The following is a 72,089-nucleotide window of genomic DNA, read 5'->3' as shown; positions in this document are numbered from 1 at the left end:
TGATCGTTTTGCCCTTTTCCTAGAAGTGGATATATATCACACCTTGTGAATCCCAGAAAATGGTGGCCCTCGCCGCAGGGCTGCGTTTAGGTCAATTGACGCCCTAGGCAATTCTCGAATAGCTGCCCTTCAAGCATGTATCATTTTTACGAAAAAAAAATGCAAGCAGATTTTTTTTATTTAAATAAGAATACATAAGAATTGTCATTCCAGTTCGATCACATTAGATTTCTTTCTTGATTTTTCTTCGGAAAAATCATCTATAATGTCGTCATAATTTATCGCCTTTGTTACGTCACATTCTATGGACAAAATCGACAAATTGTTAAGACGTTCTTGCGTCATACTTCATCGGAAATTATTTTCGTGACTATTTTAAATTCTTGACATTTTTTTCGAAAATAACCTTTCAGCGGACACGTTGGTTGGCAACTGGGAGGCACAAATAAATGCGCAAAGCAATATCAAAATTAGGAAAAATATCTTTCAATCCACTCTTCTTTAAATATTTAGGTATGTCAATTATTGGTGATTAATGATTTTATTGTGGTATCCAAATGAACCTTTAAGTGAATGCATTCATATATGAATGATGTAGGTATCTATTAGTGCAGTCAGTGAGGGTATTTGGCTCCGAACTCCATCCTACTGCATCAATTTACTTGATATTTTCACTGTAAGTAGGGAATAGCTCAAGAAATAAAGTCTACGCTATATCCTATGACGCTTTTAACTTAGGGGTGGTTCCCACCCGTTCTCGGGGGTGGAATTTTTTTTATCGAACTAACACCGGAAGTGGCTAGATAACCTAATTCTAAGCAATAACTGTTTTATAAATTTTTTTGAAAACTCAATACTTTTTGAGTTATTAGTGGTAAAAAATTTGCCATTTTCATTGAAAAATTACACTTTTCGGAGACTGTTTTTTTTTGGAATACCATAAAAATTGTACATCTAACGAAAAAAACTATATAAAACATTTTTGTAGTTTATGAAAAATCACAGAGATTCATTTTTTCATAAATCTTCTAGTTTTAATAAAAAGAGAGATGGTAGGCGAAAAAAGATTTTTTTTGGTGCATGTTCAAATCGGTGTATTCAACTTAAAATATCAGAGAAATTGTCAATTTTAGGGGTATAATGCTACGAATACCTTTTGTAGTGCTTGAAAAGACCTTTAAAACGAAAACTGTTAAATGCCGGTTACATCCAAACTAAGCCAGATATGGTGCAAAAAAAACTTATGACTAATGTATTTTAAGGAAAAATGAGAAGTATATTTAACCCCTCATCCACCAGAATTTAAATGCATCGTTTTTCTTCTAGAATACGTTCTACTATAATGTTATTTCTATATTCAAAAAGTTGGACGGGTTTAAAATGAATGGTTTTTGAAAAGAATAAGATCAAATTATAGAGCGAATTTTTAAATTTTCTTAAAAATCTTTTTTTTACTCCATGTAATTCGAAAGTGATAAGAGATACGAAAAAAAATACCTTACAAAAATGTAGGTTTTCTTTTAGATAACAATTTTATTTTTCTTTCACTACTGTATTTCATTATCATTTTCGAGTAACATGGAGAAAAAGAAAGATTTAAAAAAAAATTAAAAATGCTCTCTATAATTTGAACTTATTTTTTTCAAAAATCATACATTTTAAACCAGTCCAACTTGTTGAACATAGAAATAACACTATAGTAAAAGGTATTGAATGAGGGGTTAAAATATACATACTTCGCATTTTATCTTAAAATAAATTAGTCATACTTTTTGTTGCACCATATCTCGCTTAGTTTGAATGTATTCGAAATTTAACAGTGCGGTCGTTTTAAAGGTCTTTTCAGGCAGTATTTACAAAAGATATTGATAGCATTATACCCTTAAAATCGACCATTTCTCTGTTATTAAGTTGAACACACCCATTTGAGCATGCACAAAAAAATTTCTTTTCACCTACCATATCTCTTTTTATGTTATCACTAGAAGACTTGTGAAGGAACGAATCTCTTTTATTTTTCATAAGCTACAGAAATGTTTTATATATGTAGTTTTTTTCGTTAGATGCATAATTTTGAAGGTATTCGCAAAAAACCGTCCGAAAAGGCGACATTTTTCAATGAAAATGGAAAATTTTTAACCACGAATAACGCGAAAGGATTCAGTTTAAAAAAAATTATAGAACAGTGCGCCCGCCGCCTTTGCGGTGCTGCCAACTACCCAATAATCCCTAAATTTACGACTCCTATCCTTTTTGAATGAATAGTGCTAAGAAAATGCAATTTGTTTTTTAGAAATGAATGCCCACTTGTATTCCATTGATGGATGTACGATGTACTTAAATATTATTCGATATTAATTTTTATATACAAATATTTTTTGTACAGTATTTTTGCCGCCCTCTCATAATTTTCCGCCCTAGGCAACTGCCTATATTGCCTAATGGATAAAGCAGCCCTGCCTCGCCGTTCCGGCCGATTGGACAGTCTTCGCACTCTTCGGAGCACGTTCACGGGCTGACATCCACTGTATCAACTGTTCCTTGGTCTCTGGTGTATACCAGTGGAAGCATGTTTCGTCCAATGTTACGAAACAACGTAGAAACTCATTTGAATTACGCTTAAACAGCATCAGACACTGCTCTGAGTTGGTCTCATGGTTGCGTTTATTGTTCGGAATTCGAAAATGCGGCAGCCATCGCGCCGACAGCTTTTTTATGCCTAAAATTTCATGCAGGATATGACCAACGAGATCTTTTGAGATGCCTACTGTCTCAGCTATCTCACGCAGTTTCAGTCCGCGGTCTTGGACGAGATCGTGGACTTCTTTCGCGTTATCCTCAGTGGTAGCCGTTTTTGGGGCAACTGGGGTGACTTACCAAAAACCGACGTACCACCGCGTTGAAACTCGTTAAACCCATTTTTGACGGTTTCCATCAGAGGAGAAGAGTCGCCGTTTACAGAATCCAAGCGCTTTTTGATTTTGCTGCGGAAATTCCCTTCTAAAAACAAGAGTCAAATCACCGACTGATATTGCTCTTTTTTCATTTTTCTAAAATCCTCAAACATGCCAGCTTACACACGCGGTCAAAACAAAACTACGAGTCCGATTTGGCTGATATTTTGACATAGGCCGTCTACAAGAATGTATTATATTCTTTTTCTCATGCTCATCTTTCAGTGCGTCACAGTTTTTCGATTTCTTTCTAACGCATTAAATTGTATGTGACAGAAAAAAAGGCACGTTGGAGATTACTTTGGTAATTATTCTAGTTCGATGGTTATTCTAGTTGTCGATAGATGGCGCCATAATAAAAAAATATTTTTTTTAATTAGATAATAATATTACAAATATAATCTGTATAGTTTATAAGACTATACAAATCAATGAAAATACCATTTTATAAATGCAAGAAACACATTTGATTTGTTTTTATTCCAAATTGAAAATAAAATGTGACAACTGTCAGATTTAACGAAAATGTCATGTTAGAAGTAATGTCATAAATGTCTATTATCACGGACTTACCCTTTTTCCTATCATTTGTTACGCACTGAAAAATGATCATGAAAAGGACAATACGATGGTAGATTTCTCCAGAGTGCGTCCAGGGAGAGTGTAGCCAAGCCCGGAAACCAGAGCAAAATATGGCCGCCCTCAGTGATCACTGGTTGCCCTAGTCGCACACAAAAATATAAATTTTACATAACTGTCAGTTGTAAAAAGAAGATTGAGGTTATATAGAAACATTGCAAAATTATATTTTGATTAAATTAATGTTGTTCTTTTATTAGAACTGCTTGTTTTGAGAAAGTCTGAAGTGCCTACAGATAGTGCAATATTGATTCGGAGAAAAAAGACGTTAATTCATAACAGAACAGAAACTAAATGAATCTGAACCAAATCATTGTAAACAAAATTATGGTCTCATTATGGATGGGCTGCAGTGGAGCTTGCAATAATTGGTTTCACACTGATTGTGTAAAAATATCATTTGCTTCTTAAAAAGCTAAAACGGTATTGTGATAATTCTATAGAAAAGGTGAGAGTATGAGTAAAGTCATTTAGGTTCGGATGTGTGGAAGATACTGGGAATAAGATAAGAAGCTGGTCAAAATAGTAAAGCAGAATACATAGCGTGGAAGGAGTTAGTATGGTTATTGTTAATGAAAAGTATAAGCATTTATCAGTTATTCTGCTAGTTGCTAGAAAAGGGGGAAGATCAGATGAGGATGCTGGAGCTAAACTGGTCTGTTACTTACAAGATTAGTTTTTGTGATAATTTGCAAAATGTGTTTAGGTGCCTCTTTTAATACTAGTGACATAACCAGTGTTTAAACATGGATTAAAAAATAGTGTGTGCACTTTTATGTATGTAAGTTATACTTACAGTAGACGCCGTCTTAACCGACCGACCCTACACCTTTTTGGATGATACTATTTTTAGATTAGAGGTCATACAAGTTTCATAATTTGTCTTGTGAGTGATATTGTTAATTACATACAGTAGAACCCCTCTAATCCGTCACCCTCGGGACTAGGAGTATGGTCGGAACGCAAAAAAGGTCGGATTATCAGAAAAAGTCATTAAATACGTCTGTACAAGAAAAAAGCCTGTATTATTCTCTTCAGTGATATAATAACCATACATATGTACATAATTATATTGCATTAAAATGCCAGAATTCTTTGTTATGTATTTATTAAATTAATTGCAAAAAAAATGTACATATGTACTGAAAAAATTAGTAGTCTACTTGGAAAAAAGTCTTAAGAGCGTTTTCTCCATCTATCGTCATTGTATGTGATTCAATGTCTTTCCGATTTTTTCTCCAATCCTTAATTGTTGTCACGCCTACGTTCAGTTCCTTGGCAATTTTTTGTAGTGATTCACCTTTATCCAGCCTTTGAAGCACTGCAAATTTTTCACTTAACGAAAGAGTAATGTGTTTACGTTTCGCGGACATTTTGAAAACATATGTACACACGCAAGGTTCGAAATAACACTGAAAGAATTGCGAGCAGGCACTGAAGGAATTTGCCGGGGCATGCGGGCAGGTCGGATTACCCGGAGCGTCGGACCATCCGAGGGCGGATTAGAGGGGTTCTACTGTATGTATATACACATCAACATTCGTTTCACTTTATATTTTGACTTAATTTGTTTGAAAATGAATCGTGACCCATGGGAAAAGTTATAGCGGACGGACTATATGTACATACTACTTTTTTGTTTATAGATCATAAAATATATATATTTTTAATAGAGTTACATATGTAATGTCTTTCTGAGGGTGGTTTTAAAGATTTTCGGTTTAACCAACTTTTTGATTATCCAACCTATGGGCAGCTCCCGTCATGGTCGGTTAAGAGAGCGTCTACTGTATATATGATTTCAACTATTTCAAGGAAATAAATAGATTCAAAACAAACAGTTTATTTGTAATTTATTTAAATATTTAAATTAAATTTTAATACTTACTACTTTCCAAAAAATTTCATTAAAAGAATAGCACAAATTAAAAAATTATAAAACATATATTTACTAAAAACACCAATATATTTTGTTCACACTTTATTTCCACTGATACGTAACTTGAAAGATTTAGCAACTAACTTTATATTGTCTGTGTGCACAATAGTGCATACTGTTAGTTTTATAAAAAACATTTTTCCCAATCGCACCTAATAACTTCAAAAATAGAATCAAGCTAGAAACATAAAGCATAAACGAACTTATAGGTGTTTAATTCAAAATGACAAAAAACATTAAACGTTTTTTGGACAGAAAAGTAATAGACCACTTGTGCATTTAGATTTGTCAATTTTAATCAAAAGCTAAGTAATGACTGCTAGGTCTGTATGAATTTTTAAGTCTGTATTACTCATTATTCATCACGAATAGCTGGTAATGTATCCACTGGAAATGTATCAGAAATTTCAACACCTCTTCTTGGTTAATGTGGAAGAGACAGATAAAATTAATGGAACATTGCTGGAATAAAGCTTATGTTAAGCCATAGTCCATATTCTCCACTTACTGCGATCACTTTATTAAGTAAGCAGTATCTGTAGGTTTTCATGTGATTCGGCTAAAAGAACTGTATCATCAGCGTATCTCAGGTTATTTATGATCATGCCATTAATTCTAATGCCTATGTTTATTTCATCCATTGTCTTACTTAATATGTCTTCCGAGTACCTATATATTAAATAATATTGGTGAAAGTATACACCCTTGTCGAACACCTTTTTTTTCATTTCTATTTCTTCTGATGTTATGTCTTCTATTCTCACTACCGCTTTTTGGCCATAGTATAAGTATATAGTGAGCCTATAAGGGTCCGTTTTTCCTTTAGAAGTATGGAAACCTAAAAACTGTTAATTGTAATAAAATGAATTATTCTATACCTATACAATATTGTGACAATCAATTGATATCGGCCCTGGACAGATAACGAAGTACAGGCATATTTGTGCTCTTCACAATTTGTTAGTTCTTGAGTGGTGAATCAATATCTATGAGAGATTTTCTAATTTTTGCATACTGGTAAACAAAAGTATGTTACATCTCCTACTGTAAGTAAAACTGTAAACAATTTAAAATGATTGATTTAACATGTAGTGTTACCACTTTAAATTCTTAACCTGTCCAAATCAACCGGAAACAAAAAGCTGACAAGTTTCTTTGCTAGTGACATGTGAGCGACTTTACTAATTTGATTTTTAGGCATTAATATTTATTTTGAATTGACTTTATTTATTTTTAAATAAGAACATTTATATTAATTTAAATACACAGACTTACTTCATATTATTTATTTACCACACTAACTTACAAGAATAATAAACACTTAATAGTATTTAATTTATTAGGAAATACTACACATTATCAAATCTAATTTATATTGTACTTTACAAAATTTATCTAATCAAAAATACCTCCAAATCGTACGCTCTAATACAGTATCTCGTCGTGGCTTTATTAGACTTCTCACTCATTCACAATCGTTGCCTTAAATACTATTTACAGTTTTTCTAGAACAAAAAGAATGATAGCGTCATTTACCTGTTAAAAGAGTCTCCCTTTGATTCTAGAATGAAAATAATATTTACATAAAATAAAGTAACATTTACATGTATCCAGAAACTGGTGCCAGTCTCACTGGAATGCCAGTGGCATGAAAAATAGACCACCTTTCTATTCAAGACAGCGCTGGCAGACAGCTCTGGACTGGCGCAAAAAAGTGTTTACACTTGAACAAAACCCTATACAAGATAACTCTGTCACATCCTTGGTAGAGGAAGAAATTAGAATAATCACAAGAAACTTCCTTGATGGACAACGGATCATCCAAGTAACGAATCAAGACTGCTAAATACCCCTCCTGGATTTGAAAGGTGACTGAAGAAACCATGGCCAACAGACTTAATAAATTAACTATTTATGTGAACTAATATAAAATATATTATACAGGAGAGTTGCCACATGGCAGCTTCTCCCTCATGTGTTCAACATTCACACCATTTACTTATAGCTTCATGATCAGATGGTAAATTAAATTGTGTATTAAATAAAAAAAATGTCAAAATATTTTTTATACCTAAAGGTGGAGCAGAATCTATTTCCTGAATTTCAGTTATACAATTTTGATCGCTTATGGAAGATGTTTGTTGTCCTTTATATACTTTCTTATTTTGTACACCAATCCTTTTTCTCGGCGATTCCAAATTCAATTCTTGTTCTGCATTACTTCCAATCATTGCAGGAAGTATTTGTATTGTAGGATGACCTGATACTAAAGATATAGGAAAAGTCAAACAATGAGGAATGCACATAACTTTCCCCTTGTTGCCATATTCTAAATTTGAAAAAATATATAGAGAATAGTCAGGTTTTTTTGATATGCCATTCCTATTACAGCAAGCATTTCATTGGCTAGAATTAGTGACGAGTATAATATATGATGTCATGGTAACTGACGTCTGTCATAATATTGGAGGTTATATTTATAATGTCAAATTATTGTTTTCAATTTATATTTTATTTATTTAGTTTATATTTTAACAACGGTTTATTTTTTAAATAACTTTACTTTCCCTTCTGTATCCTTGATTGGTCATTTAGGTTCGTAATGGTTTTCTTGTATGGTAGGTTTAGTTAGGCATTAATTTTAAGAAATGTTGCTGGCTAAATGGGCACAGCTTCCAAAGGCCACAAAAGAAGAAGAAAAAATAAACAAACAAAAATCTTACATAACCTTCTATCTAAGTTTTCTATACTATAGGAAAACATGACTGACACTGGGTGCATTCAGATGACCACAGCGGCTGGACAGCTGAGCCAGCAGTAGCTGTCAGACGTCACCGCTGGAAGTCAGCCGCTGAGAGATTTACTAAGCTTTCCCTATCACAGCTGGATACAACCACTCAGCCGATTTCTGCTGACAGTCAGCTGCTATGGTCGTCCAAACGCACCCATTTATACGCTCTGAGCTTCGCTGGTGTCGCTCCTAGCGGATTACTAATTCAACTTTCACCAGTAATTTTTAAATTTATTATTTAATTTTATCGCTTAATATTTACAACGCAAAAAAGTAATTAAATTGTAATCGATTTTTTAAAAATTTTGCTAACTGTTTTAACGTTCTCTTAATGAAATATTAATTTCTTACTTCAGATACATTCACAATTATCGTGTAGATGGCGCTTAGATGATTTATATCTAATTATAATTAATCGTTAAATCGTTAAAACAGTTAGCAAATATATAGCTATATAGTTAGCAAATATATATAGTTAGCTCTATATATTTTTTCAAATTTAGAATATGGCAACAAGGGGAAAGTTATGTGCATTCCTCATTGTTTGACTTTTCCTATATCTTTAGTATCAGGTCATCCTACAATACAAATACTTCCTGCAATGATTGGAAGTAATGCAGAACAAGAATTGAATTTGGAATCGCCGAGAAAAAGGATTGGTGTACAAAATAAGAAAGTATATAAAGGACAACAAACATCTTCCATAAGCGATCAAAATTGTATAACTGAAATTCAGGAAATAGATTCTGCTCCACCTTTAGGTATAAAAAATATTTTGACATTTTTTTTATTTAATACACAATTTAATTTACCATCTGATCATGAAGCTATAAGTAAATGGTGTGAATGTTGAACACATGAGGGAGAAGCTGCCATGTGGCAACTCTCCTGTATAATATATTTTATATTAGTTCACATAAATAGTTAATTTATTAAGTCTGTTGGCCATGGTTTCTTCAGTCACCTTTCAAATCCAGGAGGGGTATTTAGCAGTCTTGATTCGTTACTTGGATGATCCGTTGTCCATCAAGGAAGTTTCTTGTGATTATTCTAATTTCTTCCTCTACCAAGGATGTGACAGAGTTATCTTGTATAGGGTTTTGTTCAAGTGTAAACACTTTTTTGCGCCAGTCCAGAGCTGTCTGCCAGCGCTGTCTTGAATAGAAAGGTGGTCTATTTTTCATGCCACTGGCATTCCAGTGAGACTGGCACCAGTTTCTGGATACATGTAAATGTTACTTTATTTTATGTAAATATTATTTTCATTCTAGAATCAAAGGGAGACTCTTTTAACAGGTAAATGACGCTATCATTCTTTTTGTTCTAGAAAAACTGTAAATAGTATTTAAGGCAACGATTGTGAATGAGTGAGAAGTCTAAGCGAGCTCGCAAACCAAAAGCGATATCCCTACATCGCATAACATACATTGCGGAAAGATACGCACTGAGTGTCACATCTGGTTTTCGGTGAATCTTCGGTGACTTTCGGTGGAACTTCGTTCACCGAAAACCAGATGTGACACTCAGTGCGTATCTTTCCGCAATGTATGTTATGCGATGTATGGATATCGCTTCTGGTTTGCGAGCTCCCTAATAAAGCCACGACGAGATACTGTATTAGAGCGTACGATTTGGAGGTATTTTTGATTAGATAAATTTTGTAAAGTACAATATAAATTAGATTTGATAATGTGTAGTATTTCCTAATAAATTAAATACTATTAAGTGTTTATTATTCTTGTAAGTTAGTGTGGTAAATAAATAATATGAAGTAAGTCTGTGTATTTAAATTAATATAAGTGTTCTTATTTAAAAATAAATAAAGTCAATTCAAAATAAATATTAATGCCTAAAAATCAAATTAGTAAAGTCGCTCACATGTCACTAGCAAAGAAACTTGTCAGCTTTTTGTTTCCGGTTGATTTGGACAGGTTAAGAATTTAAAGTGGTAACACTACATGTTAAATCAATCATTTTAAATTGTTTACAGTTTTACTTACAGTAGGAGATGTAACATACTTTTGTTTACCAGTATGCAAAAATTAGAAAATCTCTCATAGATATTGATTCACCACTCAAGAACTAACAAATTGTGAAGAGCACAAATATGCCTGTACTTCGTTATCTGTCCAGGGCCGATATCAATTGATTGTCACAATATTGTATAGGTATAGAATAATTCATTTTATTACAATTAACAGTTTTTAGGTTTCCATACTTCTAAAGGAAAAACGGACCCTTATAGGCTCACTATATACTTATACTATGGCCAAAAAGCGGTAGTGAGAATAGAAGACATAACATCAGAAGAAATAGAAATGAAAAAAAAGGTGTTCGACAAGGGTGTATACTTTCACCAATATTATTTAATATATAGGTACTCGGAAGACATATTAAGTAAGACAATGGATGAAATAAACATAGGCATTAGAATTAATGGCATGATCATAAATAACCTGAGATACGCTGATGATACAGTTCTTTTAGCCGAATCACATGAAAACCTACAGATACTGCTTACTTAATAAAGTGACCGCAGTAAGTGGAGAATATGGACTATGGCTTAACATAAGCTTTATTCCAGCAATGTTCCATTAATTTTATCTGTCTCTTCCACATTAACCAAGAAGAGGTGTTGAAATTTCTGATACATTTCCAGTGGATACATTACCAGCTATTCGTGATGAATAATGAGTAATACAGACTTAAAAATTCATACAGACCTAGCAGTCATTACTTAGCTTTTGATTAAAATTGACAAATCTAAATGCACAAGTGGTCTATTACTTTTCTGTCCAAAAAACGTTTAATGTTTTTTGTCATTTTGAATTAAACACCTATAAGTTCGTTTATGCTTTATGTTTCTAGCTTGATTCTATTTTTGAAGTTATTAGGTGCGATTGGGAAAAATGTTTTTTATAAAACTAACAGTATGCACTATTGTGCACACAGACAATATAAAGTTAGTTGCTAAATCTTTCAAGTTGCGTATCAGTGGAAATAAAGTGTGAACAAAATATATTGATGTTTTTAGTAAATATATGTTTTATAATTTTTTAATTTGTGCTATTCTTTTAATGAAATTTTTTGGAAAGTAGTAAGTATTAAAATTTAATTTAAATATTTAAATAAATTACAAATAAACTGTTTGTTTTGAATCTATTTATTTCCTTGAAATAGTTGAAATCATATATACAGTAGACGCTCTCTTAACCGACCATGACGGGAGCTGCCCATAGGTTGGATAATCAAAAAGTTGGTTAAACCGAAAATCTTTAAAACCACCCTCAGAAAGACATTACATATGTAACTCTATTAAAAATATATATATTTTATGATCTATAAACAAAAAAGTAGTATGTACATATAGTCCGTCCGCTATAACTTTTCCCATGGGTCACGATTCATTTTCAAACAAATTAAGTCAAAATATAAAGTGAAACGAATGTCGATGTGTATATACATATGTAATTAACAATATCACTCACAAGACAAATTATGAAACTTGTATGACCTCTAATCTAAAAATAGTATCATCCAAAAAGGTGTAGGGTCGGTCAGTTAAGACGGCGTCTACTGTAAGTATAACTTACATACATAAAAGTGCACACACTATTTTTTAATCCATGTTTAAACACTGGTTATGTCACTAGTATTAAAAGAGGCACCTAAACACATTTTGCAAATTATCACAAAAACTAATCTTGTAAGTAACAGACCAGTTTAGCTCCAGCATCCTCATCTGATCTTCCCCCTTTTCTAGCAACTAGCAGAATAACTGATAAATGCTTATACTTTTCATTAACAATAACCATACTAACTCCTTCCACGCTATGTATTCTGCTTTACTATTTTGACCAGCTTCTTATCTTATTCCCAGTATCTTCCACACATCCGAACCTAAATGACTTTACTCATACTCTCACCTTTTCTATAGAATTATCACAATACCGTTTTAGCTTTTTAAGAAGCAAATGATATTTTTACACAATCAGTGTGAAACCAATTATTGCAAGCTCCACTGCAGCCCATCCATAATGAGACCATAATTTTGTTTACAATGATTTGGTTCAGATTCATTTAGTTTCTGTTCTGTTATGAATTAACGTCTTTTTTCTCCGAATCAATATTGCACTATCTATAGGCACTTCAGACTTTCTCAAAACAAGCAGTTCTAATAAAAGAACAACATTAATTTAATCAAAATATAATTTTGCAATGTTTCTATATAACCTCAATCTTCTTTTTACAACTGACAGTTATGTAAAATTTATATTTTTGTGTGCGACTAGGGCAACCAGTGATCACTGAGGGCGGCCATATTTTGCTCTGGTTTCCGGGCTTGGCTACACTCTCCCTGGACGCACTCTGGATTTCTCTTGCGACAGTGGAGCTATCGGGCGGAGAGGCTAAGTATTTATCGGACCACCCACGTATGTACATATAGTATTTTTACTACAAAAACGTTATTACGTAGGTCAAAATTTTTGACGTAAGAGAACTGTCAAAACATTAGAATGTGACTTTTCATTATTGCTATGTTTATTATAAACACGGCAATACTGAAAAGTCACATTCTAATGTTTTGACAGTTCTCTTACGTCAAAAATTTTGAAGATAATTAAAGTGCTTTTGAAAATGGCAAGTAGCCGAAACGGCAAGCAATAATAATGTGTTTTATTTATAACAGATCGACAAATCCAGGAATTAAAAAAGTTTTTATTTATAAATTCGTCGTCAGGTAATAACAAATAATATACAGTGAGCACGTAAAGGTTTCAATAAATTCATTTTATCGTTAATGGGCGATTTTGGAAAAACATCCCCAAAAAGGTCGATTTTCAATTTTAAATTATGATTTTTTGGCATATACCTACTGACGTCATCCATCTGGGCGTGATGACGTCATTCTTCTTCTTCTTAAAGTGCCGTCTCCTCAATGGAGGTTGGCTACTACAATTGCAAACTCTTCTCTGTCTTCAGCTGTTCTTATTAGCTGTTCAAAATTTAGTCCTGTCCATTGTCGGATATTTCTGAGACACGATAGTCTTTTCCTTCCTAGTCCTCTCCTTCCCTCGATCTTTCCTTTCACTATAAGTTAAGCATATTGGTACTTATTATTTCTCAGTATGTGGTCCAGGTATGATGTTTTTCTAACTTTCACTGCGTTGAAAAGTTCTCTTGCCTTGCCTATTCTATGCAGCACTTCTTCGTTTGAGGTATGCGATGTCCACGAAATTTCGAGAATTCTCCGGTAGATCCACATTTCAAAGGCCTCTAACTTATTTATGGTTGATGTTTTAAGCGTCCATGTCTCAACTGCATAGAGAAGAGTCGACCAGACGTAGCATTTGGATATAAACGTAGTCGAATTTCGAGATTTATTCGAGAATCACAAAGCAGTTTTTGATTTTTTCGAAAGATTTTCTGGCCTGTTCTATTCTCGATCTTATTTCTAGATCCGGATTTAAGCTGCTATCGATCCAACATCCAAAGTAGTTAAATCTATTGACTTGTTCTAAAATGTGCCCATTGTGGTATATTATGAACCCTCTGTATAAATCATAATTTAAATATGATGTTATTAACCTTTAGGGTATTGAACATACATAAAAACAATAGCTTATAGTTTGTATCACATGTTTATTACGAGTGAACTTGAACTATATTTGTTATGGTTCAGATAGGTATAAAAACACGCTGAGCAATCAGTATGGATATAGATATACAAATAATTATTAGAAGTTACTATGTAGGCGCTATGAATCATTAATGTTATTGTTTAGATATTGGATACCAGTGAATAAAATATAATGTATAGTAAGACGTGTTTAGTCTTTTTAATTAATTAGAACCAGAAGGCAGTAACAACACACCAATTTAATACATGGCTGATCCTGCAGACTAGTGGAGAATCTTCTGAAAGGAGCAAGGATGGCGGCACCAGCTTGGAAGTATAGACGGCGAAAACAGACCAGGACAGGAAGAATGCAGAGAACCCAGTGAAAAAGACACAAGTGATAAAATGTAAGTAAGAATGTCTATCTTTATTAAAAATGCTTCCCTCGTTTTTATATTTTTATTGAAAATTGAATATTTATCTTTGCTGATTTTTGAATAATTTATGAAGTATCGATTTTTTTTAAGAATATCTATAAATTTTGAAATATGAAGTGATTTTTGAATTGAATATTTTTATAGAAGTTTATTATATATGCTATTACTGAATTTTTTATTGAATTTTGAATCTTTATTGAATTTATTTGAAAAATCTCTATCCGATTTCGATTTTTAGTACGGTTATTTTTGAATATTTTATGGAATCTCGAATTTTTTTTCAAAAATTTCTATCGAATTTTGAGATATGAACTGATTTTGAATATTTTTATCTAACTTTTGCATATGCTATTTTTGAATTTTTATTGAATTTTATTAGCAGTTGTTTTTGTTATTGATCTTTTAGATACATTTTTATCGATTTTGTGTTACATTTTGTATGATATGAACCTGAATTAATATTTTTTGAGTGATAAATGATATTTTTTTAATGAATAATGATTAGTGATGACATACGTTAATATAAGAGCTTAAGACAAACATTGCTGTAAGCAAGAAATATACTTTTAACGAACCGACCTGATGGGTCGAGATAAGGAATTTGAAGAAGAACTATATAGATTAGAAGAAGAACTAACAATATTATAAGCTAAATATTATGAGGCAACTAGAGACAATAAGAAACCCACTGCTCTTGTCAAATTAGGAAGGTACTAATGATTTATAGAAGCTTGAAAGCTTATTAGAGACCCACTCTGTGTTTTGAGAGTACCTATTTTATTCATGATTATTCGTGAATAAACAACGGCCTCAAAGCAAGGGATTGAGGTTGTGAAATTTGTAAAAGAATTTGATCTAGCCAACGATGTTATACCCGCTTCTGTTAAGGTAGATTGTAGAGGTTTCGTGGCTAGTATTGAGTATTATGATTGTTATATGGAATATGTAGAAGAATTGGAACTTTTCTCTCGAGTAAAGCCACTTTGATTAGTCGAACGTAGGCATTGAGGGATAAGTAAAGGAAGTGATTATTATGATGTTATATTATGAAATGATATATTGATGATTAAATGACAAATGATTGTTATATGAAGATGAATTATGTACACTGTAGAAGTGTTATTATGTGGAGAAAAATGAAGAAATATAGTTATAGTACCAGACAAGAAGAAGAAGAGAAAAAAAAGAGAATTTTTAATAAAATATGTGGGAAAAATGAAAGAAGAAACATAAAAAATGCCAAAATAAACAAGCAAAATTAAGAAGATACTAAGCAAATAAGTAGCTAATCATTGAATTTTTGTCTAAGAATTAAAGTTGTAATTTTTTTTCTAAAGTAACGTAAATTATAAATAACTTATTTTTAAATGTAGATAATGAACTCAGGTTAAATTTTCGCGGAAAATGGAAGTGTTTGAATTAAGGATAGACAATATCTTACAATAGTGTTAGTAGATAGTAAGCAAAGGGACACAGAAAGTGAAATTTTTAGACATTCAGAAACATAGATTAAATATTTATTATAGGTACAAGAGAGATATTGAAAGTTTTATAGAGACATTTTAGAAGTTTTTAGAGAGATTAAATCATTATTATAGGTACAAGAGAGTTATTAGAAGTTTTTAGAGACATATTAGAAGTTTTTAGAGAGTACATTTATATTATAGGCACATTACGTTAAAGTTAGTAAGGCGTATATAAATAAATCAAAATTAGACTGAAATAATAAGATGAAATAGTAAAGTAACGTTAAATTCTTTTTTATATACCATTTAATAGAAGTTTAGGTAATATTTAGCTTAGCTTAGGAAGTATTAAAGTCGAGATTTTATTACAATTACATTAGTTACGGCTTATAGGCACTAAAAGACTATTTAAAAGTTAGGATCAATTTCATTCACTGTGGACACTGTTTTGATGAAGTGAATTAGTGAACGGGAAAAAGGACGAAAAGACACGACGTGAAAGTATGTGAACTAGTGATAGGTTATAAAATACCAGTTTAGTTTAGGGAAAAATTGATTGATCTCAAACGTACCGTGTTACAGTTAGTTAGGATAGTTAGGAAATTTAATTTTTGAAAATAGTATTAGGTAACCATAAACATTTTGTAAAAGGGAAAGAGGAATATACCGTCAGATATTCTTCTTCTCTTCTTAGGACTTTCTTTTTTAAAAACGGCAGAGATGTGGTATATTATGAACCCTCTGTATAAATCATAATTTAAATATGATGTTATTAACCTTTAGGGTATTGAACATACATAAAAACAATAGCTTATAGTTTGTATCACATGTTTATTACGAGTGAACTTGAACTATATTTGTTATGGTTCAGATAGGTATAAAAACACGCTGAGCAATCAGTATGGATATAGATATACAAATAATTATTAGAAGTTACTATGTAGGCGCTATGAATCATTAATGTTATTGTTTAGATATTGGATACGAGTGAATAAAATATAATGTATAGTAAGACGTGTTTAGTCTTTTTAATTAATTAGAACCAGAAGGCAGTAACAACACACGATATTTAATACACCATTTATTGTGCAAGGTTGAGGTACGTTTTGGTTTTTTCGGATTGACATCACTTTGGTTTTTTTAATGTTTATTTTCATACCAAACTGCTCACAGGTCGAGTTTGGTCATGTCGATGAGTCGTTGTAGACCCAAGTCGGAATCCGCGATCAACACCGTATCATCGGCGTATCTGATACTGTTGATATTTACGCCATTCACCTTGACTCCATCCTTGGAGTCCTCCAGTGTCTCTTAAAATAGAAATTCGGAGTAAAGATTAAACAGTAGAGGCGACAGAACACATCCCTGTCTAACTCCCGTCCCAATTTCTACCTCTGCGGATGAAAAGGACGTCATTGATAATTTTTTAAATAAGAATAGTGGTCGTATTCTAGCTTATTTGAAAGGTTATTCAATTATCTATTCAGTAATATAAACATCTTCTTCCTTCTTGTATGTAGGCTTTAAAACCTGTTTCTTTTTCAGTATTAGCCTCCTAAATTGTTTATATTAAGATATCGCACAATCTGTTTCTTGGTCTGCCAATACTTCTTCGTCCATTTGGTGACTTATCTCGTGCTATTCGTACTATCCTATCCTCTGCCACTCTACTATATAATGATTATAAATATTAATATTTATACAGGATGTCCCAAAAAATAAATAAATTTATTAACAAAAAAAAAAGAAGAATGTATGAAATTTTATAAGGTTTGTTCCAACACGACCGAGAACCGTCACGAAACGGTAACGCTGCTGCGCAGTAAACAAAATCCGTTCCAACAAAAATATGATCGTCCTCGGATCGTCCTTCCCACTGTTCCAACAAGAATTGTGATCTTTTAGTGACGGTTTCGTGATGACCATTTCAGTAATTGGGCAATAGGGTTTTTCATTGATTGTCATTTGTTTCGAGCTTCTGTCATGTATCACATAATATTAATATATCTACGGCATACGTCTTTGGTTTTTATCATTGGATTACCGTCATCGGACGATAACTGGGCGATACGGTTACGAACATGCGCACAACAAGCGGTACAAGTAGTTCCGTGACGGTTTCTGGACCGTCCAAAAGTTCATGTTGGAACAAACCTATAGACAGCCGGAGTGTGACGTCACAGCCAACTGCGGCTATATTCAGTGTTATGATCATTTTCAAAACAAAGATTGTAAACAAGTTGAAAAGATAGGGTTTACCGAATCTCAAGACCTTTTTAATTAGTATAAAGTTAAAATTTTGCTTCATGTGCTATTTTTTATGTTTAATTATAGTGTTTTTTTAATTTCACTATCTTAATTCGGTCTTTTAAACCTTACTTCACCCATACATACATTTTATTGCTATTTTATATAAAACATCATGCTTTATTATTTACACAACCTTGTAAAATTGTTGTAGTAACTATAACAATACTTACATATTGCATAAAACGGAAATATTCTCTGTAAAAACAATAAAAAATACAAATTTGCCACACTAAACAACGTTTGTTTAGAAAGGTTTGGAAAAATCTGACATATATGACAATAAAAATTGACACTTCACGTCAACATTCCGGCCGTCTATTCAAAATACATTTTACTGCTCTGAGAAAAGAGAAAAAAATGTTTATTTGATAAATAAACATTTCTTTTCGCTTAAATTAAATGTTCAAAGTGCTAAGAGGTAGGTGGGTGGAAGCTTTAACATTGAATTTAAGCAAAAAACAATATTTATTTAGCAAATATGTATATATTTTTTGATATTTTCTGGTAACAGTAAAATGTATTTTAAATGAAGTACCTAAATTACATACCTACATTCTCCTTTTTGTGTCATTTAATTCAATAATTTTTTTGTATCCTTTATAAATAATTATTTTAATGTTTGAAGCAATAAATGTTTATTACACTGAATAGAGAATTGAACAACCTTTCAAATAAGCGAACACGCGATCATATTCTTATTTAAAAAAAATCATCGCTACTTATATACGCCAAAAAAGCATAATCTAAAAACTAAAAATGACCCATTTCGGGGTTTTTTTTCCCAAAGTGACCCATTCACAAAAAAATGATTTTATTTCAACTTTTAAGCGCTCACTATTTATTATATAAAAGACCAAATAAATAAATAGTACATATCTATGTAAATTTCTATAAAGGCTTTAAAAATATGAGATTACTTGGCCGCGTCCGTAATATAGGGGTGACCGTAGATACCAGTTCTACATAATATAATTAGTTTGGAGAATTTTAAACTGGCCGTTATTTAAAAACTAGACGTTAGTAGAAGTGACCGATTTTAACAGGTGGCCGTTAACACGTTTTACTGTATTATAAATGACTTAAAAAAAATCTACTGATGGCTACTGATTTTTTGAAAGCAAAACTACTGATGACATCAAAACTGACCTGGCAACCCTGCTCACTTCACTGTGTTTCAAAGTCAAAATTCCGATTTTCTTGATTGGTTTTTTCTTGGTGCTTGGATTCCAGGCCCAGGCCATACTGGAGTAAAGGGGAATACAGAGGCTGATAAATTGGCATGGCAAATATAGGCAAGACTTTAAATGTTCCTGCAGACATTAAAATAGATAAATTTGACTTTTTACCTTTTATTAAACAAAAAATTGTAAATGAGTTTAAAGTTGAATGGACAAAGCAGTTTAAAACTAAAGGGAAATAGTATCAACAATGCCAAAGTGATTTTTCTATAAACCCTTGGGCCCTTGGTTCCACAAATTCACATTTGTGGATGGAAGGCACTTGACATCAATTATTAGAATGCGAACGGGCCATTGTCACACAGACCATTTGTTTAAAATTAATTGTAGTGATACCCCTTTTTGTGAATGTGGACAAATAGGAAGTATAACTCATATGTTACTTGAATGCCCAGTTAACAAAACAAATCAATTTGACCCTTCCATTTCAATATAAAATATCCTACATAATATTAATGACCAAACCTTAAGAAAGATCAATCAATTTTTAACAATATTTCAAATTAAAATATAAAATAAAAATAGTTATTTGAAAATCATATCACAAAGAATTTAAAGAAGGGAATATGGAAAAATCCAGACCCTTTGAAAAGAGGATTCCCTTCCAGTTAAAATACGAGGACTGGCCAAGTACCTAAGAGGTGGAGGCCATGAAACTACAAGAAGAAGAAGAAGAAATTCCGATTTTTATTTTCATTGATCCTTGATGGGGTTTATAAACAAATAAACATACATACCATAAACAGTATTTTTTTTAGTACCTATTGTTAATTTCGGAGTGTAAGTAAAATTATTATCTAAAATCTAAATACATAAAACGTTGTTAAAATTAAATGAAATGGAAGTAAAACAAGAATATGGTGAAGACACCTGTAAAGCAGAAATATATTCCAATAATGCAGATGATGATGCTCTTTTAAATACCTTTAAATGTGGAATTAAAGAGGAACCCAATAGAGAAAGTACACATGGCACTTTTGATTATTTAGACTTAAAAGAATTCCCTATAAAGACTAAAACCAAAGATGAAAGTGAACTTTTGCAATTTGAAGAAAAACAAAGAAAGGAAAAGGGTAAGTAAATAACAAGAATTCTTGTACCTCATTATAAGTGCTCATGTATCTTACTTACTTGTTGTTGTTGGGTTTATATGACTACAGGTGTAACCAGGGGGTGGTTTGGGAGTTATAACCTCTTCCCATTGGGATCTACTTAACACCAATAATATTGGTGTTAAGCACATATTATGTGTTGTTGACAAATCAAGCCATTTTGAAGTTGTAACACCCTTTAGGATCATCCTGGTTACGCCGTTGATATGACTGCAGCTACTAAATCCATTCGCCAATTTTATCTTACTTACTTATCCTTTTTGTTCCCACTGGAACATAGGGCATCTACTGTCCAGGGTTGGCATAGAATTTCCCCATCTTATAAAACCCAGTGGGTTTTTTCAATTGATAAAACCCACTATTATTGGGTTTTTTGGGGTTTTTTCAAAAATAGCAAATTTTCAGTTGAATGAACGTCATATATATATATATACATATATATATATATATATATATATATATATATATATATATATATATATATATATATTTATTTCTGAATAAAAACAAAAACTAGCATGAATACCATGAAGTAAGTAGTAGGTGAATACAAAACGAGAGAAACTGAAACTAAACTAATAAAACACTTATTTTAAACATGGTATATAGACAAATAAAAAAATAAACAAGTTTCTTGTTAAACAAAGCATCAGCAAAGCATATTAGTTATCAGGAAAATCAGAATCTGTATTTTTGTCACATTCCGTTTCAATTTTGTTAACGTCTGCCCAACTGAAATCTAATTTTCTTCCACATCTACTGTTATTTGCCATAATTTCAGAATGATGTAATTTCACAACTCCAGAACGCCATGGCAAAACGCACTCATCAATGCATCGCACAGTTAAAATTGACAAAATTAAGAGGTTTGTGCTCTAAATAAATCCCCGAAGAAATATCGGTGATTCCCCATTATCCGGCTGTTGGCGTGGAGGCAAATGACGTAGTGCAGGTGCTGATGCACTGATGGCCAGTGATGCCAAATGTATTTATTTATGTCAAGTTGCTTTATTTTGTAAGCATATTTTGTTATTTTTGCAATAAAATTCATAATTTTTGTAAAACTTTTGATAGAGCAGAAATTATATATCAAATCTAAATAAAAAACTGAAAATCCCCAAAAAACCCGAAAAAACCCAAAAAAAACCCGTCGGGTTGGGCTTTAAAAAAACCCAGGTTTTTTCCAACCCTGCTACTGTCACTCCATTTTTGCCGATCTTCTGCCTCTGACTTCTTTCCAGGTTAGGCCTACGTTTTCTGTTTCTTTAATAATTGTTTTTTTCGTGAATTTATCGGCCTTCCATGTTTCAGTTTTCCTGGAAGTTGAAATTCCAATTCACTTGTTTTGTTACAGTACAACCTGCCATATCCGGACCTCCCCATATCCGGACGGTTCTGTGCCGTCCGGATCTACCGAGAAAGGCAGTCATGCTGTTAAACAATGCACTAAAAGAATAACTAAAAGATGGCGAAATAATTGAAATTGCACGATCCATTTTTAACAGAATGAGGAAACTTTTCTGTAATCGCAATATCAATATAACGCTCTGGATAAGAATGCTTCGTTGTTATATTTTCTCCACCCTTTTGTATGGGGTTGAGGCATGGACACTAAAACAATCCAACATTAACCCTTTCACCCCCAGCTACTAATTTTTTTGAGGTAAATAATCCCAGCGATTTTAAGTTTGGACATACGGAGTAAGTTTTCATGCCTTTATACCAACGGCCGTACGTGGTACGTCATAGGAACGAACCTACACTGAAAATGTAATAACTTGTACAAAAAAAAGATATTTTCTATTAAAATGCATGATACCGTATACCGTTGAGTGAAAAGTATAAAGAGACGCAACCAAATGTACTACTTTGTTCCAAATTTTTCTCACGGATATATGGCACCTGTACATAATTCTCAAAGTCAAAGTCAAAATTTTATTTACGCATATAGCATTTACAGAGTACGTAGGTATAAAACAACAATAATTATAAAAGTACAAAGGATAGTTATAAGTATAACCTATATAGTCTTACAAAGGTAAATCATTAGAATATACATACAAGTCAAAATGTATTAAAAGATTACTATAACAATAACAAGATGTCGTGACTAGATTTTTTTTCAATAATTATAAAAACACTGAAACATATATATAACAAAAAGTTTGGAGGTAATAAATTTGAAATCAGATTACATATTTAATAAATAAGACACATTTTACCATAATAATTTTAACATTAATTTGATAGAAACTTTTTTATTTTACCACTAAATTTATTAAAACCATCATTAAATAAATCCAAATCACACTTTTGTAACATTTCATTTGTTAATTTGCTCATTCGACGAATAGGCGAGTTAATGCCATAATTGGTTCTATGTAACTCGATGTTAAGTATATTCTCCAGGATTTCCCACACTTTTTACTTATTTGGATTAGAGATTCAGTGGCGTATTGTTTTATAATAGTATGATACAATTAATTCAAAAGATGGCATAACCCAGACATCCAAAGTCAAAGTTATCCTCCAACATCAAATGTTCTATAGGGTCCATATAATGTTCAGGAAAAAGTCACACCATTTTGACCGTCGGGTTTGGGTGGGAGACGGGGGAGAAATCGGTAAATTCGTAGTTTTTTACGTTTTTCGTCAATATTTCTATAACTATGCGGTTTAGCGTGAACAACCTTCTATACAAAAATGTTCTACATTAAATTTGAAATAAAAAAGGCCCTATGCATAATCCTTCTAAAATTAACAGTTCCAAAGTTACGGAGGTAGTATAGTATAATTGGTCCAAAAAGAGGCCAAACCCAGACATCCAAAGTAAAATTTTTCCTCCAACACCAAATTGTTCTATATGGTCCACATATTGTTTAGTAAAAAGTTGCACCATTTTGAGCGTCCAGTTTAGGGGGAAGATGGGGGAGAAGTCGGTAAATTAGTAGTTTTTTTTTATGTTTTTCGTCAATATTTCTAAAACTACGCTTTAGCGTAAACAATGTTCTATACAAAAATGTTCTACATAAAATTTAAAATAAAAAGATCCTGTGCATAATTGTTATAAAGTCAACGGTTCCAGAGTTACGGAGGGTGAAAGGTGGAGGTTTTCGATACTTTTTATATATTTTTTTTTCAATTGATGATGATTTTGGGTGGTGAGGTTGACGTTTCTTCAAGGGCTTATCACCATCGGCAACTGAAATAGCAAATTTTATTTACAAAACAAAATCCTGTTAAAGAAAATTTCTTTCAACAGTAATATTATAAATTGCCCAAAAAATATAAAAAGTTTCGAAAACCTCCACTTTACACCCTCCGTAACACTGGAAACCTTAATTTTATAACAATTATGAATGGGCCTTTTTTGTTTTATATTTTATGTAGAACATTTTTATATAGCACATTGTTAACGCTAAAGCATAGTTTTAGAAATATTGACGAAAAACGTAAAAAAAACTACTTTTTCCGGATTATTAATTTAATCCTCAAAAAACTCAGTACCTGCAAAATATACATTCTTATCTGGATCTAATTCAGTCGTTCAGTGTTTACCTGATTGTGTTCAAATTTTGGGTAAATATACCTGAAATCTAATGAAACCCTTTTAAAACACAGTATTTATCAAATAAAATAGGTTTTCCCAAAATGTACTTACTAATTCTGATTAACTATTACTAAATATAAAGGTCGCATATTTTTCTACCTATCTTTGGACAAAATTGTTTGTTTGAAAAGGGGTCGACCCACGATATACTAAACTGTGACTAAACTAAATAATTGAAGACAGATACTAATTTTCAATATTTATTTACAGTGGAACCCCGATAAGTCGGCCTCCGATAACCCGGATCGATTTTCATCGGATAAAATAAAAATGTTTTCACTTTGACTGAGTTTTTTTAACAAGAAATAAACAATAATGTATACAACTGTACGTAATTTATGTACTGGACATAGTATTTAATTTTTTTGGCAATTATAATTACCTTTATCTGTAAGAGTACCGTATTTTATTAATTTTTACCATATTCTCCGGCTAACCCGGATTGTCGATAACCCGGATCGGCCGCGGTCCCGATTAATCCAACTTAACGAGGTTCCACTGTATTTATTTATTTATTTTGAAACGTTTTTTTCAGTGTAAGCAAAAAATCCAAATAAAAACAGTTGAAACGTAATAAAATAAATTTGACGTACGTCGTACGTCCACTGGTGCTGAAAGGGTTAAAAACCTGGAAGCATTCGAAATGTGGTGTTATAGACGTATTCTGAAAATATCATGGACAGATCGTAGAACAAACGGACAAGTGCTCGAACAACTAGGAAAACAATGCAAAGTTTTAAATTCCATAAAAATCAGGAAGTTGGAATACTTGGGGCCCATCATGAGAGGTGAAAAATACAAACTATTAAGGAATATAAAGCAGAACAAAATCAAAGGCAGAAAAAGCGTAGGAAGATGTAAAATCTCGTGGCTACGCAATCTCCATGAATGGTTTGGATGCAGCTCAATTGAACTATTCCAGCGCGTAACCAACAAAATTATAATTGCCAGAATGATTTCCAATCTCCGATAGGAGCGGAACTTTAAGAAGAAGAAGAAGGCGAAATAATGTATTGTAGAATCTATAAAACGTGTCTATCGACGAGAGTTATCGACGACGTTGATTACTGAAATGTATGAAGGAGAAAACGTTTTAGAGACTGTAAAAGAAGTAGTGGTCTTGATATCGGGATTTTTTCATATCTGGATTTTTTCATATCTGGATTGGTCTGTCGCCACATTCATCCGGATGTGGCAGGTTTGACTGTATGTCTGTATCTGGTTCCGCGGAGTATGGCCCAACCATTTCCATTTTCTCTTGCTTATTTTTTTATGTATTGGTTGTTGTTTAGTTTTATTCCATAAGTTTGAGTTTGTGATCCTGTTGGGCCAAACTATTCTTAGAATTTTTCTTAATCTATTGACTGCCAGCAATGCGCCTCTCGTGTTTTGACAAACTTTGTTTATGTGCCAGCAATGCAACTCTCGCGTTCTTCATCTTATGGGCTTGATATTTTGCTGGCATATGGAGAATAACCTTTTATTGTGGGTGGCAGTCAAAAGGTTAAGCATTTCTTGATAACAGATTGAATCTTTACAGTGTTGTGTTTTGTTTTTCTCCAAGTTTCTGATCCGTATAATAGTACTGCCTTTACATTACTATTGAAGATTTTTTACTTTGGTGTCCAGTTTTATCTCATTAGATTTCCATATTTTTTTTAAAACTCTCCAATAATAGGAAAGTGCTCTTTGCCTTTCCAAGTTTGGTAAGGAAATAAAAAATAATATTGTGTATACTAGTTAATTTGGTTACTGCTGACGGTGTTCAAGAGAAAATCTAAATAAATGTTGATCGAACCCCCTATTTTTTTTGCTTTTATGCTTGCATTATCCCTTGTAGATCAAAAATACCTCAAAATTAAAATCGGCTACGGATCACTTTTTTGCGCATGCGTAAAAGAATATTTTTTCTGTTTTTTTATTTTTCTTTATCTGTATAATCGGATTTTCATGTATTTGTTAAACTGTTGAATTCCTGCTTCCCTAATTCTTTTAAATCGAAAGTCATGAGAAACTATTTGTAAAGGACTAAAATCTGTATTAAAAACGTATGTTAAAATTGTTCTACGAATTAAACACATTTCAAAATGGTGCAAAAATGTAATATAATTGCCAGAGTATTATTATAGTCCTGTCGCCAGGGGGGGTACAACGGCCTCCTGTATTCAGATGGACTTACCCAAGTTTTTTTTATGTATTTTGACCTGTAGAACACGAATTTTTTGGGTAACAGTTGATCCGGATGTCGATAAGATTGTTATAAACCAAGAAGTTGAGGAATCACATAACAGCGATTTCTCGCAAAACAAAACATTTTTTTGTATTTTTTGGTCCATTTTAACCGAAAAATGTTCCTACAATTTTTTTCGTAGGATGCATAGTTTTCGAGATATACGCGGTTGAACTTTCAAAAAATCGAAAAATTGGAATTTTTGAACCCGAAAAACTTTTGATTGAAAAATAAAATAGCAATTCTGCTTACCGCATTTGAAAGTTCAAGTCAAATTATATCGGTTTTAATTATTTGTATTGCCAAAAATGTATTATTTTATTGTTAAAACAAAGCTATAAACACCTAGTGCTTGAGTGATGTTTCAATGATTTCTCATTTAAAATCGAACGAGTACGTAGAGGAGGTAAAAGTGCAAGCGGGGCTATTTCTAAGTAGCATGCATTAAAACGCATGTATTAGGCACGGGAAACAGTATGTGTTTATAGCTTTTTTTAACAATCAAAAAATAAATTTTTAGCAATGCAAATATTCAAAACAGATACAATTTGACTTAAACTTTTAAAGGCGGTAAGCAGAATTGCTATTTTATTTTTTATTCAAACGTTATTCGGGTTCAAAAATTGCAATTTTTCCATTTTTTGAAAGTTCAACCGCGTTTATCTCGAAAACTATGCATCCTACGAAAAAACTTGTAGGAACATTTTTTGGTTAGAATGACCCAAAAAATACAAAAAAATGTTTTGTTTTGCGAGAAATCGCTGTTATGTAATTCCTCAACTTCTTTGTTTATAACAATCTTATCGACATCCGGATCAACTGTTACCCAAAAAATTCGTGTTCTACGGGTCAAAATACATAAAAAAAACTTGGGTAAGTCCATCTGAATTAAGAAGGCCGTTGTACCCCCCCTGGCGACAGGACTATTAGTCCAATCGACCTCTAAAAGTCAGATTTGACTTCTAAAAATATTATGAACAAACTAACTTCATTTGCTACAAAATGCAAAAACTAGACACCAAAGCTGAACATATTTTATCTTTAAAATGCATTTGGATTTTTGTCAAAAGGACGCTCTGATCAAAAGATATTGAATTTTTACCGTCTAGTTGATACAAATTCTATTTAAAAAAATGAGGTCGCGAGCGTAACTGACATTTAAAATCGCCGGTCGCTTCAAGCGTTGTTTCTGAAAGAACGGTCCATTCTGCACAAAAAATTGTAACAAATATTTTTGTTCAATATCTGAGCTGCATTTTTTTTAAATCATTTTTTTATACGGCGTAAACATATTCTTGGTAATATGAAGTTTTCGACTTCCCCCTCTACGACGGGTGGTTTTAGGGGGAAGCCCGGGGGTAGGACTGGCAACCTTTTTTGGGGTACCAAAGTTGACGTTTTTAGCAAAATTCAGCTAGTTCGTATGGTTTTTAGAGGACAAATCTGCCTTTTAGAGGTAGATTGGACTAATAATTCTCTAGAAATTGCTTTATATTTTTGCAAAATTTTGAAATGTGTTTAATTCGTAGAACAATTTTAACATTTGTTTTTAATACAGATTTCAAGTCCTCTACAAATAGTTTCTCATAACATTTGATTTAAAATAATTAGGGAAGCAGAAATTCAAGAGTTTAGAATTCCCCATTGTTTCCTATGGCTGTTTGACTTTTCAACACCCGGTGTATTTGTGTGTGCATGTGGAGGTCTGTGTGTACATGTGTGAGTATGTATACATATCATATACATACTCACACATATTAAAATATATGAAAATCCGATTATACAGATAAAGAAAAATTTTTAAAAACAGGAAAATAAATAGAAAAAATCTTCTTTTAGGCATGCGCAAAAAAGTGCCCCGTAGCAGATTTTAATTTTGACGTATTTTTGATCTACAAGGGATAATGCAAACATAAAAGCAAAAAAATAGGGGTTCGATCAACTTTTATTTATTTTTTCTCTTGAACACTGTGTGCTTTTTATATCTCATAAATAATACACCACAAAAATCCCAGGATTGCTGAAATATTTGAAGATATAATTTTGAGGATATTATTCCAATAATTGTAGCACTACTTGTTCCCAAGATCTCGGTATGCAACAGTTGCCATTCAAAAATACACCTTACAGATGATTCTCTGGCTTCTACACATCCGAGATACAGGCAATTATTTTGCAGAAACGTCTACTTATGTACTTTTGCACTACCTGTAGTGATGCATTTAAGAGTGTGCCTATGTTTGTGCGAAGATTTACCAAGCTGGAAGAAGAAATTACCAGCCTTAAAGAACAGTTCACATTAATGGAAAATAGCAATTCACAGACCACAGCCAATTCTGTTGTTTACCAAGTTCAACAACGTATAGATAAAGCTCAAAAACTCGTGATTATAAAATTCCTGAATATAATTTTTATGTATTAGTTATTAGTTGATTGCATTAGCTATGCTAAATCTCAGGTGTGTGAGATCTTTCGTTTACTCGACAGCAGGAGGAATCCGCCATATCACATGTTGTCCTAGTTGGTAAAATGTCCAATTCCAATCAAGCTAGATCAGTCAAAGTTTTTTATTATGTATTAGGGGAAGTCTAGGGCTGACACCAATTGACGCCAAAATGAGGGAGCATAGGTTAAGAGGTTAAGATGGTTTGGTCATGTTCAATTTCGTGACGTCAATCACCCAATACGAAGAATTGCTCAACTGTGAGTTCCTGGAAGAAGTAGCTGAGGAAGACCTGGGGGAGATACTTAGGCAGGACACATCAGTACAGAAGATTGATGTTGATATGACCCAAGAAAGAATTGTGTGGAAAAATACAATTAGTGAAGTCGACCCTGCATAGTGACAATAGTAAAGAGAATGATAATGATGAATAATTACACTAGTGGCCAAAATTTTGGAAACTTTACAAAAATTTTAGTTTTGTTAGCAGCATTCATCTCGATGAAACTTATTGCATTGGATTTGTAAAAGCCTTAGGAAACTTTGTGAACTAAAAACTGAAAATTGCATTATTGAACAAGGAAAATGCATTTTTCGAATTGTTGAAAAATGATAAATTTGTAAATCAGAAGTAATTGACATAAATGAGTTCAATATTACTACTCAGAGGTTTTTGGGTTCACTGAACACGAATATCATGACGACGATGGTCAACCGAGGCACCAGGTGCCTCGGAGACCATCAGATACACCATAATATTGAATTCATTTACAGTCAGAAAAATGAAAGAATACCTATGCGTCATCGATGATATGCATACGAATCAAATCAAAAATTTCTAGTCGAAACAACGTTTAAACTAAGTTAATACTGTAAAAAAACGGATGTGACTACTACCCCACCGTACGATTTTTCGCTACGTAAATGTGTCAAAATATTTTTGTGATGTTATTCTTTGTCTGATAATACCTATATATTTATTGGTAATAAATGTTACTTTTGCTACCGTAATTAATTATTTGATATAGATTAATAATACAAAAATAATGAGTAAGCAAATATAGTATTATTAATAATTTGTCCATGTTAAAGTTGCCGGACGTAAATAGTAACAGGAATTTAAAAAATGTCGTTTTATGTCAGCTGCATTAAGTGACTTAAATGAAAGTAAACGATGAATTTAGATCATTTGGTATTCAGACATTATCTGCAAATAAATGTACAGTCGTAAAAATATACTAATCTGTAATTTTATACACTATGATTGAAAAGGCCGAGTAATATGTACACGTTTGTCAAACTCATAGACAGAAGTTAACCATATTGACAGATGATTGCTTACAAATTTTATTGACTTATTTTATTGTGCTACTCCAGTTATTATAGGTCATTGTGCTACTCCAGTTCACCTATTCAGGATAGGAGTAAAAGACAACCCATATTGTGACTGTGGCCGGGTTGGGTCCTTGAATCATCTGATTTTTGAGTGCCTTATAAATATGTCACCCAATTTTGACCTATATAAAGAATTAGATAAAACAAATAACCCTACCCCCATTGAAATTTGCCTACTTATGTCCAACCTTAATCCACGTAGGATTAACTTGATCCTTAAATTCCTTAACTTAGCTAAACTTAACTTATAAATTAATCAATTCCCAACTTTGAATTAAAAAAATTAAGAAGATAAAGATATAAAAAGATATTAGACCTCCAAACGATAATAGTTGTAACCCTTATGTTATAATATTGCCTTTCCTGTAGGGACTGTCTGGCCTATAAGAAGATGTTTCTACTTATATTAAAAAAAAAAAAAATTGAGGCTTTAGCATATATATTTGGAAATATTCGATTGCCCAGAGCAAGACAAGAGTATTTCCCTGGTGTAAGCTGGGCGAATTATCCAACGAACTGTCAACACTGATGGGATCGCCATAAAACGAAGTTAATGGCGCCAGGATGAGATAGAAGATAATCAGGTAAAGGAGGGAAGATAATCGGACAGTGCTAGTCAGGTACGTTGTAGTTGTAACAAAATTTTACCTGAAAATTCTCTGTCTCTCTCATGTCTCTCTAGAAGTGCTAGAACCTCTCTCTTGTATGTTGGCGCCTATCTCGCTTCACTGTTGGAATGGGACGGGGCCATTCCATCAGTGTTGACAGTTCATTGGAATTATCCCGAGGGATATAACCCAATAAAGGAAGAAGAAGAAGAAGACTTATTTTAATTAAATAAATACTTACCAAACCAAAAATACAATTTAATATCAAAATAGCTTTTAAAAGAACTGAGTTTATTCAAGTAAATACGACTGATTATTAAAGTTTATAAACTCTACTGAACCTAACCCAGTTTCACTGTCAAAGTGACAGAAATTGAATCTGTCAGATTATAGTTGACCAGCACAATTACTCGAATAGTAGTTTTTACAATCATTATCTCTACTAATGTTCAATGTTTTTCTAAGAATGACATTAGAAGTACAGAAATAGTCAAGTGTGAGTTTAAATTTTCTACTAAATTAATATAACTACGTTGAACAATTGTATCGCTATCTCACTCTGTCAATTATAAATATGTAACTGCGTATGTCTTGGATAACGTTTATGCTTAATAGACAACACTTAATAATCTATCTCTCTCGTTTGTTATTTATAGAAAACGGCAGCAAATCCCAAATATGTGCTTGATATGATCGTTCATGGGTATTCTTTCATTTTTCCGACTGTATGTCAATTATTTCCGAATTACAAATTTATCATTTTTCAACACTTCGAAATGAATTTCGAAAAATGCAATTTTCATTTCATCATGATCACTTTAGTTCACAAAATTTCCTAAGGCTTTACGAATAGAATGCAACAAATTTCATAGAGATGAATACTGCTAACAAAACTAAAATTTTTTTTGTTCATAAACAAAACCAAAGTTTCCAGAATTTTGGCCACTACTGTAGTATCTACTAAAAAACATGTAATTAATACTTTTTTTTATTAAAGATAGCAGAATAAAAGCTGAAATTAAGGAAGACTTTGATGAAGGTAATCCAGCAGATATAGAGAGTCAGCTATCGACATCACTTGATCTGGGAGTCTTTGAACATGAGTATACCTCAGGTGAGATAAATAATAAAAGGTGTTACTATATAGTATGTGGTCTACCATCGCGTTTATAAGCACATAAATAAGAAGAATTTTTATTTTAATTTTACAAATATGTAATTATATATATATATATATATATATATATATATATATATATATATAAAAAAGTACTGAGATAACAGCTGGGAAAACCCTGGTACTGAGGAAGCAATGAAAGACTGGTGCTTCAAAGTGAGTGCCTTTTATTTTGGTCAAGCTTTCGCCTATTGTTTTTAGGCTTCTTCAGGACTTGCTACAAAGAAGAACATTCTTTACAAATATGCTTAAAGATAGAACAAGCAATTCTTACCGAAATAGGTGCACTAGTGCTCAGTGAAAATAAGAATACATCTTTTACCTTGCCTTTTTTGTGTATACATAAGTAATACAGATATTTTTGTTGTTATTATTTAGCTAATAAAACCAGATATCGAAACTGAGTCAGATCCTCTCTATTCAACCTAATCCATTGTAAGAAAATTTGGACAAGTGTCGTTAGAAGTTGATTTTTTTATTTACAAAATGACACCTATCGATCTTGTTCTATCTTTAAGCATATTTGTAAAGAATGTTCTTCTTTGTAGCAAGTCCTGAAGAAGCCTAAAAACAATAGGCGAAAGCTTGACCAAAATAAAAGGCACTCACTTTGAAGCACCAGTCTTTCATTGCTTCCTCAGTACCAGGGTTTTCCCAGCTGTTATCTCAGTACTTTTTTATTTACTAGTAACCCAATTACTCCTTGGATGTTTTTATATATATATATATATATATATATATATATATATATATATATATATAAAACAAAAGATGAGAAGTTATTGGTTTATATATATATATATATATATATATATATATATATATATATATATATAAAACAAAAGATGAGAAGTTATTGGTTTAACGACCACTCGTACGTTATCAATCAAATGAAATAGAGAATGTGGAGAAATCCCCTTACGAATAATTCACACATCCACCATTTTGGGTTGGGAAAATTTTTTGAATAGAATTAAAAATCCAAACACTAGTTCTTAGAAATGTGTTTCGCCCTCTTCAACCTCTCTGGGCTCATCGGTAAGGATGAGAGGTTGAATATCCTTAGACACATTCCACTCAAAAACAACATTCGAGACCAAGACATAGCAGAAGCGTAGATCTACGCCAAATCTGAAAGTGACAGTCTCAAGTTTTAATTCCCTAATTACTTGAAGTAAAACATATGTTTAAAACAAAAGATGAGAAGTTATTGGTTTAACGACCACTCGTACGTTATCAATCAAATGAAATAGAGAATGTGGAGAAATCCCCTTACGAATAATTCACACATCCACCATTTTGGGTTGGGAAAATTTTTTGAATAGAATTAAAAATAATTAAAAATGAAGAGGGCGAAACACATTTCTAAGAACTAGTGTTTGGATTTTTAATTCTATTCAAAAAATTTTCCCAACCCAAAATGGTGGATGTGTGAATTATTCGTAAGGGGATTTCTCCACATTCTCTATTTCATTTGATTGATAACGTACGAGTGGTCGTTAAACCAATAACTTCTCATCTTTTGTTTTAAACATATGTTTTACTTCAAGTAATTAGGGAATTAAAACTTGAGACTGTCACTTTCAGATTTGGCGTAGATCTACGCTTCTGCTATGTCTTGGTCTCGAATGTTGTTTTTGAGTGGAATGTGTCTAAGGATATTCAACCTCTCATCCTTACCGATGAGCCCAGAGAGGTTGAAGAGGGCGAAACACATTTCTAAGAACTAGTGTTTGGATTTTTAATTCTATTCAAAAAATTTTCCCAACCCAAAATGGTGGATGTGTGAATTATTCGTAAGGGGATTTCTCCACATTCTCTATTTCATTTGATTGATAACGTACGAGTGGTCGTTAAACCAATAACTTCTCATCTTTTGTTTTAAACATATGTTTTACTTCAAGTAATTAGGGAATTAAAACTTGAGACTGTCACTTTCAGATTTGGCGTAGATCTACGCTTCTGCTATGTCTTGGTCTCGAATGTTGTTTTTGAGTGGAATGTGTCTAAGGATATTCAACCTCTCATCCTTACCGATGAGCCCAGAGAGGTTGAAGAGGGCGAAACACATTTCTAAGAACTAGTGTTTGGATTTTTAATTCTATTCAAAAAATTTTCCCAACCCAAAATGGTGGATGTGTGAATTATTCGTAAGGGGATTTCTCCACATTCTCTATTTCATTTGATATATATATATATATATATATATATATATATATATATATATATATATATATATATATATATATATATATATATATATATATCTTTATTTGCTATTTTAATAGTAGCTGGAATTTCATTATGTTTTAGTTTTGTTTATTACTACATTCATTCCCTCGAAGTTTTTGTTACGTTTTGTTTTTAGACCAGGAAGGATCTGTTTTTAGGTGGATGTGAGAGGTGGCAATAATTGCTCCTTCTCAAATATGCCCGGAACATTAATAAAAAAAATAAAATATTTAAAAATTTCAAAAAATTTCGTTTTTTTTTTCTACTTTCTTTGCTTATAACTTTAAAACGATTCATTTTGGAACAAAGTCGTATAGGAATAAAACAAAGATAATTAAATTTTCTATCAGATACGATTGGTTAAAAATGTCTTAATTTAACACCCTTGCTGCAAAATAGCAATAAATATAAAATAAGGGGACAAAACAAGCCTGTCCTTATTCAATGTTTTTCCATCACTTAGGTTACACTTGGAACCTTCCTAATTCGCTTAGAAAATTTTTGTAATGTGCTAAAACCGTCCACCAAATTTCATTAAAATTGACTTACTAGATTTTGCATAATAATTTTGCAATCTAAACTTTTTTTTAAAAATTTAAATTTTTTAAAATCTTGCACAACAAAAACTGGAACATACAAAGATTTGTCAATTTTTTTGCATATAAAGAAGCACTCCACCTATCTAATGCACTTTACAGAATTGAAATCGGATTATTTAAGCAGCCTCAACAATGTTTTAAGTTATAAACAATTTTTTGGCTTATAAACAAATTAGTGCTGTATCCAGGAGGGGGTGTTACCTTTAGGAGGGGCTCCTTTATTTAGATGGACTTACCCAAGTTTTTTTATGTATTTTGAGCCGTAGAACACGAATTTTTTAGGTAGCAGTTGATCCGGATGTCGATAAGATTGTTATAAACAAAGAACTTGAGGAATTACATAACATCGATTTTTCGCGAAATAAAACATTTTTTTTTTGTATTTCTTGGGTAATTCTAAGCAAAAAATGTTCTTAAGTTTTTTCGTAGGATGCATAGTTTTCGAAATAAACTCGGTGGAACATTCAAAAAATCGAAAAATTGCAATTTTTGAACGAGAATAACTTTTGATTAAAAAATAAAATAGCAATTCTGCTGACAGCATTTGAAAGTTTAAGTCAAATTATTATATATATAATCCTAAACCCATTTACCCTAAGGTGTCGGGTGTAATGTCTTTAGTTAGTTGCATGCACAACTTTTCTCCATTGCTTCTTATTCTTTGCTTGGTTTCTTGCTTGTTCTTTGCTGATTCCTCGTGTTTCTAGGATTGAGGTTACATTATCATCCCATGTCTTCATTGGCCTGCCCCTTGGTCTCTTGGTTTGTCTTCTGGCTTCCCATACTTTTTTAACTGGTCTTTCTTGGTTCATTCTAACCATGTGTCCATACCATCTCAATTGGGCCTTTTCAATTTTTTTTATAATTGGTTGGACCTTAAGATGTTCTCTGACTGCCTCATTTCTAATCCTGTCTAACCTGGTTATACCCATTATTCTTCTAAGAAATTTCATTTCTATGCTCCGTATTTTCGATTTTAACTTATCAGTAAGCGTCCAACTTTCACTACCAAAAGTTAAAATCGGCACAAACACCGTCTTGTATATGGACACTTTGGCTTTTTGGGATACTTCTTTTTTTGACAGAAACGTACTTTTGATTGCGTGGTACATCCGAGCAGCACTTTCTATTCTGGAACTTATTTCAGTTTCTTCAGTTCCTCTGCTCTCTATTTGTACTCCCAAGTATTTGTAAGTATCGACCTGTTCAAGTGTATTTCCGTTAATTGTTATCTTCGTTTGTTTTCTACTTTTTCCACATACCATTACTTTCGTCTTCTCATTATTGATTCTCAGATTTCGTTTAATTAGTGCAGCGTTCCATACTTGTAAATTTCGATTGAGTGCTTCTTCATTTTTCCCAAATATCACTAGATCGTCTGCGTATGCACTTTCTGAGATCCACACTGCTTCTAAATTTCTATGTCCGGCATATAACTTTACCGTTTCTGCTCTAGTTTCTTTAATTATGTCATCCAAGACAATGTTAAACAGTATGGGGCCTAGGACTCCTCCTTGACGTAGACCTTCATTTACTATGAACTCTTCGGATTCCATATTATCGGTTCTGATTCTGTTCCTTGTATGTCTATATATACTCATAATGGCTTGCCTGAGTTTGATTTTCACACCTTTCTTTTTTAAACATATGTCAATCACCTTCCTTGGAGTACTATCAAATGAAATTTAATAAAAAAATTTAATAAAAAATTTTGGTCTTGGTAAAAGGTATATTATTTTAAAAAGCCCTATAGGGCTACAAACATCGAACAGAACGTTTTCGCTCTAAAAAGAGCATCATCAGTGTTGCAAGAACATGGTGAGCCAACCAAAAAATACGAAGGTCAAAGCCTTTCAAAAATGGACTAAAAGTCACATCAAAATGCTAACATAGCAAATTCCAAAGGATGGATATAATCCCTAAGGATATGGCCCTAGGATAACATATGACTCCCACACGTTGTAAGTGGGTCAAAGGTAACAAATTAGGTCATTATGTTACAAGAGCTGACAGGCAACAAACAGCTCTTGTAACATAATGACCTAATTTGTTACCTTTGACCCACTTACAACGTGTGGGAGTCATATGTTATCCTAGGGCCATATCCTTAGGGATTATATCCATCCTTTGGAATTTGCTATGTTAGCATTTTGATGTGACTTTTAGTCCATTTTTGAAAGGCTTTGACCTTCGTATTTTTTGGTTGGCTCACCATGTTCTTGCAACACTGATGATGCTCTTTTTAGAGCGAAAACGTTCTGTTCGATGTTTGTAGCCCTATAGGGCTTTTTAAAATAATATACCTTTTACCAAGACCAAAATTTTTTATTAAATTTTACTTGTAATTAATGGTATACAGCCAGCTACAGGAAATTCTTCCTAGTGGATTATTACTATCAAATGCCTTTTCTAAGTCTATAAAGGCTTGGTATAACTCGGTGCTTGAGTTCCGTGCATTTTGTATTAATTTCTTGATAGTAAAAATGTGATCTTGGATGCTTCTGCCTTTTCTAAATCCACTCTGTGATTGTTCCATTTTAGAATCAACTTCTTGTAAAACACGTTTTTCTAGTATTCTCTCATATACTTTGGATGGGATGCTCAGTAGTGTTATTCCTCTGTAGTTGCTACATTCGCGTCTGTCACCTTTTTTGAAAATGGGTAGAATAACTCCCACTTCCCAATCTTTTGGTATTTGGCTCTCACTCCATGCCCTATTACACACTTTTGTTAGCAGTTCAATGCCCTTGTCGCCCATGTTTTTAAGCATTTCCGCTGTGATTTTATCAAATCCAGCCGCTTTACCTTTCTTAAGCTTTTGTATGATTTCCTTTATTTCCGCTATAGTTATTTCTTCTTGAATTTGGTCTTCCTGCTCTACCTCTTCTGGTTCTTCTGTGATAATGTCTACATCGTTTTGGATATTCAGTAGATCCTCGAAATATTGCTTCCATCTGTCTAGGATGTGGTCATTGTCATGAAGTAAGTGTCCTTCTTTGTCCCTTATTTGCTTTGGTGTTTGTGGAGCCTTTTCGATTCTTAAATTCTTCAGGGTTTTAAAGAATAACTTTTCGTTAGAGTGGTAGTCTTCTTCCATCTTGTTTCCGAATTCTTCCCAACTTTTCCGTTTCGCTGCTAGTACCATATCTTTGACTTTGATTCTTTGCAGTTTGTATATTTGGTAGTTGTCTGCGGTTTCGTTCCTTAAATAATTTTTCCAAGCTATCTTCTTAGACTTCACTTCTGCTTTTATTTCATTGTTCCACCAGTTTGTACACTTTTTGCTTCTGTTATTTCTTGTTATCCCGCATACTTGTTTACCACCGTTTAGGAGTGCTTCTTTCAGTATTTGCCAAGTTTGGTCTAAGTCACCGTCATGTTCAGCGTGCTGTTATGTAGTTATTAACGTAGTTTTTAAACTTGTTTGCTGTCTCCTTGTCTGCTAGCTTATGTGACCTGATTACTTCTATAGTAGGTGTATCATGAGCTTTACTTGTTTTCTTGGTCTCTTTCGTTATTAATTCTTGTCGCACTCCCAAGCTGGTCCTGGCTACAACTAGATAGTGGTCACTATATAATTCAGCTCCTCGTTTTACTCTAACGTCCTTAATACATTGCCTTGCTGATCTATTTACTAACACATAGTCTATGATGGATCTTTCGCCTCTACTTTTGACTTCTCTTGTATATTTATGTGCATCTTTGTGTATAAAAAAGGTGTTCATTATTATTAAATCATTTTCTCTGCATATATCAATAATACGTTCCCCATTGTCATTTTTTATTTCTTCTCCATATGGTCCTAATACATCTTGGGTATGTTCATCTCTTACACCCACTCGACCATTTAGATCCCCCAGTACTATAGTATTGCCTTCTAAACTGTCTATTATTTCTGAAGCCTTGTCCCAGAATATGTCTTTGCTAGCTGCTCTTTCGTCATCATTTATTCCATATATAACGATGATATTGACTAGTTTGTGTTCCTCGGTTATCAGTCTTATCTTTAAAATTCTTTCGGAAATGCATTCCCAATCTTTAATGTTCTTTATTAGGTTGCTGTGTATCAGGCAGCCTACCCCTTCTTTTGCCCTTTCGCCAAGTGACACTCCACTGGTGATGAGGAAGTGTCCATTCTCTAAAAAGTTTGTGTTTTTTCCCTTCTTTTTGGTCTCTGTTATACCCAGTAAGTCTATTTGATGTTTCTCGAATTCTTCAGCAAGTTCTACTTCTTTGCCGTTGAGACCTCTGACATTCCATGTTGCTAATGTCCACCCTTTGGGCTTTAGCACTGCTCTTGTGGGTTTTAAATAGTTACTGTTTATATTCTCGCTCGTTGCAGACTGCATTTTTATGGGTTTACTCTTTTTTGTCTCTCGTTGCTCACGTCCTTGGTCATTATTTATGGATCTATCTTTGTCTTTACTACCTATTCTATAATTGTTCGTGTCCATTGTCATTGCCTCGTTTGTCATAGTATTTCCGGCATATTTGTTTACTAGTTTTTTGACCCCATTTTGACTAGTTTGTCCTCTTTGTTGTCCCATTTCCAGCCGACCTTGTTGATCCATATTTTATTTCCTCCAAGTCTTACATCGCTTCCTTTCTCCTTTTCTTCTAGCGCAAGTTTTCTAATTATTTTCTGAATTTCTCTCTCTTTATTCGTAGTATCATCATTGATGTATACTTTTCCTTCTTCAACATGTCTTAGTTTGGATTTATTTTTCATAACCTTTACCTTCTCTTCATGTTCTGCTAATTCAATCAGACAGGTTTTCTCCCCCAATTTGTATGCATTTTTAATTTTAACATCTACCTTCAAATTGTGTTTAATGAAGTTGCTCATTCCCTCTTTTAAGACGCTTTGATCGTATGTTCGAATTGTTAGTCCACTCATGACTACATTGTTCTTTCTTCTTTGTTTTTCCATGAATTCAATAGTTTCCTTAACTTCATTTAACTCCTTTTTGATTTCCATATTTTCTTTCTTCAGGTCTTTATTTTCTTCTCTTAAAGTCTGGTTATCAGCAATTAGTCTTTCTATTGCTTCATTACTTCTGTTTTGGTTTCTCCTTATTTCTTTGATGTCACTTGCCAGAATGTTCATCATGTCTATTAATTTATCCAGTTTTGTCTCATCATGGTTATCTATTGTTTTGGATGAAGTCTTGGAGAGTTTTCGACTCTTCGTTGACCTTTCTTCTTCGTTATCTGAACCCTCATCTCTTGTCCTCCTTTTTGTGCCATCATCCGTTGTTCCGTCACTGTCCAGACATTTTTTATTTTCCAGGTATCTGTCCATTTTCGGCGCCAAGCACTGTTTTCCACCTCAACAGTGCAGAGAAAACAATGCCTACCGTTTCACTGTGATACTTTATTGTTTTTATTCTGTACTCAGAAATTCTTGTCAGTTTGGCAACGTCGCTTTAAAATCGGACAAGATTTAGATGTAATTACCGGTTTAATTGTTAATACTTCACTAATTATCAGCTAACCTTGTTTATTTGTTTTTAACTCACTCAAATGTTTTTTAACGTTTTACGGCCAATCCTTATCACTGTCATTAACATATTATTATAATTATACACTTTGTCTAATTTCACTAAATTATTTCTCGTTGTAACTCTCGAATTTACGGGATAATCACGGACGAAAAATAACAAAGTATTTTACATTGCTAAAAATTAATTTTTTTATTATTAAACAAAGCTATTTGTTTATAAGCCAAAAAATTGTGTATAATTTTAAAACATTGCCGAGGCCCCTTAAATAATCCGATTTTAATTCTGTAAAGTGTATTAGATAGGTAGAGGAGCACCTCTTTATATGTAAAAAATTAGACAACTTCTAAATGGTCTACTTTTTGTTCAGAAAGATTTTGAAAAATTTGAACTTTTTTAAAAACATTTACATTGCAAATTTTTATGCAAAATCTATTAGGTCGATTTTAATGAAATTTGGTAGACCGTTTAAGTAAGTTATAAGAATTTTCTAAGCGAATTACTAAGGTTCTAAGTGCCACCAAAGTGGTTAAGAAACATTGAATAACAACAGGCGTATTTTGCCCCCTTATTTTGTATTTATTGCTATATTGCAGAAAAGGTAATACCATAAGACATTTTTGACCAGTCGTATATCATACAAAATTCAATTATCTTTATTTTATTTCTCTACGACTTTGTTCCAAAACGAACCGTTTTAAAGTTATAAGCAAAGAAAGCAGAAAAAAATCGATGTTTTTCGAAATTTTTAAATATTTTAATTTTTTTATTAATGTTCCGGGCATATTTGAGAAGGAGCATAAGTCAATTATTATTAAATCATCATACAGAAGTAAAAACTTCGTTTGTACAATGGTATAGAAAAGTTTATTAAAAACTATTAAAAGTCATCCAAAAGGATTTGCAAAACGTTTTCAATCTAGATCAGATCATCTTCAGTGCCTAGAACGAAGTATTTCCACGTTAGAATGAATGCAAAAGGTTAAAATTGTGACTAGTTGAAGAAAAAATGGGGTAATACTTACGTTCTGCTTAGTACATGGAACTAGCAACCTTATGAAATAGGTAACATCGAGAAATATGGTTTACATGATAACTATATAATATTTATAGCGACTCCAAGTCGATGTTAATAGATTAAATGTGTTAGGAGTGCGCATATACAAATCATGTGTAAGACCGATCATGACGTACGCGATAGAAACAAGATGTGACACAGCAGAAACCAAGAGGATACTGAGAACATCAGAAATGAGAACGCTGAGGTCAATAACTGGGAAAACACTGAGAGACAGAATACAGAACGACAGAATAAGAGATCTCTGTAACATACAAGATATAGTACGGTGGGGAAGACAGAGACGACGAGAGTGGAATCAGAATGTAACGAGAATGAACAGCGAGAGAATAGCCCGTATAGCCAGGGATTCGAAGCCAACAGGCAAGCGACCAATAGGAAGGCCCTTTAAAAGGTGGCGAGATAGCTGGCAGTCAACAACACAGCTACGAATACAAGCGCAAAATCGGTAAGGAACAGGCCAAGAGGCCTATTATAAGAAGAAGAAGAAGAAGGAGTGCTCAAAGGGCAACATGGTTCCCTGCTCGATAATAAATCGTGGTTCTTGCCAGTTCAATGGACACAGACCAACAAAGGTGAAGGAGATGACAATCCAATTATTAGACAGAAGCGACATGACAAGACAGGTAGTCAATTTTTGGTTATGAATTTAAAATAGTGTTGTTTAGAATTTAGATTATTAGTTAAACTGAATGTAGATTAATAACTGTATTAAAGTGAAATTTAAAATTATAATAAATTAGATTTTAATGAAAAAATCGGAAAGGCTACTCTCTGTTACAGAAAGAATTGTTGTTAATGTTAAATTGATAAAAATATTACTCATAGTAGAGTCAGTGACGTCACTGATGACAGTTATCAAAATGACAGTTCAAATTATCAGTTCAATAATTCAGACAATAAATTAAATTAAAATATTTTTTCAATTTGTTAACAACCATAATAATAGGCAACCAACAATACTCTTTCTATTTTACATCATTACTCCTTTATTTTTTACAACATTACTATGTACCTACCTTTATAGGTCTTTTTTTTTTTTTTTATTATCTCCCTTTATTGACAATCAGATATAAAACAAACATCTATAAGTCAATTTGTTGGTCTTACATTAAATTAAATTATTGTAAATGTGGTGACGTGGAGAGGTAAGCATCCAGCGATGTTTCCTCAGTTACCTCTTAGGTCGGAGGGCCAGCTTCTTCTTAGTCTTCTATTGTGGACAGGTTGCAGTAGTGGATGAAGTAGTGGATTAGGATGGTCTTCTAGTTTGTTGTGGTGTTTTCTGTTGTTTTCTCGGATGACTTCGGTTACATATGGAATTTTTAGATCTGTGTGTAGAGTTTGGTTTGATACATACCATGGTGCATTAACTATTGCTCGAAGTATCTTGGATTGCGCTCTCTGGATAATCACAGTATTGGATTTGCTAGCACAGCCCCACAGTTCAATGCCATAAGTCCAGATTGGCTTTATCACTGCTTTATATATTAGCAATTTGTTTTCTATTGAAAGATGGGAATTTCTTCCAATGAGCCAGTAAAGTTCTTTGGTTTTTAGGTCAAGTTGCATTCTTTTCTTTGTTATATGGTGTTTCCAGTTGAGTTTATTGTCAAAGTGTAGCCCTAGATATTTGACTTGATTACTTTGTGGTATTTTTATTTGATTGATGGTTACTGGTGGGCAGGTTCCAGTCCGGAGAGTGAATGTTATATGGGATGATTTTGTTTCGTTTACCTTAAACTTCCACTTCTTCAGCCATATTTCAAGTGAGTTTAGATGCTCTTGGAGATTTTGTGTTGCTGCAATAGGATCGTCATGCTTGGCAAAAATAGCAGTGTCGTCTGCAAATGTCCCGATGGTTGTTTTATCATTTGTAGGCAAGTCATATGTATATAGTATGTACAATAATGGTCCTAGTATGCTCCCTTGTGGTACGCCAGAGTGAATAGGCTTGTATTCCGAGACTTCTTCATTAACTTTTACTTTAAACTGCCGTTCGTGTAGGTAGGCTCTCAGTAGGTTGTAGTAACTTGCTGGAAGAATTCTTTTTATTTTGCATAACAAGCCTGGATGCCAGACTTTGTCAAAAGCCTGACTGATGTCTATAAAGGCTGCTGTGCAGTACTGCTGATTTTCAAGTGACTGGTTAATGGCGTTGACTATGCGATGGCATTGTTGTATCGTTGAATGGCTTTGTCGAAATCCGAACTGATGATCTGGGATCCAATTTTGTGGATTTATTTCTGCATTTATTCTGTTTAGGATAAGTCTTTCAAGCAACTTGGAGATTGTTGGTAATAAGCTGATAGGCCTATATGATGAGACATCTAGAGGGTTTTTGCCAGGCTTTGGTATCATAATTATTTGTCCAATTTTGAGTGCTTTGGGCCAGTAGTCACATCTAAGTATTGCATTGAATATGTGCAGTAGTTTAACTATGCCCTTTTTGGGTATTTCTTTTAACATTTTTGCGGTTATCAGATCTTCGCCTGGTGCCTTCTTTGGGTTTAGGGTGGCAATTACGTCTCTAATTTCTTTTGGAGTAAATAGTTTTATTCGGTCCTGTATCTGTAGTGGTTCTTCTAATATTTGGTTCGCTTCTGGTACTTGGTCGTCATTTAGTGGAGTAAAAACTTCTGCTAAATACTCGGCAAATAGGTCAGCCTTTTCTTTATCACTTTTTGCCCATGGTCCTGGTGGTGTTGAATTTTTACGTATTGGAGGTAATGCTGTTATTGGCTTTCTCTTACTTTTTATGGGCTTCCATATAGAGTTGTCTTGTCTTGAAAGATTGGTGATATAATTCGTAAATGACTCATTTTTGACTTCTTGCAGCTTTGATTTTAATTTGTTGCTGATGCGATTGTATCTTGTTCTGCTGTCTGGTGTGTGTGTTCGTTGCCATGCAGATCTGGCCTTTCTTTTTTCAGCTACCAGTTTTTTTATTTCTAAAGGTATATTACTTATGTTTCTGTTGGGACTACTTTGTGGGGTAGCTGATTTAGCTGCATACTGTAGTATGTTTATAAATTTGTTATAGTCCTCTTCTATTTCTTCCGGTTTTTTCAGCCTCGTTGTTATTTCGATAGTATCGTGAATTATTTGTCGGTAAGTGTCCCAGTTTGTTTTATTGTTGTGCAGGTGGAGTTTTGGTTTTTTAGTGATAACTGTTGTACTTACCGTTGCTATTATTGGGCTATGGTCAGTAGTTAGGTCATAGCTTGGTGTTATATCTGTATAAGTTATACCGATACCGTTTGTTATGAAGAAGTCCAATAAATCTGGTTTTTTGTTGGGATCGGTCGGCCAGTATGTTGGTGTTCCCGTTGAGATAAATGAGTAATTCTTATTTTGTATAACATGTGCCAGTTCTCTGCCTTTTGTTGTTATAAGTCGTGACCCCCACAAGGTATGCTTGCTGTTGTAATCTCCCCCAGCAATGAATTTTGGTCCTAAAGTTTGGAAAAATTCTTCATAGTGTTCTCGTTTTAGATTATGGCGAGGAGGGCAGTACACAGCTGTTACGTTGACATTATATGGAAGTGCTTCAACGCTTACTGTCGTTGCTTGTATGTGTTCTTCTTTGTACTTCAGTAGTTCATGATGTTTAATATTTTCTTTGATGAGTATTGCTGTACCTCCGTGGGCTGTGCCGTCAGGATGCTCAGTATGATATAGTTTATATTTAGGTATGTTAAAATAAGTTCTGTTTGTGAAGTGTGTTTCACTAATTAAAAATATGTCAATTTTATTTATGTCTAGAAATATTTTCACTTCTTCTGTATGGCTTGGAAGGCCGTTGGCATTCCATTGGGCTATTCGAAGAAACTTAGCCATTTATTTCATTTTGTTCATAAGCATGGTAAGCATGTTGAGGACCATGCTATTTTGTTGGATTAGTTGGTTGAATAGATTCTTGAATTCTTCCAAAAACTTGTTTAACACAGTGGTTGTATCTTCTGTTTGGTTGCGTTTAGTTACTTCAGCATAGCTCATGCCCTGGGGCAGTGGATTGGATAGTTGTTGTGTGTTTCTTGTGTATATATCATTTGTGTAGATTGCTGATGGGTTTTGATGCTCTCCATTGTTTTTATTGCTTCCTTTGGTAAGTTTCTTATAGTGATCACATCCCTTGTAATTGGCTGGGTGGCCTCCATTGCATAACGCACATATGGCTGGCGTCTCCTTTGACTTTTTGCACGTGGTGGTATTGTGTGAGCCTCCGCATTTTACACAGACGTATGGTTTATTACAATATGATTTGGAATGTCCATATTGTTGGCATCTCATGCACTGTATTATACTGTTTTTTTGAGTTCGTGGAGGTTCTATGTGTACTACTCTGTTCTGTAGGCCTGTTATATTATAGACATCTTTGTTGTTTTGCGCGGGTTCTAAATCTACAAAGAAGAGATTAAGTGGTTCTTTGGTTTTTTGTTGTTTTACATTAACTATGTTTCTCACTTTGTGCCCTAACTGAGATAGCTCACTTTTTATGTCATCAGTATTGGTTGAGTGATGTAAGTATCTGATCACGATTCTGTAGGCTCGTTCTTCTTTTAGTTGGTACGTGTGATGGTATATATTTTTTTCCTTGAACTCCTTAACCAATTTTCGGTATATTTCTGGTGTTTCACAATTTATTTTGACAACGTTGTTTATTAAACTTTTTGTCTGGTATTCTTCTTTTTTGGCTATTTCCTCTAATTGCTTTGTCATCTCTTTGAAATCCTGTACCCCGTGTACAAATATTGGTGGAGGTTTTGGTATTTTGTTGGTTTCGACGTTTCCAATATTTTCTTCTGTTTCTTTCGACAGCGGTTGGAATCGGTTACCTGTTTCAATTTCGCTTGGATTTGGTTTGTTGTTATGTATTTTCTTTCTTTTATTGCTTCCCATGACTTGCCAAGCGTTTTTACTGTTTGTCTGATTTTCTTCTTCATCTTCGCTGGTTGATGTCATATAGTGAGTTTCTCTGTCTTCGATATTTGCACTATTTTTACTTGATGTCGGCATTTGCTGCTGAACTGGTTGAGAGCTGAACTGGTTGGTATTTACTGTCTGTATAGGAGTTGTATGATACTGTTGTTGCATAGTTGGCATATTCATGTTCATTGCATTTTCTGGTTGCTTCATCATTGTTGGCTGCCACTGTAGTTGGTTATTGGCTGCTTGTGGTATTTGTAAATTTATTGGATCACTCTGTATGTTTTGTTGTTGATAAACTGGTTGTCCATTTCTGAACCCAATAAGATTCCCCGAAGGGAACATATTGTTTTGTTTTTCTCACTTATTGCTAATGGGTTTTTTTTTATTGTTGTTGATAAGATAATTAGAATTCTTAATCACCGGTTTTTCGGAGCGCTTTAACGATGTTTACACCTCGATGGCCCAGCGACGACTCCCTTTATAGGTCTTTAAGTTGTTAACTAAACTAAATTAAACTTCGTCTTCTTTCAAAACTGTCATCAGTGACGTCACTGACTCTACTATGAGTAATATTTTTATCAATTTAACATTAACAACAGTTCTTTCTGTAACAGAGAGTAGCCTTTCCGATTTTTTCAATAAAATCTAAAGATGATCTGATCTAGATTGAAAACGTTTTGCAAATCCTTTTGGATGACTTTTAATAGTTTTAATATACTTTTTTATACCATTGTACAAACGAAGTTTTTACTTCTGTATGATTTTTTAATTATGGTATACAGCCAGCTACTGGGTATTTTCCCATTGATTTTTTTTTCTTTTTTTTTTCAATTATTATTATTGAAGGTGTCACCTAACTTTATCTGCAAAAATCCGAATGCCACCTCTCACATCCAAAAATACACGTTTTTTACAGATTAATCCTGGTCTATTTAGCCTGTTGTTTCCGTACAAACAAATTTTTATAGTTGGCTTTTATTTTAGGCTTATCTCAGATGAAGCTGGTGGAATTGGAAGTTATGAAAAGGATTCCTGAAGATTCAAATAATAAAAAACAAATAAGTGTAAACCCTGAAGAAACAGCATTAAAAAATTCTATTTATGCTAAAGATTTACCTGACAAACAGAATTTAAAGCAGCATACGGAAGGTTGGATTGGAGAACGTCACGAATGTGAAACGTGTTTTAAGCAGTTTAATCAAGCACGTAATTTGGAAAGACATTGTTTAAAAGTGCACAATGGAGAAAGATCGCATAAGTGTGACATTTGTTCTAAGGAATTTACTACAGCAGGTACTTTGAAAAGGCATATGAGAGTGCACACTGGGGAAAAACCTTATAACTGTGAAATTTGTTTCAAGCAGTATTCTTATTCAATCGATTTAAAAAGACATTTAATAAGACACACTGGCGAGAAGCCTTATAAGTGTGAACTTTGTTTTAAACAATTTAGTGATTCGCGTTATTTGAAAACACATGTAAGAGTGCACGATGAAGAAAAACCTCACAAGTGTGAAATTTGTTTAAAGCAATTTAATAAAGCAGGTACTTTGAAACAACATACGATAACGCACACTACAGAAACCGCTTTTAAGTGTGACATTTGCTTTAAGACATTTACTACGGCAGGTAAATTGAAAATACATTTGAGGGTACACACTGGAGAAAAGCCTTACAAGTGTGATATTTGTTTAAAACAGTTTTCTTATAAGAATTCTTTGGATATACATAAAACAGGTCACACTGGTGAAAAACCTTACAAGTGTGAAATTTGTTCTAAGCAATTTACTCAGGAAGGAAGTTTAAAAATACATTTAAGGATACACACTGGAGAAAAGCCTTACAAGTGTGATATTTGTTTAAAACAGTTTTCTTATAAGAATTCTATGGATATACATAAAACAGGTCACACTGGTGAAAAACCTTACAAGTGTGAAATTTGTTTTAAGCAATTTGGTCGTAATGGACATTTGAAAGAGCATTGGAGAGTGCACACTGGTGAAAAACCTTACAAGTGTGAAATTTGTTCTAAGCAATTTAGTGCCACGGGTAGTTTGAAAAGACACTTAATAAGACACACTGGCGAGAAGCCTTATAAGTGTGAAATTTGTTTTAAACAGTTTCGTGATTCACATTATTTGAAAAGACATTCATGGATACACACTGGGTAAAAGCCATACAAGTGTGAAGATTGTTTTAATCCATTTAGTGAAGCAGATACAGTGGAACCTGGGGCCAGTCAGTCAGTAGCCATGGCAGGGGAAGCACGTTCAAATAACACTGCCGATATCAGTAGTAATATAGTTTGCAGAAAATGTAAATCTAAAGTTGTTTCACCGGTAAAGTGTATATGTGATAGCTGTTATCATCCCACGTGTGCCAAAAAACTGGAGTTACAAATTTTTGACAAAGTTTTTACTAAATGTTGTGAAAAAACCGAAGATAAAGCAAACAGCGACTGTGATGACAAATTTTTCGATGCCATCGAAAACTTAGCTGCGTCGACAGAAAATAAGGTAGATATACACATCTTTAAATATATTATCAAACAAAAAGATCTCTTAATATCAGAACTAAAGGAAAAAATATTCCTATTAAATACACAAATTGACTCATTGAAACAATTAGAAACAAAACAAGTTCCGGAAAAAACTGACTATTCTTTATTTAAAAAATCTAAACACAAAGCTGATAACAATAAACAAGTCTTCAATTCACCAGAGTCAACAATAGGCCAGGAGAAATATAAGGAAAACAATTCAATTAGCGCTAAAGATATCAGCGAAGCCATAAACCGAGCGCAAAATATAATACCTGCATCTAGTCGAACCGAAAAGACTGGAGATGCCAACATGCAAATAAGCAGTAACATTCCTACGGATTGGCAGAAAGTGACTTACAAAAAAAGAACACCCAAAAAAAACTTATTAGTGGGTAACTGTTCTGGAAATTCGAATGTAGAAGGAGTGGATCAAACAGTTGCTTTATACGTATTTAATCTGAAACCGCAATCATCTGCAGAAGACCTTCAATAATTTTTATCAAAAAACCTGCCAGAAGCCAGCTGCTCAGCTCTTCCATCTCGTCGTCCTGATATATATTCTTCTTTCAAGAAAATTGATTTGGCCAAACAAAGCCTGTATACGAAATTTTTTTCAATTGAGGAAAAAGAAAGTGCAAGTCGAGTAGAAGTATCTATCGACAATGAAACAAAACATACGTCAATTTTTAAAATTATATAGTTAAATACAGCGTCCATTAGAAACAAACTTGAAAGGTTGGAAATTCTGCTTGACCAAGAAAATCCTGTTGTCGTCAGTATTGCGGAGCACTGGTGTAAGCAGGATGAAATGTCTCTAATGGTAACTCCGGGTTACGATCTTGTAACCAGTTATTGTCGACCTATCCAATAGCATGGCGGATCGGTTCTGTATGTGAAATGTAGGTATGAATATCAGATCATCAATGTGTGCCAGTTCGCTGTGGAGATGCATTATGAGTGCAGTGCGGTAAAAATAATGTTTTGTGAAAGAAAAGTTGCAGTCATCAGTATCTACATGCCTCCCAGTGGAGACTTTTATTTGTTTTTGAAGCAGTTTTCCTATACGATTGAACTCTGTAATAGGTATGTTGACGATATTTTTATTTGTGGTGACTTAAACATTGATTATTTAGAAAATAGTTTATTTAAAATTCTTTTTAACGATGTTCTAATGAGCTACAATCTAAGCATAACCTCTATGGTTCACGCAAGGGTAGCGACAAATTGTTTGAACTAAACTTCTATCAGTAAGATTGATTATATTATAACCAATACAGCTAATATACTTCAATGCAATTCTAATGTTTTTGAAGCGCATTTAAGTGACCATAGAGCAATTAGTTTGGCCAAAATCCAATGACCAGCCTAATTATAAATATTAGAGACTTGTCTGACGATAACCTTAAATTTCTTCTGTGCTATCTGTAACTGACTTTGACGATATTTATTTAACCGATAATATTGATAAATCCTTTGAAAATTTTATAAGTAGTTTAATATATGTGTTAGATTATTGTTGTCCAGTAAAACGGTATAATATCAGTAAGCAGACTTGCAATAAAAAAATGGATTACTCCGGAAGTTAAGCAGTCTAGTGTTCATTTAAAAAAATGCTTACTGGCTTAATAAGGAACTAAAAGATGCCAATTCTCTTGCAAATTATAACAAAATTAAGAAAGACCACGCGGAACTATTACAAAAATCTAAATTAAAATTTCATGATCAATTGATAAATAATTCAAGTAATAAAAATAAAACTGTATGGAATCTTGTTAACAAGGAAACTGGTAGGAAGTCTATCCAAAAAAACATAGCATTAAATATAGATGGTGAAAGTTGTACTGATTCTAAGCAGTTGTCTGAAGTTTTTTGTGATTATTTTGCTACAGTAACCGAATAGTTGCACATCTTCTACTATTATAATATATAATATATATATATGTGGCAGGTCTCTTTTTTGATCTAACCCGTGCCTTTGATTGTCTTGATAGCCGTTTTGTTAGCAATAAACTGTATAATATTGGTTTTAGAGGCATATTTTTAGAAGACTAAGTTTTCACTCTAATGGCACATAACATATCCCACCAGAATGAAAACAATGGGAACCTTCTCTGGTTACACCTCCGAGGCTTCTACAATTTGCAAGCCATACGGATGCTGAGACTAAGGAAGATGAGGGAATTCTACAATTTACAATTCACGTCACATCTGCTCAGCGCGGTAAAGTTCCAACGAGACTGGTTCCCTTCATACTCCACTCAGAGTAAATGTAAATCAAAAATGAATAACCATTTTCAATTTCGTTGCAAAACGAAAATACAGCCGAACCATATTCCAGTCCAATCAGAGAGTGCTGCAAGCACCTCTACCGGTTTCGAAACTTATTAGTCTCTCATCAGGAGGCACATATGCTGCTCTCCCTGATCCAACCAAAACAAACCCCAGCGTGCAGTCCCGAATTGCAACGAACGAAATGGCATAGATGCCCTAGCGGCAACTGCTAGCAAAAGACTAAGTTTTCACTCTAATGGCACATAACATATCCCACCAGAATGAAAACAATGGGAACCTTCTCTGGTTACACCTCCGAGGCTTCTACAATTTGCAAGCCATACGGATGCTGAGACTAAGGAAGATGAGGGAATTCTACAATTTACAATTCACGTCACATCTGCTCAGCGCGGTAAAGTTCCAACGAGACTGGTTCCCTTCATACTCCACACAGAGTAAATGTAAATCAAAAATGAATAACCATTTTCAATTTCGTTGCAAAACGAAAATACAGCCGAACCATATTCCAGTCCAATCAGAGAGTGCTGCAAGCACCTCTACCGGTTTCGAAACTTATTAGTCTCTCATCAGGAGGCACATATGCTGCTCTCCCTGATCCAACCAAAACAAACCCCAGCGTGCAGTCCCGAATTGCAACGAACGAAATGGCATAGATGCCCTAGCGGCAACTGCTAGCAAAAGACTAAGTTTTCACTCTAATGGCACATAACATATCCCACCAGAATGAAAACAATGGGAACCTTCTCTGGTTACACCTCCGAGGCTTCTACAATTTGCAAGCCTCATTCTGGTGGGATATGTTATGTGCCATTAGAGTGAAAACTTAGTCTTTTGCTAGCAGTTGCCGCTAGGGCATCTATGCCATTTCGTTCGTTGCAATTCGGGACTGCACGCTGGGGTTTGTTTTGGTTGGATCAGGGAGAGCAGCATATGTGCCTCCTGATGAGAGACTAATAAGTTTCGAAACCGGTAGAGGTGCTTGCAGCACTCTCTGATTGGACTGGAATATGGTTCGGCTGTATTTTCGTTTTGCAACGAAATTGAAAATGGTTATTCATTTTTGGCATATTTTTAGATTGAAGCTATCAATTTTTTTTAGATTGAAGATATGAAATCAATGAAGCTATTTCGGAGGAACGTGTTATTAATCTAGGAGTTCCACAGGGCTCTGTATTAGGACCCCTGATTTTTTTGTTGTTTATTAACGATGCATCTAACCAGTTTGATGTTTTGGACCTGACGTTATTTGCAGATGATACTTCTCTTGTGGTATCAGCACAGACCTATGAGAAATTGGCATCTACTTGCAATAGTTTTTTAGCTCGATTAAATGACTGGTGTCGATCTAATAACCTAATTTTAAATGTAGACAAAACAAAAGTAATATATTTTAATAACTTAAATTCTGTAAATCCTGTACTACACTTAAGTTTTAACAATGTACTACTGGATTCCTCAAATCATACAAAATTTTTAGGTGTCCATCTCGACTCAAAGTTAAAATGGTCAGTTCACATAGACATGCTCAGTAAGTCCCTTAATATAATAAGTCGTACTATGCATTATCCCGTATTAAAAATATGCCCATCTCTGCGCTGTTAAATGTATACTACAGCCTTGTTTATAGTAGACTTTGTTACAACATAGTTTTATGGGGGAATGCAGTCAACAGTGACAGAATATTTATAACGCAAAAACGTATAATACGAAAAATGTTTGGAATTAGACATCTTGAGAGCTGTAAGCCCATATTTATTAGGAATAATATTTTAAGTTTTCCATGTATTTATATCGCCTCTTTGCTTCAATAAGGTGTTAAGTTAAAAAGGTACAATTTTACAGGAGCCTCCTTTTTAACTTACAAAAAATTATTGTCTCCAAAGCAATGCATTTTTATGGTCCATCTAATATTAACTATAAATGTTAACTACTTACGTCTCTGAAAATGTTCGATAGGCCTGATGATGTAATAAATTTATCGAAAAATTTGCATATTTACAAAAAATGTGATAATATGTCACACTTTTCCTGCAAAAATGTAATAAGATGAATGTTACAAACTGACTTGTCACGTTGTTGATGATATTATTTTTGTTATGTTACTGGGTTATACAATAAACAAACGTTGTCGAAGTAAAAGATTTTAAATTTGAGAATATGTTCTTTATTGGAAAAGTGTAACTATAACAAACAATATTAGAATTACAAGGCGAAATTAAACTGGAATAATTCTTAAATTAAAACTATTTCTTAAAGTTATTTAATAATGCGTAAAAGCTTAAATTCTAAACGAACTAATTTCATTAATTCACGAAAATGTAACACTTAAAATGTTGTCTTTGTCAAAACAAGCAAAAATACGTGACTTTTAAAACTACAACGATTCATAAAATGGCCTGTGATATCTTGGAATTAGGATTTTATTAACCAAATCCACGAGATCTGCTTTTTTATTATCGGGCATACCTGGTTTTGCGCTGTATGCATCTCTCAATTCCAAATTCTTGCTCTTTTTCTTTTTATTAATAACTATTGCTGTCTGCTTTCTTAAATTGTTTGTCAGCGTATGAATTTTAAAAAAATATAGCATCGGTTCGCTTTTTTTAAGTTGATTCACCTTTAAACCTGCTAGTTCTACTGTCTTATAATGTTCATCTTTCAGTAAAGAAAAGTTAATTAGAGCCGTTACATAGGGCTGCATCTTAATTGACGTTTAATTTCTCTCTCAATTTGAGAATGAGCAGGATCTCTCTCGTTTTGGGTGTGCCCTTTTATCAAATATTTATGCGTTACTGAGTTAAGATTTTCAATTGTTTTTACTATGTTTAGATACATACAGGTCATAAATTTATTTTTTTGCTGGCCTGCACAGAATAGAACACAACGTCCAAATTGTTGACTGTTTCTGAAACTTTCTTAAGGTATTTGTAAACACATGTACCGATTTCATTCACAACTCTATGGGCGTTTGACTCATCCCAAACATAGCTTTCAACACAGTTATTCTGAATGTTGTATATGGTTGAATTAAAAATATTCAATGTCGATTTATAGTAGCAGACCGAGATCTCCCTTTTGGGGCATTGGAACACTGCTTTCAAGTCATACACTGCGACCAGAATTGTATTGTCTTTTTATCATTTTCTTTCTCTATATGTGAGAGAACTTCATGACATCCGCAATTATCTTTCATTGCTGAAATGCTGCTGGCTCTATTTTTCTTTTTTAAGGCCGTCTCAATAGGCCGGTTATTAATTACTAAAGTATTTTTAAAAAATAGTTTACACACTCTAGTCTTTACACCAGCAACAATTAAAAAGAAAGCGTTATTATTGTCACGAGAAGGTGCAACGTTCCCATCGGCATCCATTTTAACGTAACGATATTTTGGGACGACTACTGCAACACTCTTTGCGATAAATGACCACTGTTTTCGATGTTTCCTAAATCCCAGTATTCTTTAAATAATTGCAAACGTCGCTCCTCTGTGATATTTGACCGACATTTGAAAGCACAACTTTTTCTGCAAGGTGGTTTCAATGTACATTCTGGAATGAATTTCTTTGCCTTTAGTGTTTGATAAGATTTTCCACAATTTTTACCAATTATCTTCTTGTCTTCGTCTTTTCTTTCCTATTTTATTTTGACTACAATCTGGATTTGTTAACTTCTGTTGAGGGGCGCTTATATTTTCCTTATCAGACGGTTTACTTTGTATTGGTATAAGTTATTAAGTATCATTTCATGATCTTCCCTAGGCAGCTGATTCACATTTTCACATAAAAAATTGTCTTGATTTCTTGTGCTAATAGGTAAATCTTATTCGTCAGAACATGAAGCATTTCTTCGATTATGATGTCTTAGTTCTGCATCTTCATAGTCTGGGTCTTTTACGGAGTCGTCGCTATCTGTAAAGAAAATTATAGTTAGAATATTACCAGAATTAGGTAAAAAAAATGAAATGCTTTTGATTACATTGAATAGAATATTACTGAAATTAGTTAAAAAAATGAAATGCTTTTGATTACATTGAAATGAACATTAATTGAATACATAAAATTACCTTCACTGAAAGAGCTTGATGAGCTGGTTGACGAGTCACTAGACGAACTACCGCTAGTCGAATCACAACGACTACGATTCGGAAATGTTAAGTCAACTTTTCCTTCTGTTAACAATGAGTCCTCTATGTTTGAAGTTCCATTCTGTTTTGTGTTGTGCCATTATCTAAAAAACGGTACGTCAAATTTAATAATATTATATAATAGAAGATAAGAATAAAACAAGAAAATAATAGTAATAACAGCCATATACGTAAACCTGTTAGGGATACCGTACCTAACACAGATATTTAAATTTTACACAAGTTATCGGTCAATCGTAGCCAGAATCGGCGATGAATGACAACAAAACATATCGTATAATGGGTGCCTAAATACTTCGTAGATAACTAAAACTTACATACCTGTCCTAGTCATTAGAACGGGAATGTTCGATTTTTCGGTTGCCATTGCAAGTTCAAGGATCCTCTTAGATCACAATTCCATCTGAAAAAATAAGTAAATACTAGTTATTTATTTTAGTATGAACAATGTAATATTCAAAAATATTCCCCATAAAAATATTGTTTTTTTCTGGAAGAACGAAACATCAGAATGTAACTTGAACTTGTTTTTCGTACTGGGAAAACTTTTATCATATACAACGTGGTATCCTTAGATAACACAAAGCAAAGTTTATATATTTTCAGCAACAGTGTGACACGAAGGTATATACCAATTCACACTCCATGGACAATTTTCAACAACACTGTTTTAAAATAAACATATCACACTATAGAATAAAAAAATATTATTGAATGAATACATACCTTTGCAATCACAATGTAATATCGTCGTGATATCACTTTTTTGTCGAAAAACTAGGCTTTGCTTGCGGAATGACAACTGTCTTGTCTCGTTTTTGAAGCAAAGCACTCGGAAGAAAGAGATAACGTGATATCGCAATGTAGTACCGTTCCGCTGTTTCTTTTCCTCATACATTTGCTATTACTCACTGAATAGATACCGCGTTTTTGGAGAAAATAAAGTTTGACACGGCGGTTTTAATTATCAAATAAAAAAATATTGAGTTTTTGGACTTGTCACGTTATTGAAGCAAAGAGGCGATATATTCAGAATGTTACTATATTAGTCCGTTCTTTAACGGTAAAATATTGCAAAACCTCTAAATTTTAAAGAACCGCTTGGATTGACATGAAATTTGGCATACACATAGCTAACAAGTCAAAGAAAAAAAGTGATATTGTGCCGATATGTGCTTTTGCCCGGGGGGTGGTTTTCACCCCCTCTTGGGGGTGAAAAAATGTTCGCCCAAAGAAAGTCAGGAAATGGATAAACTGGCTAATTTTAAGTAACTTTTATTCTATAGATTTTTTTCACTAAGTCAATACTTTTCGAATTATTTGGTAGGAAATATGTTCATTTTTTTCAACAAAATAACCACGCTTTTAGACGGTTTTTCGCAAATAACTCAAATATTAAGTATTTTGTCGAAAAAATATTTGTAGCAAAAATATAGCCTGTAAAAATTTTTAAAAAATGGTGTACATATCACGTCTCTACACCTAGTAGAAGCAGAGTTATAGCTAATGAAAAATAGGTTCATATTCGTCAAATTCCAAATGGAATAGTTTAACGTGAAATAACCAAAAATGAAGCACATTTCGGGAAAAACTCATTACAACTTATTTAAAGCGTTTAAAAAAAGCTTCATTTTTGTTTTATAAAAAAAATTTCTAGCATCAAAATTAAACAAGTTACGCTCAAAATAAAGTCCCTTTTCGTTTTGGTAAAAAAATCGAGAAAATCACCCCCTAATTAGTAGATTCAAAGATTCAAAAATTTATTGACTACGTTTACAAAAAAATTTTTTGAATTGTAGCAAGTCAATTTGATATATATAAAATACATGAGATAATGTGTACATATATACAATATAACATAGAAATATAATTACATTCACGCACATTTACAAAATATGACATCAGAAAACATAGTGAGTAATATTCATGTCCATGATACTGCTTTAAAATGATCGAAATATTCACTAACAGAGTAAAAAGCAAATCTCAGTAGATATTTTTTCAGAATGACTTTAAATTTATTGATTGTAAGGTTTTTAAAATCTATAGGTAGGACATTATATATGTTAAAATCAATTGAGTTTTTTTGTGATTTACTCAAACGATATTTGACTGTTCTGATATTATTTGCACCTCTTGTGCTGTAATTATGCAAGTCAGACTGTTTAACTAAAGTATCTGCAGTTTTGTGTGTTTCCACGAGAACATTGTATAGCCATAGTGTTGGCAAGGGCATTATTTTATATTTAATAAATAATGGTTTGCAAGATTCCAAGTAACCAACTTTTGCAATTATTCTAATTGCTTTTTTTTTGCAATTTAAATATTGTTAGTGCATTGCAAGAGTTTCCCCACAAAATAACGCCATAGGAAACGAATGGAAGAGAGAAAAATAAATTGTTCTTAAGGTATCAACACTTCTAACAAGTTTTAGTTGTCTAAGTAAAAATAAAGTACTGGAAAGTTTGCCTTTGAGATGGTCAATATGGTTATACCAAGTCAGTGTGTTGTCAATTGTCATGCCTAGCAATTTTACAGTATTTTTTTCCACATGAGCATCGAATGGATTAGTTGAAATAAATAAATTTTGAGTTTTGGTGTCATTTAGTCTAAGTTTATTTGCTGCGAACCATGATTGGGCATTTGAATTTATGTTCCTAGAATTAGTTTCTAAAAGAGAACGATTTCTGTCAGAAAAAATAAAAGTAGTGTCATCTGCAAATAGTACTGTTTTACATGGAGCCATAAAATTGGGCAAGTCATTAACATATATAATAAATAATAGAGGGCCCAAAACAGAACCTTGTGGAACTCCATGCTTCATCATCATCAACCCGTACGCGTCCACTGCTGGACATAGGTCTCCCTCAGCTCTTTCCATCTTTCTCTGTTTTGTGCGGCTTGCATCCAGTTGCCGACAATACGTTTCAGATCGTCAGCCCATCTGGTTAGTGGTCGTCCTCTGCTCCGTAGTGCTTCTTCTCGTGGCCTCCACTCGACAATACGTTTTGTCCATCGGTTGTCTGACAATCTGGCGACGTGTCCTGCCCAATTCCACTTAAGCGACGCGATTCTTTCGACGGCGTCCGCTGTTTTTGTTCTACGACGTATTTCTTCGTTTGGGATTCGGTCCCTCAGGGAGACACCCAACATCTGGCGCTCCATAGCCCTTAATGGGCTAAGGGCTATGCTAAGCACTCCATGCTTAACATGCTTAAATTCAGAGAGACAATTTCCGTATCTGACTGCTTAGTATCTATCACTTAGATAAGATTTAATTAGTTCTAGAGGAATACCTCTGATGCCGTAAAAGTGCAGTTTTTTTAGTAAAATTTCATGAGAAACACAGTCGAAGGCCTTTGAAAGATCACACAACGTTACAGCAGTTTGGTTATGCTTCTCCAGGCCATCCACTATGCCACTCATCACATCTAAGAGTGCATGAGTTGTGGAACGATCCTTTCTAAACCCATATTGTGAACTGGTAAGAAAGTTATTGGTTTCAAAGTACGATATTATGCGTTGCTTCAGAATTTTTTCTATTATTTTACTGAATATGGAAACGATAGAAATTGGTCTATAATTGTCTACAAGATCACGATCGCCCTTCTTAAATACAGGAACAATTTTGGAGTATTTAAATCCAGTTGGAAATATCCCGATTGAAAAAATGTTATTAATGAGATGTGTTAAAGGATCAGTAATTATTTCACAAGTATTTTTTATAAAAAAAGCGTTTAGCTCATTTGTATCCAAACAATTTGAATTTTTTAGTGAATTTATAACCTCCCATACTTCTTGTTGAGTAGTTGGAGATAGAAAGAATGAACTCGATGGAGCTGGGAAGTTTTGATAGTTCAAGATTATGTCGTCTGATGTATTAGGAAGGGTTTTTATAATGTTCTCAGCAATTTCAACAACAAAGTTATTGAAAGTGTCACAAGATAAATTGGTTGTTATATTATGTGAACTATTTGTTTTGTTACGCTCATAGTTAATTATCTTCCAACACATCTTGGATCTATTCTTTGATGTTAATATTAATTTCTCATAAGCCATCTTTTTCGCGTTTTTCAACTCAGAATTATAATGATTTTTGTATTTTTTATATTCGTTGTAATGTATTGGATTTTTAGTAGAATCAGCACGTATTTTATAAGAGTGCAGATAATTTCTCATATTTTTTAAGTTGTCATTAAACCAATTTACAGGACATTTTTTATTTTTAATAACCAATGTTTTTAGTGGAAAATAATGAGATACTGCATAATTATAATTATCTATTAAAAACGTTGCTAAGCAATCTACATCAAAATCACTATCAAAAATGTTCCAGTCCAACTCTGATAAAAAGTTTCTCATTTTTAAAATACCTTCCTGTGTAAAGGCTCCAGTGCAAACACTTGATTTTAATTTATTTGATGATTTGCTTAACTTAATATACTGTCCACGATGGTCTGAAAAACAAGGTTCAAGGACATTTGTCTCAAACTGATTTTCTTCAAAATTTGTCATAATATTGTCTATACAAGTGGCAGATGTAGCAGTAACTCGAGTATAGTCATAAATTGTTTGTTTTATACCAAAAGATGATGTTATAGAAGTCAATTCACTAATGTTTGGCGTTTTTCCTTTAAAATTAATATTAAAATCTCCCAAAATCACTACATTCAAATTTGGCTCATAATGTGATCCAATAGATTTTCAAAATTTTTGAAAAAAGACTTAAAATCGTTACATTTACTAGATCTATACACTACCAATACAACAGTGTTAATATCTTGAAGAAAAATTCCACAAAATTCAGATGTTTGTTCAATATTAAAACTATCGCAGTTTATAGCTTCAAATTTTAAAGTGTTTTTAACATAGATTACAGTACCACCATTCTTTTTATTCTTCCTACAGAAACTGCTAGCAAGTAAATACCTATCAATATTTATGGATTTGAGATTTGCTTCACTCTGCCAGTGCTCTGAGAAGCAGACAACGTCAAAGTTAAATTCCAACAAAAATAAATCAATCATTTCTATTTTATTTGCTAAACATTGAACATTAACATGGAACACACTCACCAAGTTATCGCCAATTAAAATATTATTATGTTTTTCAGGAACTTCTAAACTTCCTACGTTAACATCAATATTTCTTCCATTTGTGTTGACTAGTCCTTTTCCAATACGGCTGCACTGTTTTGAAAATTTCGTTTAAATTTAAATCTTCGAACAATTGCCCCTTGGGGTCATAAAGATGGATTATTTATTTCATTAAGTTTTTCTAAGGGGAAAGAAACTTTAAAGGATGATGCCGTTTCCGTTTTATGCCATTGAACACATTTAAAAGTAATATCTGGAGCAGTCTCTTTTAGAACATTTAAAAGATCCTCACTTTCCATTTCTACACCCACACGCGACACATGAACGTGACCCATTTTAGGGACGGTCGTAAAATTACTGACTACTTTATTTCCAAAAATTGGTTTGTATTTGTCATAGTTTAAACTATTTGGTTTTTGTCTATTTATCGGAACAGTATTATTTGATTTGTTGTTGATGTTGCCAGCTGTCAACTGTTTTGGTGTAAAAGATCTACTGTTTGCTACAATCTCACTGTAGGTTTTATTTACCGTCTGTGCATGCCGCATGTTCTGTGATGTTGACATCAGTTTGGGTTCACCAAGTTCACCTTCACTTTCACTTTTTTTCTCACTGGTAGCTTCTGCTTCTACAACAGGTTTTTGATGGACATTTTTGGGTATCATGGGTTCACTTGTTGTTGGTTCACTTTCACTTTTTTTCTCACTTTGTTGATAATTACTGTTTACAGTTTTTTGATCAGTGGTTTTTCCATATACATTTTTTTCTAAAAAGTTGATTCTTTGCAACAATAATCTATTATTTTCTTTTAGAATACCATTTTTATCTTCCATCTCGGTAATCAGTCGTTTTAGCAACTTATTTTCTACCTTTGATAGATTTTGGTCGTCTTCTGATGCTTCTACTTCATTAAGGTTATGTTCAGTTTTTTCACAGCATTTTGTCAGGTTCTTCTCACAAATTTCTAAACCACCTCTTTTTGCGCAGCTTGGGTGGAACACATTGTAACACAATTTGCACACTACTATTTTGCACTCTTTCTTTATGCAACATTTGTAATAAATTGAAAAATTTTCTCCATCAACTGAACGTGCGTCTTCATCGGCCGCCATCTTGGATACCTATCTGGTATCGGTGATATCTATAGTATCTTAAATGAACTTAATCGTTACGACTTCACAAGTTTCTTGACTCGTGTATATATTGTTTATATGATCTGTAAGTTTCATCGGTTCAAAGTCCTTATTATTGAAAGGGTTGTAGTTAAAATGGGTTGAACGAGTCACTGATCACGAATGTAAGCAAATTTAGAAACACCAAATCTTAATCAATTTTTGTCTAACAGAAAAACAAAAAAATACATGATATTCAGAAAAGCAAATCTGACTTTTTTGTTTTTCGAGATTTTTGGTATCTCTAACAATTTTTAAGTTATTTTGAAAAAAGCATATTTTTCAAAATTTAAATTTTTAAAAATTTTACTTTGAAACCAAATTTTTTCAAAAATAAGCACTTTGAATCGATGAAACTTACAGATCATATAAACACAACATAAGTAAAATAATTTGTGGAGCGGCAACGATTAATTTCATTTAAGTTGATAATTAGGGGATGGTCTTCCCGATTTTTTTTTTGTGCAATAACAAAAGGGACCAACTTTATTTTGAGCGTAACTTGCTTAAATTTAATGCTAGAAACTTTTTGTAAAAACAGAAATCAAGATTTTTTTAAACACTTTAAAAAAGTTATAATGGGTTTTCCCCAAAAAGTGCTTAATTTTTTGGATATTTCACATCGAAATATTCTATTTGAAATTTGGTGAATATGAATCTATTTTTCATTGGCTATAACTCTGGTTCTGCGAGATCCAGAGATCCTAACTCGTACACCATTTTTTTTTTACTTTTTTATAGGCTATATTTTTGATGAGAACGTTTTTTTCGACAAAATACTAACTTTTTGAGTTATTTGCGAAAAACCGTTTAAAAATGTGGTTATTTTGTTGAAAAATGAACATATTCACTCGCAAATAACTCGAAAAGTGTTGACTTGGCGAAAAAGCTCTATAGAACAGAAGTTACTTAAAATTAGTCAGTTTACCTATTTCCGGACTTATTTTGGACATATATTTTTTCACCCCCAAGAGGGGGTGAAAGTCACCCCCAGGGCAAAAGCACACATCGGCACAATATCACTTTTTTTCTTTGACATGTAAGCTATACGTATGCCAAATTTCATGTCAATCCAAGCGGTTCTTTAAAATTTAGAGCAAAAACTGTGAAAGAATGGACTATATTATGCTGTTGATAATATTCATATGTATGACAGAAATTCTAGTTTCCACAATTATTCGACGCGAGGTGGCGACTTGCTGAGTGTACCTGGTCATAGATCGAGTAAATTTGAAATGTCAGTAAAGTATATTAGTCGAGGAAATGAAGTATTTTGGCTCGCAATTTTTTCGTCCAGCATGGATTTACTTGAAATTTTCACAGAAGGTAGGGAATAGTCCAAGGATCATTTTCTATATCATGCTGCTGTACGCTAAAACCTTGGGGGTAGTTGCCACCCCATCTCGGGGGTGGGAATTTTTTATTACATTTTAACCATGTAAGTCGATGTTAAAGGTAATTTTAAGAAAAAAATGTTTTTTACATTTTCTTCGTAAAACTAATATTTTTCGAGTTATTCGAGGCTGAAAGTAACAGTTTTTCGACGGAAAAATCGACTTTTCTAGAGGGTTTTTTGAGAATAACTCGAAAAATATGTACTTAATCAAAAAAACTGTAGATATCAAAATTGTATCTTTTAGTAACATGAACGAATGAAAACTATTTTTCTATAATATTTTTACGGCCAATACAAACCGAGATACGGCATGTTAAAGGTTAGCTTTTTTCGTCAAATGCATAATTTGAAATAATCAAAGCCAAATAACGGGATAACTTTGCATTTTTCCAGGAAAACTTACATGATGTTTTTTTAAGCATACAATAAGATCTTTCAAAAAAAAAATAATAAAAATTTTCTAGGATAAAAATTGAGCAACTTATGATAAAAAAAAGTCGGTACCTATTTTTCTCTACAAAAAAAAAACAGTGAAAACAACCCCCTAACTACCCTTGTAACTGAAAATTGGGTTTCGCCTTTCTGTAATTCCTTTTATATTTATATTGTCAATACACTCAAGAAGTTTCACCTACTTTAAAGGCCCAATTTTAGAAAAATTGGAGTTTAAAGGAAAATTGATTTTTTGCAATTTTGCATTTTTTATCATTTTCTTCAAAATATCTCCGAAAATACTGGAGATACGAAAAAAATGGTAAACTACTAAATTGTAGCTTTTTTAATAGCTAAAATTTCCTTATGCATAGATTTTCATTACAGTAAACTGTTAGCGAAATATAGCTGTTTAAAACATCTATTTACGAGCAAACATCCCCCTATTCGAGCCCTTTAAACCCACCTCAATAAAAAATTAAGGGATCTTACGAAATTTAATTTACATAGTCTTATTAGTCTTCAAAAATCCTACAAAACTATTATTGAAAAAACTTTTTGTAGCCAAAAATGAAGGAGCTATGTTTATAAAACTATTTTTTTTTCGAAAAATTCGAATAGTCCCTTTATAGAGCATTTTCAATGTACCTATATAATACCACAGAGCAGGCTCGTATTCGCGGTGTGCAAGTACTTGGAAAGGGAAACGAGAAACGACCCTGCGCGAGTCGCGGAGAAATATTGCAACTATCTTAAATAATTCATATTGTATATTTCATACCTTCTGTCAATGAAGCAGAAAAATTATATATTGCTCCACAATATTGATATGATGTGCAATTATTATATAAAGGTAAATTTAATTAATTGTATTTTGCTTGCAGTACTGCATTTTAATAACTAATTTTATTTACTACATACAATTGTTGATGTTTTCATAACATAACCTGAATCTTAATTTTTCTTCTTATTATTTTTTTGGACTATGGCCTTGACAATTATCCAGTAACCAGGACTAATATAATTGGCCAATATAATTAAAAGTGCGAATAATAGTACAGAGCGTAGAAATAGGGGTCGCTTTGCCGAACTTGCACGGTCCCAATATTTGATGACTAAAAAACTATTTGTATGTGTATTTTTATATATTTGTAAATTCGTATTTTTGTGTAAATAAATGTTTTTGTAATTCTTTAATTCTACTTTTTTTTCTGTATAGATCTATTAAATTGTCTACTTATAAAAATTGCAATGTTATTAAGGGTGGTTTTAAGGGTTGAAATGTTATGATATTATATCCTAAAGCATAAAACAATCATTATTTAACCAGTCAAAATCAAATTTTACCTATATTAAAGTTAACAATGTTTTTATATAATTTTTGACAATAAGGGTAGTTTACACCGCTAAAAATAATCAATGTCCTTGAGCATGATATAGAATATGAAGTACAGGATAAAATGATCCTAACCTCAAATTTTTATGTAAATTGATGCAAGCCGAAATTATTCTTTTAGGATAAGTAAACTTTTTATATATAGCTCCAACAAGGGATGTTTTAAGGGTTGAAATATTGTGATATTATATCTTAAAGCACAAAACAATCATTATGTAACTATTGTAACTAATAAGAAGCAAATGTTGACAATATTAAAGTTTAAAATGGTATTTTATAATTTTTTACAATTAAGGGTGGTTTTCACCCTTAAAAAACCAAAAGCGTACAACGGCTCAATATAGAAAATGAACTAGAGGGTGAAATGAGCCTAATCCCAAATTTTTGTACAAATCGATGCTGGACGAAAAAATTGCGAGGTTTGGCCATTTTTCCAGCTTTATTTCCTCGACTATATGAGCATTAGATTGTTTAACGTTTTACCAAAAAAATATAGAACAATGAATAAATATTTCTTTAAGAAATCCATTAAAAGCTTATTGCTTACCAAATGTTATTATACTGTGGAAGAGTTTGTTTCGGACAGAAATATTACCTAATTGTTATCAATTCTACGAGTATATACCTTAAAATGTTTATAAAATTTATAAATGTATTTTATTGTTTGTTTGTTGGTAAAACTAAAGACATGTCCTATACATTGTATGTCTTAAAGGATGAATAAATATTATTATTATTATTATCATGGATCTTGAGGATGATTTAATTACTTTTCTCTGATACAAGGTCACTTAGTCTTACCACCCCTAGGATAAGTAGGTTTTCAATTAATTTTTTGATGGGCCTAAATTTTTTTTACAGGTTTTTCTTTTTTTTAGGTTGATTGAATTGATATTTATTTTCGTTTGGGTGGCGGTCATGACCTCTCCCCCTCTGGATCCGCCACTGGGATACACAAAACTATGCCAGCGTCCGTAGCGGCGAAATATGACAATATTGGCGAATAATGATTGAATAATAATTATTTTCAATAGATATTTCGCTTACCTTATTATTGCTGTTTTCATTTTTGTTATTTATAAACTTACGTGCATAGAAATCGGCCCACTTAAAAATTTGGTCATTTAAGATGTCTCATATTTCCTAAACCTTTTGGCCGATTTAAGTGATTTTTTGAACATGTTATAGCCTGATTCATTAGCAATACCACTGTAATAATATTGTTGCTAAACAGGTAAATTTTCATTTTATCCCGGGTGTACCAATCAAACTGTGTTTTTTTCTCAAAGTTCGCATCACCCTGTGGAATATTCTAGCATTTATAAAATACTGAAACTCGAACCCAACTATAGCCTCAGGTTTTCTTAACATTCTATTGTTTGAATCATTCGTTTATGTTGGATAATAAAAAAAATTAGGTACTTTAACAACTAGACATGTTCTTCATCAATAAACGGTGTTTCTAAATAAGTGCGACAAACTTTAAGGGATAATTCTGCATGAAAAAATAACGACAGTTGGCTTTATAAACGTATGTCCGCAAATGTTTCGTTTTACAAACTGACGATTTATTTTATTGCTTTAAAACCGGTTGAGATATGCCAATGAAATTTGGTGGGTTTTAAGACGTAGTTATTGCACATTTTCTGACATATAATTAAGAATTTAATATTCACCATTAGCGCGCATACGTGTAATATGACCGATCATATTACCCGTATGTACGCTAATGGTGAATATAAAATTCTTAATTTTATGTAAAAAAATCCGCAACAACTAGCTCTTAAAAACTACCAAATTTAGAATAGAATAGAATAGAAATATGCTTTATTGTCACTGAAAATACAAATTTTATGGACAAAGCTTAATTAAAGTCAGAAAAAATAAATAAATAATATCTAACAATAACAATAACAAATACAATTTTCTGAAATTTGATAAATCGTCAATATAAAAAAAATATACATAAATACAAAATATAAGTTAATAAAGTAAAAAAAAATCGATATATTGCAACAATTTATAGAAATTGCAAAGTGAATATACAACAAAGTAAACTATTTATAGACATAGGAACTAATAAGTTTAAGCTGTTGCATGTGACACCCAAATATAGGTAAGTTTGGTTACTTGTACATTACTGTAATTTCTTAGTTAGTCATTAAGAAACTCTTCTACTGAATAATATGGTCTTTTAGATAGATGAGCTTTTGTCAGTTTACGGAACTTGGGGAAAGATGTTGCAGATTTGAGTTGTAAAGGAAGATGGTTGTATAGTTTTTTTGCGGAATATAATATAGATTTCTTTACTAACTCAGAGGACGGGATCGGTAAATAGACATCAAAATTTGAATTTCTGGTGGAGTAGTCATGACGAGGCCTTGCTGGAAAGACATGCATGTGTTTACGAATTAAGCAAACAGTTTCTAAAATATATAAAGATGTAAGGGTTAAAATGCCGTGATCTTTGAAGTAACTTCTGCAATGTGTTGTTCTTAGATAGCCAAACAGATACCTTATTGCTCTTTTTTGTAATTTAAAAATAACATCTAATTGGGCAGCTGTACTAGAACCCCAAAAAGGAAGACCATATCGAAGATGAGACTCGAACAAAGAAAAATATGTTAGTTTAGAAGATGCTAAATTGAGTTCTTTCGAAACAGATCTTATAGCATAGCAGGCTGAGGCGAGTTTCTTACTTAACACATCGATATGAAGGGACCATTTAAGGTTGCTGTCTAAAAAAATACCAAGAAATTTTACAGAATCAACGGTAGAGATCTGGCTGTTATTAACAAGCAGGGGTTGAAGAGCACTTTTATAGGATAATGCTACTGTCTTGTCCACGTTAAAAGAGAGTAAATTAGAGTCAGACCAGGTTTTTATCGTAAGCAAATCAGAAGTTATAGTTGCATGAAGAGATGCAACAGTTGAGTTGCTCCAAGTGATACTGGTATCATCAGCAAAAAGAAAAATTTTTCCATCAATTTTTAAGTTAGTGATGTCATTTATAAAGATAAGGAACAGTAGAGGACCCAATACTGAACCTTGTGGTACTCCACATACAATGTTTTTTGAGACTAGAGTCAGTATCATTTGCTCTAACTAGTTGTTTCCTATTATTCAAGTAAGATTGGAACCAATTCAAAGAAATTCAAAGAAAGAAGGCAAATTTCATTTGCATATCTCAACTGGTGTTAAAGCAATAAATAAATCTTTAGTTTGTAAGAGAAAATTCAACATCCCGTATCTCGGAAACGAAACATTTGCGGGCATACGTTTATAAAGCCAACTGTCATTATTTTTTCATGCATAATTACCCTTAAAGTTGGTCGCACTTATTTAACAACACCGTGTATTGATGAAGAACACGTCTAGTTGTTAAAGTATCTAACTTTTTTATTATCCAACATAAACGAATGAATCAAAAAGCAGAATGTTAAGAAAACCTGATGCTATAGTTGGGTTTTAATTTCAGTATTGTATAAGTGCTAGAACATTCCACAGGGTGATGCAAACTTTGAGAAAAAAAAAACACAGTTTGATCGGTACACCCGGTATACAATGAAAATTTACCTATTTAGCAACAATATTATTACAGTGGTATTGTTAAAGAATCAGGCATGTTCAAAAAATCACTTAAATCGGCCAACAGGTTTAGGAAATATGAGACTTCCAAAATGATTAAATTTTTTAAGTGGGCCGATTTCTATGCACGTAAGTTTATTTTCATACTGACTTTCTTTCCCTCCCCGATCTGGTGGTATATTCCTATCGTCATCTATTTCCATTTTGTGTTACAATTCTTCTTCTTCTTGTCTTTTTCTTATGCCTATTACGGCGTCGGATTATGGTCGGTTATTTCCTTCACCCATTTTTTCCACTCTATTTTGTTTTTGGCTAGGCGTTTCATTTCTTCTTTCATTTTCCCTCGTGCTTTCAATTTTTCTCCTTTTTGTCGTGTTTCCCGTTTCCAGAATTTTCCTGGGCATCCTTTCTGGTTTCATTCTTATCACATGTCCATACCATTCTATTAGTTGTTTATTTTTGATGTGATATAATATTGGCTCTATTTCCGTTCTTTTTATTTCTTCATTTCTTATTCTATCCATTTTCATTTTCCTGCGATCTTTGTTAAGTGTTTCATATCCATGGCTTCTATTTTTGTCTCATGGTTCTTCTGTATTGTCCAAGTTTCACTTGCATAGGTTATTATTGATCTTGTTATTGTATTATGAATCTTCCTTTTCACTTCCATTTGTATGTCCTAGTATGGGTCGTACAGAAATTGCAAGAGGAGCATTTATGAAACTTAGATCTATTCTCAGCAACTCTCAGCTGAACTTACAACTAAGAATCAAGTTCCTAAAATGTTATGTGTATCCTGTGTTACTATATGGATGTAAACCTGGATCATGAAGGTTAACATGATGAACAAATTAGAAGCCTTTGAGATGTGGTCGTATTGTAGAATGCTCAGATTATCTTGGGTTCAACGCATTTCAAACAGAGAAGTCTTAAACAGAGTAGGTCAAGGCGAAGGTGATTTAACCAAAATGATAGAAAAGAGAAAACTTGAATATCTGGGGCATATAATGAGAGGTAGCAGATACAGGATGCTGCAGTTAATACTCAATGGAAAGATCGACGGAAAAAGAGGAATTTGTCGGAAGAAATATTCATGGCTCCGAAACCTTCGTCAATGGACTGGCTTATCAGCAGATCAATTGTTACATGCCGCACAAGATCGAGAACGATATCGGCAAATTGTTATGGAAGCTACCCACGCCTAAAAATTTGGGCACGGTACTTAAAGAAGAAGAAATATGGGTTTATTTAAGGCATAAAATATTCGTGTCGATTTGTTTCCTCTGTTTGCTATTTCAGCGTCTATTCTCCAGTCGTCACTTATAATACTCCATAGGTATTCATAGGTTAATACTTTTTCTAATGTTATCTGATTGCACTTTATCTCTTTGTGGTGTAGGTCCTCCTTGTTATTTATTATCATTGTTTTGGTTTTGTCTATGTTTATTTTCATTCCCATCACCCATCATTTCAATTTCTTCAGTCCATATATTAAAGTTTTTCTGTATTTTATTTTTATTATTGGCTCTAAGCACTATATCATCTGCGTATAGTAGACTATTTATTTTTACTGGTTACAAATTTCTGTAGCCGATTATGGTGTTAACTTCTTGTCCCTTTGTTCTGATATTTTTTATTATTCAGTCCATTATTACAAAGAGTAAGGGGCTGAGACTGTCGCCTTGTTTTAGTCCTTTATCCATTAGAAACTCTTCTGACCGCTGACCTCCAATTTGGACTTTAGCTTTTACTACGTCGTATGTACTTTTGATAATCTTGATTAATTCTGTGGGTACTTCCAAGCAGGGCCGGATTTAAGGGGGGGGGGCAGGCTGGGCAGCTGCCCGGGGCCCCCACAAAGCCGCAAACTTAAAAAAATCAGCACATTATTCACATAGAATAATTTTTGTCAATCAATTAACTGTAATATTTCGTTATATGGAAGGTTTCTCTCCTATTAAAAATGTATTTTTGCCAAATTACGGTCATAAAGCAGAAGATATATTTAAGACATTCTTGCAAGAAGATGATATCGATTTTAAAAGCTGCAGGGGACAGTCCTGACAATGCGTCAGTTATGAGTGGAAAATACAATGGTGTTAAAATGTGGAGCTAAAATTTAGATAACTCAATATCTTGGCGTTGTAGATTCCATGTCTTTAAACTCTAAATTTAGTTGCTAAAGCTGCAGCAAAGTGTTGTCCTGCTGCCATAGAATTCTTTGATTTCTTGGAAGGACTGTATGAACCCTATGTATCTTTCACCTCCTCTACATATAGATACAACTTGTTAATAGAATGTTTAAAAACGTTTTAACCGAGAGCAACGCCGACCATGGCAGAAATATTATTATTCCTAAAAAAGAGTAAATACTACTAGATGGTCGTCTAGAAGTGATGCCGCAAAAGAACTAGTTAAAGGTTATAATCAGATTAAAGGAGTATTATCCAAAATTTCAAAAGACGATGGGCAACAATTTGAAAGTCGTAGCGATACAAATGGTTTGTATAATCGAGTGTGTTTACTGAAAACAGGGATATTTGCAATATTTTAAAATGAAATCCTAGAGGGGACAAACAGCACAAGTCATATTCTCCAAGATCCAAATATTGACCTTAATTCAGGAGTGGCGGCACTTCGTTTATATTTAGTTCTGATGGTAACTAACTGCAGTGGAGAGAGATCATTCTAAAAATTTAAGTTATTTAAAAATCGACTTCGGTCAAGAGCGTTTGAACCATCTTTTTATAATGAGCATTGAACACAATGCCTTGAAGCAACTAGACATGCCCGACATAATCAAGGAATTTTCAGTTAAAAAATCTCGAAAAGTACCCGGACTGCCAATGTAACAAGGAAGAAGAACTTCTGTTGGAGTGAATGTAAGATAGTGATAAAATCCAACAGAAGTAGAAAAAGAAAAAATAGCTTAATGTCAGCTAATGGAACAAAAATGTGTTTCTTCTACGTTGAGAAGCCGAAGTCATAGTCATAACAACAATTTGTTTAATGGTACCAATTCTGCCCAGGGGCCCCCACACCAATTCTGCCCAGGGGCCCCCACTGCCTTAAATCCGGCTCTGCTTCCAAGTCCTTTAAGCATTTCCAGATTTTCTCTCTATCTATTGAATCGAAGGCAGCTTTCAAGTCTATGAATGTTAGGAACAACTCTTCTCCTCCTATTTTTTTCTCTATCAGTATTCTTAAATTGAATATGTTGTCATTAGTCTGTCGTCCAGGTCTGAATGCTCCCTGTTCTTCTTCCAGATTTAGTTCTACATGTTCTGTAAGTCTTTATTCCAATATTTTTGTGTATATTTAATAAGTTACTTGAGCTACGCAGATTGCTCTATAGTTGTCACTTCTTATACAGGGTGAGTCACCACTAACGGGACGGAAGATTACAGCGAAATTGTAAAATATTTGAAAAAAAAATTTAAATTAGTAGTTTGTAAGTTGATAAAATCTACATTTTAAAATTATTTTAAAATATACAGGGTGTCACAATAAATGGCGGCGTATCAAAGTTATATTTTTTCTTATAGGACATCCTATACTTTAATGCATTTTTTAATTGTCCGCACAAAATAAGGTATAGTTTCATACGGCTTCCCTATACCTATGTACAGAGTGTTCTTAGTTATGTTGACTTTTCTTAAAATGTAAAGTTTTAAAAGAAGGCTTATTCTCAAGTTATTTAAGAAATTATAAAAAAATACT

General features: G+C 33.0%; 1 protein-coding gene across 3 annotated transcripts; it reads left to right on the top strand.

Annotated features, from left to right (window-relative positions):
- The first annotated feature begins 20,106 nt into the window (after positions 1–20,106).
- On the top strand, positions 20,107–65,832 carry LOC126892970 (zinc finger protein 112-like). 3 transcript variants are annotated; one of them, XR_007701070.1, is made up of 4 exons: positions 20,107–20,467; positions 31,790–31,906; positions 47,296–49,936; positions 65,660–65,832. XR_007701070.1 is itself a non-coding variant. In XM_050662923.1 (3 exons), the coding sequence occupies exons 1-3, from the start codon at positions 20,233–20,235 to the stop codon at positions 48,480–48,482; spliced, it is 1,539 nt and encodes a 512-aa protein (XP_050518880.1). In that variant the 5' UTR covers positions 20,107–20,232; the 3' UTR covers positions 48,483–50,892. The 3 variants fall into 3 exon arrangements, 1 of the variants encoding a protein (XP_050518880.1); XR_007701069.1 differs by lacking the exon at positions 65,660–65,832 and adding an exon at positions 52,245–52,931; XM_050662923.1 differs by lacking the exon at positions 65,660–65,832 and having other exon boundaries at positions 47,296–50,892.
- Positions 65,833–72,089: the final 6,257 nt, after the last annotated feature.

Source organism: Diabrotica virgifera, chromosome 9 (assembly GCF_917563875.1).
Source record: "Diabrotica virgifera virgifera chromosome 9, PGI_DIABVI_V3a".
Taxonomy (NCBI): Eukaryota; Metazoa; Arthropoda; class Insecta; order Coleoptera; family Chrysomelidae; genus Diabrotica; species Diabrotica virgifera.
This window is presented reverse-complemented; position numbering and strand designations above follow the sequence as displayed.

Coding starts and splice junctions, on each gene's coding strand:
- LOC126892970 (XM_050662923.1), top strand. CDS start 20,233: ATGGAAGTAAAACAAGAATATGGTGAAGACACCTGTAAAGCAGAAATA. Junction 20,468..31,789: donor AAAACAAAGAAAGGAAAAGG/GTAAGTAAATAA, acceptor TTTTTATTAAAG/ATAGCAGAATAAAAGCTGAA. Junction 31,907..47,295: donor TGAACATGAGTATACCTCAG/GTGAGATAAATA, acceptor CTTTTATTTTAG/GCTTATCTCAGATGAAGCTG.